The sequence below is a fragment of the Mustela erminea genome, chromosome 1, assembly GCF_009829155.1.
Source record: "Mustela erminea isolate mMusErm1 chromosome 1, mMusErm1.Pri, whole genome shotgun sequence".
Classification (NCBI taxonomy): domain Eukaryota; kingdom Metazoa; phylum Chordata; class Mammalia; order Carnivora; family Mustelidae; genus Mustela; species Mustela erminea.
In genome coordinates this window covers 148,611,058-148,683,146 of record NC_045614.1, presented here as the reverse complement: position 1 = coordinate 148,683,146, position 72,089 = coordinate 148,611,058, and positions in this window count along the sequence as shown.

Sequence of the window (72,089 nt, the reverse complement as noted above, 5' to 3'; positions counted from 1 at the left end):
GCCCAAAATTAAAAGATCAGAACGGTGAAGTGAAGGTTACACCCAAAATCAATAAAGTGAAACACTTATTTGTACTTAATGTACCATCTCAATTTTTTTGGCAAAATACATGGAAGCTTCTGTAGTAGTCTGAATTTAATGGAATGCCCATTTGCCTTATTATCTTATTAAAGCTGTGTTTGTTCATGTACCAAAAAGGACTTTTATTTTAAAGATTTTAAGGCACCTGGGTGGTTCAGTGGGTTAAGCCGCTGCCTTCGGCTCAGGTCATGATCTCAGGGTCCTGGGATCGAGTCCCGCATCGGGTTCTTTGCTCCGCGGGGAGCCTGCTTCCTCCTCTCTCTCTCTCTGCCTGCCTCTCTGCCTACTTGTGATCTCTCTGTGTCAAATGAATAAATAAAATCTTTAAAAAAAAATAAAAAAAATAAATATTTTATTTATTTATTTGACAGAGATCATAAGTAGGCAGAGGCAGGCAGAGCAAGAGAGAGAGAGAGAGAGAGAGAGAGAGAGAGAAGCAGGCTCCCTTTGAGCAAAGAGCCTGATGCGGGGCTTGATCCCTGGATGCAGAGATCATGACCTGAGCCAGAGGCAAAGGCTTAACCCACTGAGCCACCCAGGCACCCCCCCAAAAAGGATTTTTAATAAGATTTTACTTAAAAAGTATGTCTGTGTCTAAAACTAGCTATTCTCAGTACATAGGACAGTGTATGGCATATTCTGGGTGAAGAAGTTCAGGATATGCCACCAAAAATATGTGGCTTTGGTACACTGATTATTTTAAGCTGAAGGCATTTGCAAAGCAGCAAATGAGGAAAGTGGCCTTCTCTGAATTCCCCTTATCTGCTGTGTGACAGATGCTCCAAAAGGAACTCAATAGTTAGAACTCTCCTTCCTGAGAGTTTCATCAACCAGAGATGACTCATCATGTAAGAAGTTAGAAGTCCATACCACAGCCAAACTTTATCACAAACTATCATAACCCTCATTTATTCTTCTAAGGCCCATTAATGTTTCTTAAAAATCATTTACTGGCCCTCCCCTTCCCCTATTAAGATGGTATATAAGCTCTCAAATTTCATTACTTTTTCAGGTATTCACTTGTTTTCCTATGATGCCCTTTGCACATAATATTAAACATTAATTAATTTGCATGGCTTTCTCCAGTTAATCTCCCTGTTGTCAGTTTATTCAAAGACCCAGCTCTCAAACCTAGGGGAGCACAGGAACGTCTCCTGGGATAGACTTACATTTTGAATAAAACAAATACATCCACAAATCAAAAAATGAATAGATTAATGAATAAAAGGTGTATGTGCTCTTATATATTTTCCCATTCATTGTAAATAGTTGGCTCTTAAGATCAATTAGTTATAGTTTGTTGTATACATATCTTTTCCATTTCTGTATCTTTTAATCCTGAGGAATATAGAGGATGCTCAATAAATACTGGTAATTAGAAGGTAGGCAAGGGGTAAATAAGAAAAAAAAAGGTAGAAAGGGAAATATGGGAGGAAATACAGAGTAAAGAGGACAAGGGAAAGCTAGGAAAATTCAATTGAAATAATTGAAAATTTAGTTGAATAATTCTAGTTGAAATCATAAAAATTATATACTTTATATTAATATTTAGATATCCTACATTATAATACTAACTACCATTTGTATTTTGAAACAAAATAAGATTCCAAATCAAAAAGAAAATGTGATGGTATATAAATACTTTAACAATGAAATGCAGTTCAATTCAAAATCCTTCATTACTTGTATACATTAACAGCATCCAAACAAGGAAAAGTAACAGCTAAGAGAAGTCAAAAAAAAAGAAAAAATTCTACATGGTGTAGCTTCTAATTTTATTTATTTGGCAGAGAGAGAGGGAGCATAAGCAAGGGGAGCAGCAGGCAGAGGGAGAGGGAAAAGAAGACTTCCTGCAGAGCAAGGAGCCTGATGTGGGTCTCGATCTCAGGACCCTGGAATCATGACCTGAGCTGAAGGCAGTCAGTTGACCAAGTGAGCCACCCAGGCACCCTACAATGGTATAGCTTCTAACCATCCCTCCAACCCATACACATGGGGAAATAAAGAAAATAGCAAACACCTGGAATGTTACTCATGATCACTAAATTTAGAGATAAGCTCCTGGAACAAGCAATAGACAAAAGAAAGGAGAATGTGGTCAGGTGGAAAATGGGTTTGGCGAGGAAAGAAGAGGGGCAAGGCAAATGCCAATTCATTTTTTTCCTTTTTAAAAAAAAATTTTTTTTATTTATTTATTTATTTATTTATTTATTTGAGAGAGAGAGAGACTGAGAGGGCACATGCGCTATGCACCACACCAGTGGTGGGAGGGGCAGAGGGAGAGGGAGAAGTAGACTTCCCACTGAGCAGGGAGCCAGACAGGAAAGGGGCTGCATCCCAGGACCCTGAGATCATGACCTGAGTAGAACTCGTGCCTAACTGACTGAGCCACCCCAGGCACCCCATCAATTCAAATTCTTAAGGAAGTTCAGATCAACCATCAATGCTCAAAATGTTTAATTGTGTAGAAGAGTCACAATAGTAGATTTGTTTCTTCCCAGCCATAATGATGGATTTGGCAGACATGAAAATAAAAAATGAATAACAGCCTTTCAAGGAGCAGAAACCCTGGGAAAAGCCATAAAGCAAGCCCCACTTGAACTCTCCTCTATACTACTGGCTTGCCCATAGAGCCGATTAACACCATAACCTTGCATTATTCATCACTTTGTTCTTCTGCAGATTCTGGGAAAAGAAATGCATAATCTGCCGTGGCTCTTTGATCTCTGCATCTCTGATGCAGGCTTGGATGTGCATGCTGAATTGGGGCAATGATCTGATGCTCCAGGATATATTACCTCAGTAGGGAAGATAACAGTTTTCAAACCAGGTGGTATAAATCCTGGTACAGAACATTTAACAGAAGCAGCAGCAGCAACCAGGACCTCATACAAGGCTAAACCTTCTTCCCCACGATTGCCCTTAGGTTACAGAGAATCTAAAAGATGGGAACACTTCATTCACACACTGTAGCTATGAAATAAGGTGTAGGAAAACCAATGCTTGTGTCCAACATCAAAACAGATTAGAAGTCTGTATCACAACCTTTCTATAAAATCTTTACAAATAGTCTAATTCTCTTCCTGAATGTTCTGCCCTTAAGATGTTGCTAACAACTATAAGGAAAATATTAGTCAAAACTGCTTCTTTTTTAAAAATTCTTACACTAAAAAGACTTATATTTCTCTTCATTACTATATACCCTGACCCCCACAAATTCACTTCTCTTTGTATCTTAATCTTTTAGGTTATTCTTTGACATGGCCTTATTGTCTCTTATAAAAAGATTTAGATTTAATTTACTAAAAGTCAAGATAGCAATTACTATCACAAAAACTTTTGAAGTTATAAATCATGTCTTTTTGTTTTATATAATCAATAGAATTTATAATTTATATAGACTCTACTAGCACTTGCAGATCTTGATTATTTTAAAAATCGGGGGTGCCTGGGTGGCTCAGTTGGTTGAGCGACCAGCTCTTGATTTCGGCTTGGGTCATGATCTCAGGGTCATGGGATCAAACCCCAAAGTGGGCTCCATGCTCAGTGGGGAGTCTGCTTGAAATTCTCTCTCCCTCTCCATCTGCCCCTCCCCCTGCTCGCATGCTCTCTCTCTCTCAAATAAATATATCTTTAAATAAATTAATAAATGTATGTCAAAGTATGCTTTAATTGCCATTATATGGTAAAAATAATCTGAATAATTTGTTTAAATACTAGAAAGATAGTAGGAAAATAAATAATAAATTTATAACATGATGCATAATTATAAATAATGTACAAAACAAAGTAAAGCTGGTTTAAAGCAATAGGGAATGCCACACAGGGTAGACCTAGAATTATTGGTGAGGTTGGAGTAAAGGAGTTACATTTTGCAAGGTGTGATTGTAGTGACAGATCAAGGGGGAGGAGTGATGGGGTCAAAGAAGCTGTTCCTGAAATTAGGGAGTTGGCCTGGCACTATCGGCTGGGTTGTAGTGTTTTCCTGTTGAACATAATTCCACAGAACATTAATACCAGATAAGGTCACTCAGACCATGATGGATCAAGACAAAAAGACAATTTTGTAACCATGTTTAAACACAGACAAAACTGAAATTGTTCAAACCACAAAAATATCCACACATCTTCCTGTCCTGGATAATATGAGCTACTGTGGCTCCGTTAACAGTTAATATCCTTAGTATTAATTCATTCTTCCTACCCTATAAGTAAGATGTATTCAGAAATCCAGTCATAGAATGCCAAATGCCTGACAGCATCCAAATGCATAGTAAAGTCCTGCTTCCTAAATCCTTCCTAAAATCACGGAATGTGAGCCTAACTCATAGTAATCAGTTTTTGTAATGTGCTCTTACCAGGATGCCCTTGTGGTGTGCATTGTCCTTCCTTGAAATGAACCTTTAACCCAACCTGTTCAACTATAGGTTTATTATTCCTGGTGTTTGATAATTGAAAGACACTAAAAGTGGGAAGCAGGCATCCTTGAAAAGGTGGCAGAACCAATGGATTGAAAGGTCTTAGAGGAAGGAGTTGAAATGACAAGAAGTAGAGATCAGAAAGTGAGGTATTTCAAATGAGATCATGGAGGAGGTACAGTTATTCACAATGTCAGGGTCTAGAGAACGGCCATGAGAATAGACAGAGTGGATGTGGGAGACAGAATACTGAAAGAGAAAGTATCCAGAACTAGGACATCAGAACATTACAAAGATCACACACATGGACATTGCAACCACTGTGACTTAGGAAAAGAGTACTGTTAGAGACGGAGACATTGAGCCAAAAATTAAAATCATTACTGAGTGGGAATAGCCTCTGAATAAGCACAACACAGAAATATACTGTAGACTGGGAGCAAAATCTTCAAAGACAACAGATTTTAGGGAAAAGAGAAAGAAAATCGTTTGAAAGTATTAAGGAAGGTCAGGGAAGACGCCTACCGCACCCACAGCCTTGTGCAGTATGGAGAGACAGGCTGTTGCTTGATAGGGCAGAAAGAGAGGAGGATCTGTAGGAGAAATCCATATTTCAATAAACTTAGAAGGTAAAGAGGACATTTAAAGAAAGGAGAGGGGATATATCACTTTTAAATGATGGACTAGAAACTCAGAAGTCACTATGGAAGCAAAGAGAAGACAGGGATGAGGAAGATCTGGCAAAATACGGAATCATGGAGATGTGAATCTCTATGAGTTCTAGACAAAGCTGTGTAAGAAGGCGTAAGATTTTAAATGTTGTCACCAAACACTTGATATTTTCAGGTTGCTCTCTCCCTGTCCTCCTCCATCTCCTCCCCCACCTGCTGCCCTCCCTTTCTCTCTCAAATGGATAAATAAATCTTTAAGAAAATAGCTATAGTTTTTAGAAATAGTCCATTTTCTTAATGGCATACCACATTTGCTCCCCCCAAATCTCTTCCACATCAGTAAGTAGCATCTCTATCAACTAAGTTTCACAAGCCCCAAATCTTGGATTTATTCTTTTCTCTTTCATGTCCCACAGCTAATTCATTTGACAAAACCTGTTCACTATATATTCAAAATATTATCCAGAATCTTCTCTTTCCTTCTATTTCTACCATCTCTCCCCAAGTCACCATCTCTAGCTCAGTTTATTGCAATACATTATTGTGCTAAATAAGTTCTGCTTGTTCTTTCAGATCCACTCTCCAGCATCTTCCATGCCTCTTTGGGCACTGGAACACTGACCTGCATGGATTCCAAGAGATTCTTCCCCTCTAGCCTATGAAGATTCTAGCAGGATCTCCTAGTTTATAAAGAAAATGCACTCACAGTATTTCTTTGCCTAGCCCATCTTTGGGGCAGGGAAAAGGGGAGATCATGGTATATTGGTTATGTCCCTCTACCATAAACCACAGTTTACTTAAGGTAAATCCATTTTGTTTAAAGCAATCAATAGGGTATAGCAAGAGAAAAGGAAAATTCTCTCACCAAACACTACCAATGGCCATTTAACCCCAATTTGTGAAGGTAATTATTTTCTCACACTTGAATAAATCTTCTGCTGGGCCTCCTATTTTATTGGGCACTTTCAGATCATAAAAAAAGCTGTCTAGTCACTGTGAATCAAAACAAAGAGAAAAATGACATCATGGCAATAATTAAAAGGTTCAATTCTCTGGTAGGTAGACTGTTCACATGGCCTCTTAGAGTTTTGCTATACTAATCCCTGGAACATTTGAATATGATGAGATATCACTCCTGTGACTTGTTATGTGATATGCACAGTTGACTTTTAGATAGGGAGATTATTTGGCCAGGTCTGATGTAATCACAGGAGGCTTTAAAAGCAAAAGCTTTTCTCAGGCTAAAGCAGAAAAGGATTGGAGAGAAACTGCAAGCATTAAGAAAGACTAGCCTTAAAACATTCAGGAGGTTACATGAAGAGCAAATGAGTGTTCTCTCTCTCTTTCTTTTAAGATTTATTTATTTACTTTAAAAAGAGCGAGCAAGCAGGAGTAAGGACAGAGTGGGAGAAAGAATTCATAAGCAGACACCCCAGCTGAGCACAGAATCTGTTGCAGGGCTTAATCCCAGGACCCTGATATCATGACCTGAGCTGAAAACAAGAGTCAACTGCTTAACCAACTGAGCCACCCAGGCACCCCAAGGAATTAGGTGTTCTTAAGAGATGAGAGAGGTCCCTGCTGACATTTAACAAGGACAAAAGTATCTTAATCCTACAACTAAAGGAAGTAACCTCTTCCAGTAACAGTCATACTTTTGGAATAGGACTCCAAGCTCCAGATGAAAATGTAGCCCCTGTCAACACTTTGATTTTGGTCTTATCAGACCTAAACAGAGAACTCAATTAAGTCATCTTGGACTTCTGACCTACAGACCTGTGAGCTAGTAAATGTGTGTTGTTTTAAAACACTGTGTGGGAATTTGATAGGCAGAGATAGAAAACTAATACAAATCCAAGGTCATTAAAGTTCCAAACTTGAAGTATAAGCTGCTCTCCTCTAGGCAGCATCCCCTGGAAACTTAATAAAGAAAAGGAAATAAGAGGTGTTTTGTCAGTATCTTCTCTGCTTTGCCGCCTTGTACTATTTCTTCTTAACTCTTGATAGTCATGGTGTCTGACCCCACTAGGGCAGGAGCAGCAATAGAAAAAAAGGTAAGAAAAGGCCTCACTTGACTAGTACCACAATGTTCTGTTGGTGGACCTCTCTGATATGATTGTTTATTATTTATTGAGTTTCATAAATAATCAGGACTAATTTCCCTTTAGGGGTACATATCTTGGGTTTCTCAGATTTTTTTAATAACTTTCTCCATTGCCCAGATCCCTGATATAGTCTATTCTCCAAGCAACCACTCATATCCTACCCTACCCAAGTCCTATCCCGAAAGGTATAAACCCCAGAGACCTTTCCTTCAGGGTTACTTTGCTTTGGAAGGCTGCCTACTGGGGCAGGATATTTTCTAAATGGCTTCAGCTTGGTTAACTGTAAGAGTATTCATGTGGCCAAAGAAGGTTATAAATCCAGGTCAGGAAAATGGTAGAAGAGCTTTTGTTCTCACTGCTGTCCTCCCTCTTCCTCCTTTCCCATCACAAAGACATGCGACCAGATTTTTGCTTGGAGATATTTTCAAGTGTGAGTCCGGACGCCACTTGATAAATATCAAGTTCTCAAGTGGTCTCATTGAAGGAGAGGGGAGGGAGAAGAGGAGTGCCTGTTTCCCATGAGAGATGGTGATGGGTATCAGAGCATGAAGACAGCTATCTTCCAAGAAATTCTGGCATCCTTTTTGAACTCTCAAGTGAAAATTTTGCTAAAGTGGACTCTAAAGCTTTTTGACCACCTCCTTTTCAATGTCCTGCAATAGTCTTAAAACCTCATTTTTTAATCTGGGAGAACCTCCATATACTCTTTTGTCCTAGGTATGTTGGAGCTGAGGGAAATATAATATTTTAACACATTACTAACATGAACTTCATTTCTGTATTTTCTACGGTTAGACTCTAATAATCTTAGAGGTAGAAACTGTGCTTTGAAAAATAAAAATAAACACTATTCCTTAATTATCTATATGTCAGACAATATCGTTGAGGTAGTGTTTCCCTGACAACACTTTGCTGTAGATATCATTCTTCCTATAGGATGGATAAAACACAGAAAAAGCAAAGTTAAGTAAATGTACAAGGTCCTCCAGATTTTAAAAGTACTAGGTCTGAGTTGATATTTATATCTGTCTTAACCCTACAACCTATTTGCTTTCTATTAGGATAATGGTCTTATAAAGAAAATCCCTAGAATAAAAGGCTCCATCTTCCAAATGTTTGAAATATTTGTGGTTGCAGCATTCCATCCTGTTGCGGTGTCCTGCTATTTTCTTCCCGTGAGACTCCACCTTCATTACACACAACCCCAATCTGAAAATACGCAGAGTGTGAATTCCCAAGGACCTGGAATGAGGAGTTTGACCTCTGTTTCTCCCACAGCACAGCAGCAGTGTGGTAATCACACCCCCACAGCCCCTTCTCCTTTCTCTGCTGCTCCCTTAGTTGCCTGTTCTAGTTTTTTGCTTTTTGTTTTTTTTTTTATGTTAAAAAAAATTAAAAATTAAAAACCCTGAAAAACTGGATAGAGATTTATCTAACGTTCATGTATGGAAAGAGAACAGTTACCTCTAGAACTACTTCCTAACAAGCTCCAAACGTGTTTTTTTCAGGAACACTTCCTCCTTTCCCCACAACGCTTCCTCATTTTCTTCTTAGAAAATTCAAGAGATATTCCTGAATATCTTATTTCAAAGTAAAGGATACCAGTGCACAAATGCTATTAGTAAACAAACAAATGAAAGAAAAGTATTAACTATTCTTATTCTGACCACGGTCACCAGTTTGGTCAGTGACCACAGAATCTTTTTGAGGGGTGTGAGTTATTTGATAAGATGATTTTTTGCTGTGTAAATGCATTCAGCTTCTCTTTTCCCCTTCTCAAAGACTCAGTTTGAAATCAACTCTGTAAAAGTTAAAGGTCTTAGTTGAGATTCAGACAATCATAGTTTAAATCCTAGCTAGTCTCCTTAGGAGCTGCTTGATTTAGGACAAATTACTTAACTTAGTCTTTTTGCTCTATAATGGAAGATTTAAATCTTAAAATCCTTTAAGTCTTTAATTATTACAAAGATATTTAAAAGGATAATGCAAGGTAATAGGAAAAAGTATACAAAGCACTCATCACTGCAGTTAATACTAAGCATCATGGTACTGGGGTCCTGGGATCGAGTCCTGCACTGGGATCCTTGCTCAGTGGGGAGCCTGCATCTCCCTCTGCCTGATGTTTCCCCTGCCTGTGATAGCTCTCTCTCTTTCTCTGTCAAATAAATAAAATCTACAAAAAAATTATAACTGTTAATCCTCCTCCTCCTCCTCCTCCTCATCACTATCATCACTGTATTAAAGAGGTAGGCTAGAGAAGAAAGCATATGTAGGTTTTGAATCAGAAGAAACCGGTTGGAATCCTGGCTTTGACAAACTACAAACATGTTCCTAATATTACAGTCTTTGGTGTCTACATCGTAAAATGGTTTTGAGGATGATACTTACCTTACAAACTTGTTGTGAGGATTAAAGATAATCTATTTTAAGTGCCCAGCATGGGCACTTTGTAAAGTGCCCATTTAATCCTTTTAGTTTGGTGTGTATCTATTCAGTACTTGCCCACACAAATGCAGGGATGTACCATTCAGAAGCTCAATAAGGGCTTATTGATGGGTGGTTGCAAGCAATCCATGATACTTAGGACATTGACAAAGAATATCATTGATTGCTGTCTGCATGTTTTGGGTGTGTTGGGTCAACACTACCTGTAAGAAAACAGCCAAACAAGATTTTATAGTATATTTTGCCCTTAATATTGCTATCCCATGTGACTAAATTGTTATGTGAAAACCTGATGGGAGGGCTATTCAACAATGTTCAATTTTTCCCCCTATTTTATGAGAAATGTCTAGTAACTGTCATGATGTCTAATAACTATCTTATCTTTATAGTTACTTTATAGTTACCTTATCTAGTAACTATCATGATGTCCAATAACTATCATGTTTCTTTAAAGCATCCAAAGTTATGCACTCAGGCAATTAAGTAAAAAATATTTACAAATTAGGGGCACCTGGGTGGCTCAGTGGGTTAAAGCCTCTGCTTTCGGCTCAGGTCCTGATCCCAGGGTCCTGGGATTGAAACCCGTGTGGGGCTCTCTGCTCAGCGGGGAGCCTACTTCCTCCTCTCTGCCTGCCTCTGCCTGCTTGTGATCTCTGTCAAAAAAAATAAATAAAAATCTTTAAAAAAAAATTTATAAATTAGACCTACTAACTGTTTCTTGACTTTAAACATGTTATACTTTTTGCCTGCCTTTACCTTTTTATTTATTATTTCTTTATTTAAATTTGAGCTAGTTAACAGATAGTGTAATATATTGGTTTCTGGAATAGAATTCAGGGATTCATTACTTACATACAACACCCAGAATTCACCACCACAAGTGTCCTCCCATCCACATCACCCATATGGCCCATCCCCGCACCCACCCCACTCTGTCAACCCTCAGTTTGTTCTCTGTAGTTAAGAATCTTTTATGGTTTGCCTCCCTCTCTTTTTTTTTCTCCCCTTCTCCCCATGTTCATCTGTTTTGTTTCTTAAATTCCATATAAGAGTGAAATCATATAGTATTTGTCTTTCTCTGACTGGCTGATTTTGCTTAGCATAATAATCTCTAGTTCCATCCATGTTACAAATGACAAGCTGTCTTTCTTTTTGATGGCTGAGTAACATTCCATTATATTTGTGTGTGTGTGTGTGTGTGTGTGTGTGTATGTGTATATATCTATATGTATAGATACATTTTTATGTATACACATAAAAATGCACCATATCTTCTTTAGCCATTCATCTATTGATAGACATCTGGACTCTTTCCATAGTTTGGCTATTATAGTTTGGACATTGCTGCTATAAACATTGGGGTGCTTGTACCCCCTTGAATCACTATGTTTGTATCCTTTGCTGGGTCATAGGGTAGCTCTATTTTTAACTTTTTTTTTTTTAAGATTTTATTTATTTATTTGACAGAGATCACAAGTAGGCAGAGAGGCAGGCAGAGAGAGAGAGAGAGAAGGAAGCAGGCTCCCTGCTGAGCAGAGAGCCTGATGTAGGACTCGATCCCGGGACCCTGAGATCATGACCTGAGCCGAAGGCAGCGGCTTAACCCACTGAGCCACCCAGGCGCCCCTATTTTTAACTTTTTGAAGAACCTCTGTACTGTTTCCTGGAGTGGCTGTACCAGTTTGCATTCCTACCAACAGTGCATGAGGGTTCTCCTTTCTCTGGATCCTCACCAACATCTGTTGTTTCCCTTGTTGTTAATTTTAACTGTTCCAACAGATATGAGGTGGTATGTCATCATGGTTTTGATTTGTATTTCCCTGATGATGAGCGATGTTAAACATCTTTTCATGTGTCTATTAGCCATCTAGATATCTTCTTTGGAAAAATGTCAATTCATGTCTTCTGCCCATTTCTTAACTGGATAATTTGTTTTTTTGGGTGTTAGATAAGTTCATTACAGATTTTGGATAGTAATGTTTAACAGATATGTCATTTGCAAATATCTTCTCCTATTCCATAGGTTGCCTTTTTGTTTGATTGTTTCCTTTGTTATGCAGAAGTTTTTGTTTGTTTTTATCTTGAAGAAGTCCTAATAGTTCATTTTGTATCCCTTGCTTCCAGAGAAATGTCTTTTTTTAAATTTAGTTGATTTTATTTTATTTTTTTTAATTTTTAAATTTTTATTAGCATATAATGTATTATTAGCCCCAGGGGTACAAGTATGTGAATCACCAGGTTTACACACTTCACAGCATTTACCATAGCACATACCTCCCCCAATGTCCATAACCCCACCACACTCTTCCAACCCCCTTACCCCCAGCAACCCTTAGTTTGTTTTGTGAGATTAAGAGTCTCTTATGGTTTACAGAGACATGTTTTGTTAGAAGCTGCTACAGCTGAGGTCAAAGAAATGGCTGCCTATGTTTTCCTCTGAGATTTTGATGGATTCACATTGAGGTCTTTCATCCATTTTGAATTTATTTTTGTGTGTGGTGTAAGGGAGTGGGCAGGCCAGATTCATTCGTCTACATGTGACTGTCCATTTTTCCCAACACCATTTGTTGAAGAGACTGTCTTTTAATCATTCTTTATTCCAATATTTTTTTCCTGATTTGTTGAAAATTAGTTAGCCATATAGTTGTGGGTTCCATTTTTAGGTTTTCTATTCTATTCCAATGATCTATGTGTCTATTGTCATGCTGCTACCGTACTGTTTTGATCACTACAGTTTTGTAATATAGCTTGAAGTCTGGAATTGTGATGTCTGCAGCTTTGCTCTTCTTTTTCAAGATTGCTTTGGGTATTTGGAGTCTTCCATAATTCTATACTAATTTTATGATTGTTTCTTCTAGCTCTGTGAAAAATGATGGTAGTATGTTGACAGGGATTGCATTAAATGTATAGATTGCTCTGAGTAGTATAGACATTTTAACAATATTTGTTCTTCCAACCCATGAGCATGGAATGTTTTTCCATTTCTTTATGTCACCTTCAGTTTCTTTCGTAAGTGTTCTATAGTTTTCAGAGTACAGCTCTTTTACCTCTTTGGTTAGGTCTATTCCTAGGTATCTTACGGTCTTGGGTGCAATTGTAAATAGGATCTATTCCTTGATTTCTCTTTCTGCTGCTTCTTTGTTAGTGTATAGAAATTCAACAGACTTCTGTGTGTTGATTTTATATCCTGCCACTTTGCTGAATTCCTGTACTAGTTTTAAAACTCCAAATTTTAGGGAGCCTGTGTGGCATGGACCTTCACTATCCTCTGGTGGAGGGTCTCACAGCACTGTGGCTGGTGCAGATTTGTCCCAAAAGGGCAGTCCCCAAAAGCCTCAATATGCAGGGTCTTGGAGTTTATGGTAAAATGCAGCAAAAAAACAGTATCCAGATTAGCTGCCCTCAGCAGATGTCTCTGCTCCTGGGCTAATGAACAGGCCACCTCAATGGTATCTGCTAACTCTTTTGTCCCTAGAGAGACAGTACCACCTCTCCCAAATGCAGTCCATGAAGGGAAACTGTCTCTCCCAATGTGACAATGCAGATCCTCAGACTGCACGTTTGGCTCCTGGGCCTTTACCCTCCTTTTCCACAGGTGCACCTCTATACCCACCAGGCTCCACCCAGCAATGGCGTGGACTTCTGAAACTTCAGTCTTTGAGCTCTGTGGCTTATAAAAACTTCCAATAATCAGCCCTTCTCATTTTCCCCATTGCTTGTGCAATGCCCGGCTCTCTGTTCTCTCTGTCGCCCGCGCTGATTAGGGCTCCCTCCCTTCTGCAACACCTATAATTCTTTTCTCTCCCAGTCACATCTCCCCACCTCCTACCTCCACACAAAGTGGCCTCTTTTCTTCCTTTAGTTATGGAATTTGTTTTCTCAGTCCTCAGATTGATTTCCTGGGTGTTCAGAATGACCTGATATTTATCTAGCTGTGTTCAAGGGATGAGGCAAACATAGGGTGCTCCTTACTGTTCTACCATCTATTCCTGCTTTATTGTTTCTAACTTTCAAAGTCACAAAATGTCCTGGGAAAAAGCCTTGTGGTCCAGTTTCTTTCAGAGGAAAGTAGCTATGTCTCTGGGTTAATCTAAAACTTGCAATCTCTGTGGTCCTATAAAATAGGAAAGCTAATGTCATGATAATTCATACCATAAGATAATGTTAATTCTTGTACATTCCTACTTCCCACCTATACATTTAGCTCCATTTTTAACTTCCTATGTAATTAGTTTTGATGTTCATACTTTAGCCAGGAAGTAAGATGAAGTTGAAGGATGTCATTATGAAAAAAATAAAAAGAAAATAAGAAATGTTTAACTATTTTTCATGTTAATCTAAAGATGATATATTATAATTATATAATGGTTTTATATAAAGTGAAAAAATAACCACCAACACATTTCATTTGTATCATATAAATTAAAATTTCATGATTTGCTCTATAAAAAATCCGATGTGAGATATTTTGCCAGAAAAGGTTTTAAAAATTATAGGCAAAAAAATAAATTCCAAAAGTTTCGAAAACAGTAAGATAATATAACCAGCACAAAACAACAAGTTGTAATAAAAATAAAGGTGAATGGGGAAAAGTGAAGATTGATTATAAAATAAATTTTAAAATTTCAAGACAATTAGAAAGGCAAATCTTAATTTTTTATAGTTGAAGTTATAGGCATTTCCTAATTATTATATTTTATACTCAGGAAAGAAATGTGAAGTATTTCATTTTAAGCAAAAATCGTATTTTCTTTGAGGCTAATATCCCACTAATTGAGTTTTAGTCATGATACAGGCTTCCCAATCAAGTGTTATTATTATTGTGTTCTTTTCTGCACATAAATTATAGTTGGGGAGCAAGAATTCCTGGTTCTTCTAGCTGGACTAAGAATGGAATTGACATTAAACAGATTAACATGAGAAAGTCAAATTTAACAGAGTACATACATAGAATCCACACAGACAGGGAAAGTCCAGAGACAGACAAAATGAAGTATATATGTCATTCTGAACTAAGGAGAAGGGGGCAGGGGTCTGGGACTTCAGAGGAAAGGAATGCATGTCATGGGGACATAAGAAGAGCAACTGTTTGCCCTGCCATACAGATGAGTCACTCAGAAAAAATGTATCTCTACTAATAACGGTTATTTTGGGAAAGACCCCCAAGCTAGATTCTTCTGTGTAGTTAATGGAGGAACAAATGTTTCTTTTGACCCCATAGGGTCCTGATGCCTTCAGTACAGAATAACCTTCATGCCCAAATGGCCCATCTTACAGTGGCCTACCCTTAGCTCCTACATTATCATAAAGGGGGAATGAAAGAGGTATATATTCTAAAGGTTATTAATATTTTTTTCTGTGTTCCCAAATGAGGGCTTTGGGATAAAATGTGTATGAATGAAAATTTTTCCCTTCTACCCTACTAGATTCTGTGGCCGGCCCAAGAACTGCACTGACATAAGTCAGATTAACAGGGAAAAAAATAATAAACGTACATACACATAGGAGCCATACAAACATATGAGGCTCAAAAGGCAGGCAAACAGTTGAGACTCACACACCATCCTGAGCTAAGAAAAGGGATGGGAGTTAGGGTTTCTGGGGAGGTGATTCACTAGAAAGTGGGTGGAAGAAATGTAATGTAAACAAAGTAAAAATGATTTCTGGTATTAGCTCTTTTTCCTGGTGTAGAAATGTAAATTACTAACAAATGTCTTTTATAAATGGAGAGTTCCCCCACCAATGAGGAAACGTTTACTTTCTTAGGCATTTAAGTAGCAGGTGAAGAGCTTTTTCTGAGTCTGCTGGGTCTTGACTGCCTTTAATTTAAAATAAGTGTCATGCCAAATAACATACTTTGGGGTGGCATGTTCTATACCCCTTCAACTGCTATTTCATCAACATTATAAAACCTGAGTTTCCATTCACAATTTGACGTTATACTCAATTTTGCAAGCAGATTCTTACAGAATATTTTCAATAAAGATTCATTTTCTACCTTTCAAAATTCAATAAGACACAGTGGATTTGCCAAGGATTTTCTTTACATTTGGAAAGAAATCAACATTTAAAAAGACTTAGCAGCTGGCACTAAAATAAAATTGAATTAACTCAATGAAATTGAATACAGTCAAAGAAAACAGGGCCACAAAATAGCATCAGTTGGTCTTCTTACTAAATTAATGTAATTTTGAAAATATGCTTCACTGTTTGTTATGTTTTGTTATCTTCACAATGCCAAATTCCACTGAAAAATTCACATTCTCACTTTTTCAGAGAAATCCAGGACCAAAGAATATAACTCCTAGATTCAGGACTATTCTAAGCTATGTACTTGTTTATGCTTGTATCTTATGTCATTTTATTGAAGTGCTCTTCAGTATATGTGGCATGTAGTCCCTGTCAGGCAGTAGGTGTTAACTAACGGTTGATAATATTGTCATTACTCCAGAGGATAACCAGGTATTCGTCTGGCTGATTATAGTTACGCTATCTTCTTAGTCCGAGAGCCCATAATTACAGGCTTATTTTGGAAAGTGCAATATTTCTCAAGGCCGTCATATACACACTGAAAATATTAAGAGATTTAAAATTTTAACATGTGGAACTTCTGCTCTGCCGTTTTAGTTTTATTCAGCACTTGAATTGAAAACACTATATCTAAATAGACATCATGTCCATGGTTCTCAAAGAGATGAAACTAATTTCCTTGTCATAAGAAATCATCACAGTCATAATCCATGAAGATGAAGAGTATTGTCTCCAAAAGGTGGGAAAAAATGAAGACCTTATGATAATAGGAATTTTACTTTAAAGGCAAATTTCTCTATTTTTCCCATTTTGGATTAATCTTCAAATAATTTTCAGGTCTCCGGAAATTTGTATTTCCACTTGCACAACAGATACTCCCATCATAGTGGTTTGCAATAACAAAGTAACCTGTTTTCCCCACAATCCCACAATTTGGCAGGTTCAGTAGGGAAGTCTTTCTCTGTTTCCGTGTAGCATCCACTCATTTGGCAGCTAGAACATATACTTACAAGTTGGCTCACTCACATGGCTGACAAGTGGGTTCTTTTTGTCAAGAGGCACTTAATTGGGGCCAGAGACCTCAGTTCCTCTCTGTGAGGGCCTTTTTGAGTTCCTTGGCTTTCCTAGTGGTATGGTAGTTACACTTCAAGTATGACATTCATGTGATCTAACCTCAGAAGTCAAAAAGAAGACTTTTACCAGAGTAAACAGCCTATCCAAATCCAAAGAACCCATGGAACCAAGATTTCAAATCAAGAAGTATCAAACTCATGCTGTAAGAAGAATATGTGAGGTGGGAGATACTTTGGTAACCATTTTTAGAAAACAAAATGTCACAGTTTGTCTTCTAATCACAACACGTTAGAATCCTCCCACAAGCAAAATATATTCTCCCTTTCCCTTAGACACATTCCATTAGAGCATCATCAGCTTGAAGTCCACAGTTTGTCATCTCCATCAGGTCTAGGTGTGGATGAAGCTTTTGGGTAGATTTACTTACATACAACTTTTTAAGTACTTTGTCTCTTGATCTAAAGAATTGAGAACCTAAAGATATATTATTTACCTACCATACACATATTGGTGAGATAGGCAACAGGGATAGGTAGGATCATTACTATAGATGCTCTCATTCTAGAAGGGAAGATACATAAAAGACACAGCAGCTATGAGCCTATAAAAATTCTGAAATACATAAAGGAATATAATATCAATTCCATGATTAGGATTCAGCTTTAATGCCTGAGAATTGTTCTCTGTAGCTCTCGTTTTCACCCTCCAGACTATTGCTTCTGAGTCATTCTTCCTGCAAACAGTCTGTGTTTGCAGTAATTTTCTGTGCCTACTTCCTGCCCACAATCATTTCAGAATCTAAGAAATCATTTTCTTTTATACTCTTTTTGATATTTTAGTCCAAACTGGTATAATTAAAAAAACAAACTTTTAGGCTTATTGCCAACAATTTATAACCCACTGTACTAGACAAAAGTCACATCCATAATTTAAGGTAGGCCCTTCTCTACCTCTGTTTCATGTGAAATCTCTATGGGACAATGGCTTTAAGATTCCTAGAAGACCATGGTAATAGGGTTTGTAAGACCTGCTCTTGTATCTGAGAGCTCCTCAGGAAAGGTCTATGAAGCAATACTCTATAAATGTTTTTCCCTGAGGTCTTCAAGGATCTCACAGGTCTATTCTGAATGGGGTTTATCCCTAGAAGCCCTTTCTTTATTTCAGATTAATTTGCTATCTGGGCCATTTGGGAATAAAAGAACAGTGTTCTGATTTAATTTCAACCCCATTGAGTCCTGATTCATTTATATATCCTGGAAATGTCACCTAAAGATTTGATAGGTTTTTCTTAAGCTCATCTCTATCCTCTTGCATTATCCTATGGACATGTGGAAGCAAGTCAGCACTCCAATTATTTTCTCAAAATTTCTTACCTACATCATCAAATTCACATAGTACATTTCCTTTGGTTCACCCTGCTGCAGGGAATGGTACGTCAAACCTCCCACCACTACATAACAAGGCTTCCTTTTCTTTCAGCCTCCAGTAACATTCTCTTTACTTTCTTTTATGCTCTAACTATAAATACTGTCCCAGAGTCTCCTTACACCTTTAGTAGTAATTTTCTAGAAATTCTTTCGGACATCACCTATCATAGTGACAAAGCCAGAGCCACTTCCAGAGGTTTCTGTCATAGCAATATTCCACTCAGTACAAAAATCTGTTCTAGTCACTTACTTCTGGGAAGCAAACCGCACCCAAACCTTAATGGCTTAAAATTACAATAATCTATGTTTTATTTACACATTGGCAATTTGGGCAGAGTGTGGTAGAAACAGCAAGAAGATGCTGGCATACAGCTGAGAATTTAGAATCAGGCAAAAAATCAAAAAGAAAACACAACACATACACACACACACACACACACACATATCATGATTTGGTATAAAAAATCACCCCCATGTCTCCTTTTGCTGTTGTCACAGATATGAACACAAAACATGAAGCCTTTGCTTGTTCCAGGCAATGATTTACAGAAGATAAACTTTTCTTGAATTTTGCCATCACTTACAAATCTTACAGATGCTATAGCACAACACTTATTGGGGAAATTTGACCACTTATCAGCTTGGATGAGGAACCTCTCTTTGACATGTCATCAGTGTGACTTATGGAGCTCTTAGAGAGTGGAATCATATCAGTTCTTGTTAAGTGCCCTTCAATGTGAAGACAGACTGTTACGGCGTTCCCCATTGTACTATTGAATAAAATGACTCAAGACATAATTTTTCATCAGCAACTTAATCAGAATTGTCAACAGTCCTACATATAGAACCTTTCTTTTCATCTCATGCTTTTTTTTTTTCAAAAATGTTCACACTGGATGACCAGACATGTTTCTTAAACACTAATGAATAGCTAAATGATAAATTTGCTTAATACTTTAAAAAGTCATAATACAATTCATTCCTAATCTATACAATCCATACTTTGCAATGATTACAACAGCAAAATATGAAGAAGACTCACTGAGTCTTCTCACTGACACACTGAGGTCTTTACAATAGAAATTTCCCTCCAATTTCCTGTTATCTCAGTAGAGCTGGTTTACTGTTCTAAGTCATCTGAATATCCAAGAAGGTATTTGATGTCCTCCCTGGCACAACCTGTACTCTTTGCAAATATCAGCGGTTTCTATCTTAAACTGAAAAATGACAACCAAATATATTCAATTCTACCGCTCATTGCCATAAGGACTGAAGGATTTTTAATGAAATTGCTAACAGGGCTGCTCCAACAAGGTCCACCACAGTGTGAAAGTACTAGCATTGTATGGAATGTGAAGTTTAAAAAGATACATTTTTGTTTTGCTTTTTTAAGTCATGTTCTCTCACTGACTGAACTCATAGCATTAAATTATGGACACCCAGGATTTCACAAAATCCCACTGAGAATCATGTTCTAGAACAATTTTAAATCCTGTCATGAAGTAGCATTTAAATGCTTTCTGGGTGCCTTACTCATATTTGTATATATATCTGCTTGAGTATATGTATTTGCTTAATGATTATTTAGTGAGTGGGAATTAAATGGAAAGTGGAAAGAAATTTAGAAAGCCAGTCTTTGCTTTTAATGAGACTAAAATCTAACTGAAGAAAAGATAAATATGGTATAAAAATTAAAGAACTAAATGTAGCAATGATAGAAATTAAAAGAAATGACAGAAATTAAAAGAAACAAGAAAATAAAAACTATCAGAGTTTAAATATTTGAAACTCAAATTTGACGATTTTGAACTGTCTCAGAGCCCTGTGTTCCTGAAAAACAATGAAGGTTAAGAAATCCTCCCACTATTTTCTGTTCTGGGAAATAGCTTACTGCAAGCACCATCCTTCTGATTAAGATAAGATAGACTTACAGATAACCCCTAGGTTTACCTATGAAAAGTCTGGACACAGACCATCCAAATCCCCCCCCCCTTTTTTTTATGGTCTTCTAAATGATTAGCTGAGTGATTTATTCCTATTAATGAATCTGGACAAACTGTGTACTCATGTGCTTTGACCAGATTTTAGCCAGCCTTCTCTCTTGGTCACAGGCCTTGGACCTAGAATTATCTTTCAACTTTAGCAAGCACTGCAATGCAGAACCACCCCTCTTAAGAGCTCCTCCAGAGAATTTACTGACCTCAGGTGAAAAACTTCCCCAATAAACTTCCTCTTGGCTCTGTTGGAGCACGCAGTTAGACAAGAACAGGAGGAGAGAAAGGAGTATGACAGACCGACAGACAGTTGCCAGGGATCACTCAGTCTCCACCCAAAGACCATTCCATCTCCCTTAGGCCAACTCCTTCTGCGGTACAGCACAGAGGATCCCGGCTACAGGGACTTTCCCAACTTTGGAGCATGCACACTTAAGAAAGACCGTTTCAGCTAGTAACCCAGAAGCTATTATAATATTAATATAATACAATTTGCATTGAGGTTTGCTGCCACCCCCTACCACAGGCTGCACTTAGGCATTCTGGGGAAGATGACTAACCCAAACTTAGAATGTTGAAGGGAAAGAAACGAAAGAAGGCCCAAGAGTGACTCAATAATGACAAGGTGGGGGTGGGGGATTGGGAACCAAATAAAGCCAAATAAAAGAACACAGTGAGAAATTCAGTCAGCCCGCTCCTCTATCTCTGGAGTGTTACTGTCGCTTTTTGCGAAATAAGAAACTTTTGCTACTTTAATTTCTTTCCAGTCTCAACTGAATTCTTTCCTCTGAGAAGGCAAGGATCCAGGAGATCCACCTGCTAACACCTCAACCTGCTCTTCCCACTCCACTGCCTCACAACCAATTTTTTCTAGCCTCGTTTAATCCTCTTTGCCAGAGAAAAGTCCTTTTGTCTGACTTTTGAGACACCTAGAAATCTCAGGTTGTGGCTTCTTCCTGTGTTGCAATAATTCCCTTCCTTTTTGTGTAAGTTTTTTTCAAATAAAGTCTCTTCAAGATCAGCTTTTTTTATTAGTTGACAAATTCTAGTAATATGTCATATAAGAGACTGAAATCGAGAAAGATTTATGTACAAAATATTCATTTCAATATATGTAATAACAAAACACTGAAACAACCTCAAATGCTACTAAAGGATTGGTTTAAAAATATGCGATAGAGCTATGCAATTGGGAGAAAAAAATGAGGAAGACCTACAAGTATTAATAAGGAATATACCTCATATATATTGTTAAATAAAAAACAATATGCATAAAACTTTTTTTGTGGCCTAATATGTGATCTATTCCAGAGAACGTTCCATTTGCACTTGAAAAGCATGTGTATTCTATTATTTTAGGATGTAATGATTTGAATATATCTGTTAGATCCATCTGATCTAGTGTTTCAAAACCATCGTTTCCTTGTTGATTATATGTTTGGATGATCTGCCCATTGATATAAGTGGGATGTTAAAGACCCCAACTATCATTGTATTACTCTCACTTATTTCTTTTATGTTTGTCATTTACTGTTTTATGCATTTGGGTGCTCCCATGTTGGATGAATATTTATAATTGTGATAACTTCTTGTAGGATTGTCCTCTTTATTATTATATAGTATCCTACTTCGTCTTTTGTGATAGTGTTTGTTTTAAAGTCATTTTGCACCATATAAGTATTCCTACCCTTGCTTTCTTTTGACCTCCATTTTCATGATAAATGCTTCTCCATCCTCTCACTTTCATTCTGCAGGTGTCTTTGGGTCTGAAATGATTCTCTTATAGGCAGCATATAGATAGGTCTTTAGTCACTCTGTCAGACTATGTCTTTTGATTGTTTAGTCCATTTACATTCAAAGTAAATATTGATAGATGTGTAATATTGCCATTTTGTTACTTGTTTTGTGGTTGTTTAGTAGTTTTCCTCTGATCCTTCTCTTGCTCTGCTTCATGGTTTGTTGGCTTTCTTCAGTGATTACTTAGATTCCTGTCTCTTTATCCTTTGCATATCTATTACTGGTTTGGGGGGTTTTTTGGTGTTTTTGTTTTGTTTTGTTTTTGGTTTTGTTTTTTTAAGATTTTATTTATCTGACAGAGAGAGATAACGAGTAGGCAGAGAGGGAGGCGGGAGGAGTACTGGGGCGGGGGGGGGAAGCAGGCTCTCCACTGAGCAAAGAGCCTGACTCGGGGCTCGATCCCAAGACCCTGAGATCATGACCAGAGCTGAAAGCAGAGGCTTAACCCACTGAGCCACCCAGGCATCTCTATTACTGGTTTTTGATTTGTGGTTACCATTAGGTTTGTATATAAACTCTGCACATTGTAGTCTATATTAAGTTGATGCCTGCGTAAGTTTGAACCCATTCTTTACTCTCCCCCCACGAACACACACACATTTTAGGTATATAGTATCATATCTGACATCCTTTTATTTAATGAATCCCTTGACTGATTTTTATAGAAATATTTATTTTTACTGCTTTTGTGTTTTTTACTTAGTATACACTCATTTGTGTAAATATTCATACACATATTCTTATATACTGACACATTATATTGTAGAAGAGGGGAAAAAGATATTTTTCCTCTATCCATCTTGGTTCTCCAGCTGGTGCTCTGAAAATTAGACTGGTAAAAGACTAACAAGAGAAAAATAAACAGAAGTTTAATAATTTGTGCATTGCTTCTGTACACATGGAAGCACCCATTAATGAGCAATCCAAAGGGATGGTAGAACATGGATTTATAGACCAATTCAGGCTAACAAAGAAAAAGGGGTTTGGGGCTTCTGAAGGGAGGAGGGAGGTTTTGGAAAGAGAGCCTGGAAGAGAGTGGTAAATAGGGATTTTTTCATAATTTTTATTATGCTGTTTTAAGATTTTGCCTTCTCCACTGATAGAGTTGTTAGGAGTCTTCCTCTTCCTGGTGCAGGAGATGAAAACACCTTTACAAATGGGCATTTCCTTTGCAAACAGAAAACTTTACCCCAGTATTTAGAGCTTTTCCTCATCTGTTGCTTCTCAATGACCTTTAGCTCAAAATAATCTATTTGCCAAAGAACCATATTTGGAACAGCATATTCTAATGCATATACTTGAATACATGATGCCTACTTCTAAAATGATATTTGAATGAAGATATGATTTTCCTCGGGAAATAGGGGTAAGATCTAGGTACAAGGGAAATTTAATTCTAGAATTTTGTGCACTAGAATTTTTTCCCTATATGCATGTATTACTATTCTATTTCTTTTTCAGTATAGTGCCAGTTAAAAATTAGTGCAGTAACTTGTGATAAGCACCAGGTATTGTATGGAAGTGTTGAATCGCTACATAGCACACCCGAAACTAATATTACACTGTATTTTAAGTAACAGGAATTTAAATAAAAACTTTAAAAAAATAGTACACTATAATGGAACAATTTTTTAATAATAAAACTAATAGAACTGTCTAACTTCAAAAGTTTTGTTATTCCCATTACTCCACAGTGTGACCTGGAAACTGAAGACCTCAGTCCTTCTCCCTGATCTCTTAGGGCCTCCCAGGATTAGGAAAAGCTACAAGAGTTGGGGAAAACTACAATCCCAGGGAGTGGGATCCAATCTCATACTTCTCCTTACTCCATCTCAGAGTTTTCTGTACACTTTGCAGGTATCTAAGAATAATTTGTCAATGCAATTAAATAGTAATAGTAGGTAAAATTTATACAGAATTATAGAAAGTTTCCATTTGTGTAGTTGAAATGTTTTTAAAGAAAGTACTCTTTTCTGCCCAAAAAACAAAGTCTTCTTGAAAATCAATTGCTTTGATGATAGTAATAATACAAATATTTTTCTAATAGCCCTAATTACCTTAGCTTGTGCAGTTCTTCAGACTAAATATAGGTTTTTGTTTTTGGGGGTTTTTTTGTTTTTTGGTTTTGGTTTTTTTTGTTTTTTTTGTTTTTTTTTTTTTGACATTTTAGGGGCTAGCTAAATTCCCTGAGGGGACATTGTCTGTTTCCAGAGATTTATGTGGCTTGAATGGTAGGGATGATAAGCACTTGCTGTTCAATAGTGTAGTTAATACTCAGCCCCAGGGTAAGGGAGCAGTGAAGCATTCTTACTCTGAGGTACAGTGCTTCTGCAGCAATCAGCCATACTATTTCTTTTTTTGAGGAAATTTGCATCAAAATGCTCAATCCACAGGGAGCTCAACATTCACTCACTGCTCACTGCCCAAGGAAAACAGCTATTATGGTCATTCCCCAGTCTTTCAAGACAGAACAAAATGCAAAGCAAAAGCAAAGTAAAAGAAACACTACCGTAACAAGAATTGCAAGAGAAACAGAGCTATCTTAATAGGAACCTCATTCTGCCTTAGTGTTTACTTTACTTGAAACATATTAATATCTACCAGTCATGGATTATTATTTTCCTCATAGTCACCATCTTTAATGGTAACATTAAATATGGGGGAGGGAAACAAACCTATCTTTTTATTTCTTACATCATAAAGCATCTTTTCTTTTCTTTATCTTATTTGTTTTCATTTATTCAATAAGGGGAATTTGAAGAGTTACAAGAAAAGAAATGAATTTGTTACAAGAAAAGAAATGGGGATTTGTTACAAGAAAAGAAATGAATGAATAAATAAAAAGGAGGGGAAAGGGGATTAGTTAAAGTGGACTTGGACTTTGTTTGCAAACACATTTAGGTTAATGCTGAAAATTGTACTGTTCTATTTATGTTTAGAGATCACAGAGGTAACATTTTCTTTGCTGCAATGCAATTTCCTTTTTCAAAAACATCAACAAGAATTAAAACCAGAAGATGAAATAACATTTTTGACTCAACTAGAAACAGCTCCAATGTGATGCCATAACCCATATAAAAGGGTTGTTAATAACAGTGAAAACAGGATCAGGTGAAATGAAGCTACCCATAGGGGATGCTGCAGATATTAAGTAGAAACCTTGTTTTGGGGAAGAAAAATTTTCTCTATCCTTCAAGGTCCTTCTAGCTGGACTAAGCACTAAATTAATAGAGACGGGGAGTCTTGGCTGGCTCAGCAGGTTAAGTGTCTGTCTTCGGCTCAGGTCATGATCCCAAGGCCCTGGGATTGAGTCCCACATCAGGCTTCTGGCTCCTCAGGGAGCCTGCTTCTCCCTCTGCCTGCCACTCCCCCACTTGTGCTCTCACACTCTCACTCTGACAAATAAATCTTTAAAAAATATAAGTAAATAAGTAAATAAATAAAATTGACATGAAACAGATTAACAGGAGAAAATAAAATTTAATAGCATACAAATAGGGAAGCCACACAGACATGGAAATTACAAAGACAGTTAGACAATATGATGTGTATATGAACTAAGGAGAGGGGTAGGGGTCCAAGGACACAAAAGGAACAAGGACTATTAGCAGGAAAGTAAAAGGAGATGTTTGGAAAACAAAGGTGCCCTGTTATGCAGATAAGTTTCTAAGGTAAAGAGGAATCTCTATTGATAGCACTTTTCTTAGTAAGGCTTGGGGTTGAGGAAGAGGTGAAGAGCCTTCTCTGAATCTGCTGGGTCTGGATTGCTTTTATTTCAAAATAATATCTGTGCAATGTGGCCCATCTCGGAGTGCCCTACCCTTAATCCCTACATTTGTTTCCAAATAGCATGCCAGTCCAGAAGCCCCAAACCAGTATGCTTTCTCTTGCTGCTGAATGCAAGGGAAATGGAGTAGAAAACAGAACTTTCAGACATGGCAACTATAAAACAATACAGCTCTCTTTTTACAGAACAGAAGAAAAAATATGGGCAAAAAGAATTTTGCAGTTGATTTAAGATAACCGGAGTCTCTTCCTGGTTTGTAAATACAGAACTTCCCTGTTCGTTGGGTGTCAAGTCATATCAGCCTGGAGGGAACAGCTGAAAAGGCAGAATATGGGAGAGAATGGGTTCGTGACAGACCAAAAAGCAAGTTCTCAGCTGAGTGGGCTCTGCCTCACATTCCCCTTCTTTCATACTTTCTTTCTGTCACTTGTGGGACCATTCAAATATGAATACTAATCTTTATGGAACCAGCATGAAAACTATATCCAGATGGAGAAAGGAAAAAGATATTAATATATGAACTATAAAAAGAAACATTATAAAAATCTAAGCCACAAAGAAATTTAAAACTATAGCACTATTCAATTCTATTATGGAATTTTAAAAAAATTTATTCATTCTAAAAGAAGATCTCAGGGAGTAGTGTCTGGAGGGCACAGTCAATTAAGCATCTGCCTTTGGCTCAGGTCATGATCCTGAGGTCCTGGGATCTAGCCCCACATAAAGTTCCCTGCTCAGTGAAGAGTCTGCTTCTCCGTTGCCCTCTGCCCCTCTCCCCACTCACGCTGTCTCTCAAATAAATAAATAAAATATTTTTAAAAATATCTCAAAGAAAAGAATGATAGGTTTGATGAAGTTCTAGAACATAGGTGAGGTTCGATGGGGTGAGGTCTGGAGCCGATGACCAAGAAAGAATTCTTGAGAAATCTTTGGTGTAAAATGGTGGTTTATTAAAGCACGGGGACAGGACCTGTGGGCAGGAAGAGCTGCTGCCCTGGGGATGTGAGGAGTGGTCTATTACATACTTGTAAGTTGGGAGGGGGTTAGGGATGGCGTAACTCTCTAAAGAAATTTTGGGAGCAAGGTTTCTAGGACCTTGAGGGGCTAGCTATTGTCTGGGGAAAAGGTTATTCATTACCAGTAATAAAAACCTTCTCATGAGAGGAGTCAAGATGGCGGAGAAGTAGCAGGCTGAGACTACTTCAGCTAGCCAGAGATCAGCTAGATAGCTTATCTAAAGATTGCAAACACCTGAAAATCCATCGGCAGGTCGAAGAGAAGAAGAGCAGCAATTCTAGAAACAGAAAAACAACCACTTTCTGAAAGGTAGGACCAGCGGAGAAGTGAATGCAAAGCGACGGGAAGATATACCCCGGGGGGAGGGGCCGGCTCCCGGCAAGCGGCGGAGCAACGGCGCACCAAATCAGGACTTTTAAAAGTCTGTTCCGCTGAGGGACATCGCTCCAGAGGCTAAACCGGGGCGAAGCCCACGCGGGGTCAGCGTGGCCTCAGGTCCCGCAAGGTCACAGAAGGATCGGGGGTGTCTGAGTGTCGCAGAGCTTGCGGGTATTGGTACGGGAAAGCCGGCTACAGAGACAGAGCCGACAGTAAGCTCACAGCTCGGTGTTACCTTGAACCGGTCGCAGGCTCGGTGAGCTCAGAGCGCGGCCGGAGGTCAGGCAGACGGGAGTAACTGGCGCTGTTCTCTGAGGGCTCACTGAGGAGTGGGGCCCCGGGCTCTCGGCTCCTACGGGCCGGAGACCAGGAGGCCGCCATTTGTATTCCCGTCCTCCGGAACTCTACGGAAAGCGCTCAGGGAACAAAAGCTCCTGAAAGTAAACCCGAGCGGATTACTCACCCCGGCCCCTGATAAGGGCGGTGCAATTCCGCCTGGGGCAAAGACACTTGAGAATCACTACAACAGGCCCCTCCCCCAGAAGATCAACAAGAAATCCAGCCAAAACCAAGTTCACCTACCAAGGACTCCAGTTTCAATACCAAGGAGAGCAGCAGAATTCCAGAGGATGAGAAAGCAAAGCACGGAACTCATGGCTTTTTTCCCTGTGATTTTTTTTAGTCTTGCAGTTAATTTAATTTTTTTTCTGTTTCATTTTTTGTTTTTTTCCTCACCTTCTGGTAAAAATTTTTTTTTTTAACTTTTACCTTTTTCTTTTTTAACGTTTTTTAACCAGTTTATCTAATATATATATTTTTTCTTTTTTATATTTTTCTTATTTTTTTTTAATTCTTTTCTTTTTTTTTTTCTTTTTTTTTCTTTCTTCATTTTTGAACTTCTTTTTATCCCCTTTCTCCCCCCTCACAATTAGGGATCTCTTCTAATTTGGTTAAAGCATATTTTTCTGGGGTTGTTGCCACCCTTTTAGTATTTTCCTTGCTCCTTCATATACTCTTATCTGGAAAAAATGACAAGAAGGAAAAATTCAACACAAAAAAAAGAACAAGAGGCAGTACCGAAGGCTAGGGACCTAATCAATACAGACATTGGTAATATGTCAGATCTAGAGTTCAGAATGACAATTCTCAATGTTCTAGCCGGGCTTGAAAAAGGCATGGAAGATATTAGAGAAACCTCTCGAGAGATATAAAAGCCCTTTCTGGAGAAATAAAAGAACTAAAATCTAACCAAGTTGAAATCAAAAAAGCTATTAATGAGGTGCAATCAAAAATGGAGGTTCTCACTGCTAGGATAAGTGAGGCAGAAGAAAGAATTAGTGATATAGAAGACCAAATGACAGAGAATAAAAAAGCTGAGCAAAAGAGGGACAAACAGCTACTGGACCACGAGGGGAGAATTCGAGAGATAAGTGACACCATAAGACGAAACAACATTAGAATAATTGGGATTCCAGAAGAAGAAGAAAGAGAGAGGGGAGCAGAAGGTATACTGGAGAGAATTATTGGGGAGAATTTCCCCAATATGGCAAAGGGAACGAGCATCAAAATTCAGGAGGTTCAGAGAACGCCCCTCAAAATCAATAAGAATAGGCCCACACCCCGTCACCTAATAGTAAAATTTACAAGTCTCAGTGACAAAGAGAAAATCCTGAAAGCAGCCCGGGAAAAGAAGTCTGTAACATACAATGGTAAAAATATTAGATTGGCAGCTGACTTATCCACAGAGACCTGGCAGGCCAGAAAGAGCTGGCATGATATTTTCAGAGCACTAAACGAGAAAAACATGCAGCCAAGAATACTATATCCAGCCAGGCTATCATTGAAAATAGAAGGAGAGATTAAAAGCTTCCAGGACAAACAAAAACTGAAAGAATTTGCAAACACCAAACCAGCTCTACAGGAAATATTGAAAGGGGTCCTCTAAGCAAAGAGAGAGCCTACAAGTGGTAGATCAGAAAGGAACAGAGACCATATAGGGTAACAGTCACCTTACAGGCAATACAATGGCAATAAATTCATATCTCTCAATAGTTACCCTGAATGTTAATGGGCTAAATGCCCCTGTCAAAAGACACAGGGTATCAGAATGGATAAAAAAACAAAACCCATCTATATGTTGCCTCCAAGAAACTCATTTTAAGCCCGAAGACACCTCCAGATTTAAAGTGAGGGGGTGGAAAAGAATTTACCATGCTAATGGACATCAGAGGAAAGCAGGAGTGGCAATCCTTATATCAGATCAATTAGATTTTAAGCCAAAGACTATAATAAGAGATGAGGAAGGACACTATATCATACTCAAAGGGTCTGTCCAACAAGAAGATCTAACAATTTTAAATATCTATGCCCCCAACGTGGGAGAAGCCAACTATATAAACCAATTAATAACAAAATCAAAGAAACACATAAACAATAATACAATAATAGTAGGGGACTTTAACACTCCCCTCACTGAAATGGACAGATCATCCAAGCAAAAGATCAGCAAGGAAATAAAGGCCTTAAACGACACACTGGACCAGATGGACATCACAGATATATTCAGAACATTTCATCCCAAAGCAACAGAATACACATTCTTCTCTAGTGCACATGGAACATTCTCCAGAATAGATCACATCCTCGGTCCTTAATCAGGACTCAACCGGTATCAAAAGATTGGGATCATTCCCTGCATATTTTCAGACCACAATGCTCTAAAGCTAGAACTCAACCACAAAAGGAAGTTTGGAAAGAACCCAAATACATGGAGACTAAACAGCATCCTTCTAAAGAATGAATGGGTCAACCGGGAAATTAAAGAAGAATTGAAAAAAATCATGGAAACAAATGATAATGAAAATACAACGGTTCAAAATCTGTGGGACACAACAGAGGCAGTCCTGAGAGGAAAATATATAGCGGTAAAAGCCTTTCTCAAGAAACAAGAAAGGTCTCAGGTACACAACCTAACCCTACACCTGAAGGAGCTGGAGAAAGAACAAGAAAGAAACCCTAAGCCCAGCAGGAGAAGAGAAATCATAAAGATCAGAGCAGAAATCAATGAAATAGAAACCAAAAAAACAATAGAACAAATCAATGAAACTAGGAGCTGGTTCTTTGAAAGAATTAATAAAATTGATAAACACCTGGCCCGACTTATCAAAAAGAAAAGAGAAAGGACCCAAATAAATAAAATCATGAATGAAAGAGGAGAGATCACAACTAACACCAAAGAAATACAAACTATTATAAGAACATACTATGAGCAACTCTACGCCAATAAATTTGACAATCTGGAAGAAATGGATGCATTCCTAGAAACATATAAACTACCACAACTGAACCAGGAAGAAATAGAAAGCCTGAACAGACCCATAACCAGTAAGGAGATTGAAACAGTCATTAAAAATCTCCAAACAAACAAAAGCCCAGGGCCAGACGGCTTCCCGGGGGAATTCTACCAAACATTTAAAGAAGAACTAATTCCTATTCTCCTGAAACTGTTCCAAAAAACAGAAATGGAAGGAAAACTTCCAAACTCATTTTATGAGGCCAGCATCACCTTGATCCCAAAACCAGACAAGGATCCCATCAAAAAAGAGAGTTATAGACCAATATCCTTGATGAACACAGATGCGAAAATACTCAACAAAATACTAGCCAATAGGATTCAACAGTACATTAAAAGGATTATTCACCACGACCAAGTGGGATTTATTCCAGGGCTGCAAGGTTGGTTCAACATCCGCAAATCAGTCAATGTGATACAACACATCAATAAAAGAAAGAACAAGAACCATATGATACTCTCAATAGATGCTGAAAAAGCATTTGACAAAGTACAGCATCCCTTCCTGATCAAAACTCTTCAAAGTGTAGGGATAGAGGGCACATACCTCAATATCATCAAAGCCATCTATGAAAAACCCACCGCAAATATCATTCTCAATGGAGAAAAACTGAAAGCTTTTCTGCTAAGGTCAGGAACACGGCAAGGATGTCCATTATCACCACTGCTATTCAACATAGTACTAGAGGTCCTAGCCTCAGCAATCAGACAACAAAAGGAAATCAAAGGCATCCAAATCGGCAAAGAAGAAGTCAAATTTTCACTCTTTGCAGATGATATGATACTATATGTGGAAAACCCAAAAGACTCCACTCCAAAACTGCTAGAACTTATACAGGAATTCGGTAAAGTGTCAGGATATAAAATCAATGCACAGAAATCAGTTGCATTTCTCTACACCAACAGCAAGACAGAAGAAAGAGAAATTAAGGAGTCAATCCCATTTACAATTGCACCCAAAACCATAAGATACCTAGGAATAAACCTAACCAAAGAGGCACAGAATCTATACTCAGAAAACTATCAAGTACTCATGAAAGAAATTGAGGAAGACACAAAGAAATGGAAAAATGTTCCATGCTCCTGGATTGGAAGAATAAATATTGTGAAAATGTCTATGCTACCTAAAGCAATCTACACATTTAATGCAATTCCTATCAAAGTACCATCCATCTTTTTCAAAGAAATGGAACAAATAATTCTAAAATTTATATGGAACCAGAAAAGACCTCGAACAGCCAAAGGGATATTGAAAAAGAAAGCCAACGTTGGTGGCATCACAATTCTTTACTTCCAGCTCTATTACAAAGCTGTCATCATCAAGACAGCATGGTACTGGCACAAAAACAGACACATAGATCAATGGAACAGAATAGAGAGCCCAGAAATAGACCCTCAACTCTATGGTCAACTAATCTTCGACAAAGCATGTCCAATGGAAAAAAGACAGCCTCTTCAATAAATGGTGTTGGGAAAATTGGACAGCCACATGCAGAAAAATGAAATTGGACCATTTCCTTACACCACACACAAAAATAGACTCAAAATGGATAAAGGACCTCAATGTGCGAAAGGAATCCATCAAAATCCTTGAGGAGAACACAGGCAGCAACCTCTTCGACCTCAGCCGCAGCAATATCTTCCTAGGAACAACGCCAAAGGCAAGGGAAGCAAGGGCAAAAATGAACTATTGGGATTTCATCAAGATCAAAAGCTTTTGCACAGCAAAGGAAACAGTTAACAAAATCAAAAGACAACTGACAGAATGGGAGAAGATATTTGCAAACGACATATCAGATAAAGGACTAGTGTCCAGAATCTATAAAGAACTTAGCAAACTCAACACCCAAAGAACAAATAATCCAATCAAGAAATGGGAAGAGGACATGAACAGACATTTCTGCAAAGAAGACATCCAGATGGCCAACAGACACATGAAAAAGTGCTCCATATCACTCGGCATCAGGGAAATACAAATCAAAACCACAATGAGATATCACCTCACACCAGTCAGAATGGCTAAAATCAACAAGTCAGGAAATGACAGATGCTGGCGAGGATGCGGAGAAAGGGGAACCCTCCTACACTGTTGGTGGGAATGCAAGCTGGTGCAGCCACTCTGGAAAACAGCATGGAGGTTCCTCAAAATGTTGAAAATAGAACTGCCCTATGACCCAGCAATTGCACTATTGGGTATTTACCCTAAAGATACAAACGTAGTGATCCAAAGGGGCACGTGCACCCGAATGTTTATAGCAGCAATGTCCACAATAGCCAAACTATGGAAAGAACCTAGATGTCCATCAACAGATGAATGGATCAAGAAGATGTGTTATATATACACAATGGAATACTACGCAGCCATCAAAAGAAATGAAATCTTGCCATTTGCGACAACATGGATGGAACTAGAGCGTATCATGCTTAGCGAAATAAGTCAAGCAGAGAAAGACAACTATCATATGATCTCCCTGATATGAGGAAGTGGTGATGCAACAGGGGGGCTTAAGTGGATAGGAGAAGAATAAATGAAACAAGATGGGATTGGGAGGGAGACAAACCATAAGTGACTCTTAATCTCACAAAACAAACTGAGGGTTGCTGGGGGGAGGGGGTTTGGGAGAAGGGGGTGGGATTATGGACACTGGGGAGGGTATGTGCTTTGGTGAGTGCTGTGAAGTGTGTAAACCTGGTGATTCACAGACCTGTACCCCTGGGGATAAAAACATATGTTTATAAAAAATAAAAAATTAAAAAAAAAAAAACCTTCTCATGAGACTGGTTAGATGTATATCAGTGGGCCATATGCTTGGGAATGATGGTTAACACTATCTTGGAGGTTTAGAGATAAAGTTTCTTAAAGGAATTGTTAAAATAGACTTACAGGATCCTGGTTGGGGTTAAGGGGTCGGTCAGACTAGGATTGTCCTTTGCCCTTAGCAAAACCTCAAGGTGAGGGCAGTTGAGTCCCTAGAGGAGAGCCACTCTGCCTGTTTCAAGAGTTTGTCAGTAGGTAAGGAATTTTAATGTTTTTCTTCTGCCTCTGTTTCCCACATCAGGTTCAAATAAGGAATGGTAAAATAACAGATGTGGTGAAATAATTTTGTAGTACCAAGTAAAAAATAGAAGAAAAAATAAATTATAATGAAATTATAGTTAGAGGTAAAAAAAAAAAATTACAGTTAGAGGGGAAAAAAAAGTTCCAAAACAAAATCAGGCAGTAATACTGACATCTAGATATTCTGAAAATCCTCTTACTATAAAATATTTATAATATTATATGTTTGAATTTATATTTATATAAATTTATATAATTTATATTGAATTTATATTTGAGTTATAACACTATATATTTAAAAATAGCTAAAATATGTCAGATGAATAACTGAACTTGAAGAACAGTAAACTAAATAATTGTACCTGGAAAAAAAAAATTAAGGTACGACATGATTCCATCTAGTAGGCTGATGTTGAACCCTAAGGGATTTTGCCAGAGCTCCATAACCTAGAGCTTTGGTTTTCAAAAACTACATGGAGTATAAGTTCTTATACCTTTGTAAAGTAAAAAGTTAGAACTAAGTCTCCAAAAGAAGCTAAAATGCAAGGGCTAAAACACACAGACTTTTTAATTCCAAAACTGTAACTTTAAAAAAATAAATTCATAGATGAAAGGCATGAAAGTCAAACACTATTTAAAAGAGGAAATAGGGGCACCTGGGTGGCTCAGTGGGTTAAAGCCCCTGCCATCAGGTCATGATCCCATATCAGCCCCATGGTATCGAGCCCCATATCAGGCTCTCTGCTTGGCAGGGGGACTGCTTCCTCCTCTCTCTCTGCCTGCTTCTCTACCTATTTGTGATCTCTGTTTGTCAAATAAACAAATAAAATCTTAAAAAAAAAAAAAAGAGGAAATAATTTTCTAAATTTCTTAAAAGCCCTTGAGGCCACAGGTCATATAAATGTTGCTACTTGAAGTGGACATGTGGTGGAAATACACGGATAATTTGGAGCAATCTGAAAATACTGTAGACAACAGCATGCTTTTTAAAGCACAGCTTAGCAGAAGCTTCAAGCCCTCCATTCAGGCATTCGTCATGGTGAGAAACAACAATGTAGCATGTTTTGGAAGGACCTGTTAAGATAGCCAAAAGTCCCCATGCATAGCTATATAAGAATTGCAGAATATCCAGAACATCCAGCGTGTCACAACTGGAATGGGGTGGCACATGGATGTGGTGAGAGGACCAGAAGACCAGTCGAAATCTGGAACCACGATAGAGAGAGCTCGGTGTTCAAGGACTTTAGTCAGAGACACCCAGCTGCCACTAGGGTATAAAGAGCTTGACAAGCTGCAGTGTTTATCCATGGTCTAATAGGACAGTCACAGCTTTCAAATCTCACTACTCTCAAAGTAGACTGCAATTACAACTGATACCTTCATCAGAGACTCAGGACAGACTCTGAGCTAAGCCACTATCGGGTTCCTGAACCACGGAAGCCATAGGATAATAAATATGTGTTCTTTAAAGCTGCTAAATTTGGGGACAATTTGTCACACTGCCATAAATGCTAATATACAGGGTAACTCGCAGGGGCAGGGCCTCTATTTAAAATATGGGAGGTACCAGGGTGGCTCAGTCCTTAAGGAGGCCTTCGGCTCAGGTCATGATCCCAGGGTCATGGGATCCAGCCCTGTATCAGGCTCCCTGCTTACCAGAGGGAAGCCTGCTTCTCCCTCTCTCACCCACCACCCCTGCTTGTGTTCCTTCTCTTGCTGTCTCTCTTTCTCTCCGTGTCAAATAAATAAATAAAATCTTTTAAAAAATTTTAATGAATAAATAAAACATGGGGAGCCAGGACTGGGGAAAGTGGACATTACACATGGATGCTAATCTGTAAGATACACAGCCCACCCCTCTTTTTTTCAGCCCTCTTATGTACTCATCCCACTGAACACCCAGCTATAAAGAGTCAGGTAAGTACTGTTCATGCTGGCTAACATATAACGAATGCCCCAAACTTAAATTAAAACCATCTCTAATTGTTAAACTCGCCAGAGAGACAGTAAAACCCCCAAAGTCATATTCCTTTATAGAATTAAATGATGGAATAAATTCATGTAGAACATTTTCTTCTCCAAAATTTCGTATTTTAAATTGATCAGCTTAAAACCAAAAGGAACAATATTCTGATGCCTGCCTTTAAGTATGGCTCTTTATTCAGCATTTATTCCAAGTTAACTTTTATTGACTGATGCAGTTAAATTTAAATAAATAAAGTTAACCTGATCTTGTTTTGTCTCATTTTGCCTTAATTAGCTCTTTAAAGGCCCTCCAAATATACTCATATTCTGAGGTACTGAGTGTTGATATTATGACTTACGAATTTGACACAATTCATCCTCTAATGTACTCAACCTCTCCATAGTTCTAGCTGGACAGTAGTACACAGGAACATATCAAAACTATGGCTTCTATCATTATAGCTGTAATATCTGAAACCAAATATAACCACTGTAGCAATAAAATTTCTTAAGAAAGGATTTTGTTATTTCTAGTCATGGGTCATAGGAGAGCTCTAAAAATAGCTAGACCAATTGGGGTCTAAAACTGACAGAGAAAAGAAAGATTAAAAAATACGTACATATCTTGGTTTTAGTCTTAGTAAGATGTCAGTTTTTTGTTGCCCAATCTTCTTTTCCTTTAGCTATGAATTTAGTCTAACCAGGAAAAATTTCCTACCAAGATACTAATTTTACCTGGTATTTTCCACAATTTTGCAGAAAATCAAGCTCAATGATTAACTTTGACCCTCCCAGATCTTATTCCCTCAGTGCCCTAATGGGAAAAAACTGTCGCAGTGTGCTTTATTCACATTTAAATTCTTAGGGCTTGGCTTAGTGTTACCCATCCATGGAAACCATACACATTTCTTCCCACAACCCATATGCCTGAAACAGTAAGACCAGGCTTGCCTTGAAGAGCATAACAGTCTTCAGCACCAGGTATGAAAACATCTGAAGAGATTATTATTTCTGAGAAAGCCTCTTTTCAAGCGACCTTTCACTAAAAGCTCTCCCTCTCTACATTGTAATGTGAATATACAAAGAATCAAACTGCTTCTGCAATCAGAGTTCCAGAAGCAGGTCCCCTTTCGCTAGAAATAAACCTTTAGTTCCAACTAAGACCAGATGCTCACTGAGTGTGAGGTCTTGAACAGAAACTATGCTATCTTTCTTGATGGTGATAATTGATTCCAACCATAACTGTTCACGCTAGCTGCCCAAATCAAGAGATTCAATCTCCTTATGTGGAATTCTGCCCTACAACATAAGCCCCCTTCTCTTCCCCATGAAATAAACATGGAAGGTTTATATGAAATGAAATTTCTGAATTCATTAAGTGCCAACAGTTAAAATGTCATGAGAAAGCTCTTGGTGTGGATGTAGAACGAAGAGAACACTTATAAACAGCTGATGGACCTATTTATTTATACAACCACTATGACAATCAATTTTGCATTAGTAAATCCAGATTTAATAAATCTAAAGATGTGAACACCATATGGCCCAGCAATTCTATCCCTGGTTGTTTTGTTGCCCTGGAGAAAATGACTAGGGTGTTCAAGCAGCATCATTTGGAAGGGCTAATACTTGAAATAATACAAACTTGCATTGATATGGGAATAAATAAAATATGCTGGAGACCATAGTAGGCTATTGCACAGGAATGGAACTTATTCAATTCACCCTCCTCTATTGATAACAATAAAAAATACAAAATTAAGACCAAAAAATCACAAACTATTACTTAGAATATAATTCCACTTCTATAAAGTTTATAAAGTAGGCAAATAAACAGTGTAATATTAGGGATACATTAATGCATGGTAAAACTATTTTTTTAAAGAATAATAAACACCAAATTCAGCAGGCAGCAGTACAGACAGATCTGGAAAGGGGCAAACAGCTTTCAAAGATGGAGATAATATTCTATTTTTTAAGCTAGGTGATGAAGAATGCTCTATGATTTATTATTTTAAACCATAAACATTATACTATGTATATATTTAGTATCTTTGATATACTTTATAACAACTTAAAATTATAGGGGCGCCTGGATGGCTCAGATAGTTAAACCTCTGCCTTGGCTCAGGTCATGATCCCAGGGTCCTGGGATCAAGCCCCACACCAGGCTCCCTACTCAGCTGGGAATCTGCTTCACCCTCTCCACCTGCTCATGCTCTCTCTCTCTCTCTATCTCAAATTAATACATAAAATCTTAAAAAAAAAACTTTAAAATTATAAAAGGTGGACATATTTTAAGGAACTAAAAAATAAATCAAGACCTTTTGTTTGTAATGTAAACAAACTCAAAGTTCTGACTTGAAACAAAGTTCTTGCCTTATCTTTGCAATATAGCATCAAGGAAATAACTTATTAATCTATGTTGTATAATTAAACTAAAGCTCTGCATTGTATTATATCGAAAATGTTTGAAGAGTTTTAGAATTAAACAAATTAAACCATTCATATTTGCATACAAATCTACAAAGCTGCTTTTTAAAGTTAATAATTTTCCAATTTTGATAATATCTAAGTTTGTAATAATTCCATACTTGGCCAACTTTCAGACTACTTTTGTTAATCATCTTTTCATGTACCTAAAAACTCTGTTAGATATGAAGAGAAAAGTATTAAATCAAGAGAATGAGAATATATAAATGAATAAGCTCTTTTAAATAAGTAATTTAAAATATTTTAGAAGATGAAATTTGTTAAATAACAATACTAGATTGTTCCATTAGAAATAGTTAATTATATAACAATAGGTTCCTAAGGTGTTTTCTAGCTGGGAATTTTGTAATGTTTGTTTTAATTGTTTTAATTTATGATACTGTAGGGAAAAAAGGATAATTTATCTCATTAAGTTTTATTTTTCCCTTTTTCATGAATGGACATTTCATTATAATACCTTGAAAAAGAACAGAATACCTATTCTAGAATATCTATTCTATTAAACGAGTGTTTTGTAGCTATTTGTTATCTCACAGATATAAAACATTTTATTTGCTATATAATAAAAAGTTATACTCATAAATTACAAAAGAATAAATTAAAATGAGAATTATCATATGAAAGAGTTGTAAGAATAAGAGTCTTGGGAATAATTAGATACTCAGATAGAGATTTTATTTTTCCTTGTCCTAGGATATATACTAATTTGTAGATTGCTAATATGATTAGAAGATTGACAAATTTTAACTTTTAAACCATGGATTTATCATTTCGGAAGATGTTATCGAATAGTTCTTACCTTCTCATTTTTAATCATGAAGTTTCTAAGACCCAAAGAAAGAACTGAATTTTCTATCAGTGTGGCTGGGTTCAGTTTGAACTATTCTATCATCCAGTTCACAGTTCTTTGGTCAACAAGACACTCTCTTTCTACTATTTGGCCATGAGTTTTTCAATCATGTTCTCTATACCTTATGCTGATGTTGCTATAATCAACAATAATGCTAATATTTTAATAAAAGTTTCTTCATATATAAGAGTTCCACAGAAATACATTTACACAAATATTTACCCATATTGTAAAGGCAAGTCCAGAATAAATGTTTACATTTTAAGAAAATGTTATTTAAATTGAATTTAAGATTAAATTAAACTTAAGAGAAACTAAACTGGGGGAATTTAATGAATGAAAAACAGTGACATGGCATATACTATTACTATATAACTCAAATTTTAAGAGCACCATGTTTGATAAACAGACTTATCTTGTACAATTATATAAAATGTAATGGTTATCAAAAAATGGGCAGAAGATATGAACAGACACTTCTCCAATGAAGAAATACAAATGGCTATCAGACACATGAAAAAATATTTATCATCACTGGCCATCACGGAGATTGAAATTAAAACCACATTGAGATACCACCTTTCACCAGTTAGAATGGCCAAAATTAGCAAGACAGAAAACAACATGTGTTGGAGAGAATGTGGAGAAAGGGGAACCCTCTTACACTATTGGTGGGAATGCAAGTTGGTGCAGCCACTTTGGAAAACAGTGTGGAGATTCCTCAAGAAATTAAAAATAGAGCTTCCCTATGACCCTGCAATTGCACTACTGGGTATTTACCTCAAAGATACAGATGTAGTGAAAAGAAGGGCCATCTGTACCCCAACGTTTATAGCAGCAATGGCCATGGTCACCAAACTGTGGAAAGAACCAAGATGCCCTTCAATGGATGAATGGATAAGGAAGATGTGGTCCATATACACTATGGAGTATTATGCCTCCATCAGAAAGGATGAATAACCAACTTTTGTATCAACATGGACGGGACTGCAAGAGATTATGCTGAGTGAAATAAGTCAAGCAGAGAGAGTCAATTATCATATGGTTTCACTTATTTGTGGAGCATAACAAATAACATGGAGGACATCGGGAGATGGAGAGGAGAAGGGAGTTGAGGGAAATTGGAAGGGGAGGTGAACCACGAAAAACTATGAATAACAATCTGAGGGTTTTGAAGGGCGGGGGGTGAAAGGTTGGGGGAGCCAGGTGGTGGATTTTAAGGAGGGCACATATTACATGGAGCACTGGGTGTGGTGCAAAAACAATGAATGCTGTTATGCTGAAAAGAAATTAAAAAGAAAAATGTAATGGTTATAAATATAGTTACATATTTTTCTGTACCATCCCAATTAACCATACCAATATTTATAGAGAATACACTGTATGTAGTCTAAATCACTGATTTATTTGTTCTGCTCTAATAGAGATTTCTTTACACTTACATTTAATTTTAAATAGCAAAATAATTCTATAATAAAACATACAAATGTTTTATTTCTTCAGTTATAGATCATGATCCTAAAATAATTATTTGTAAGGACTAAGGCACAGGTAATTTAATAATTACAACTCAATCCATTCTTAAATAAGAATTATTATAGATTTTTAAGGCTGGGAAAAAACCTAAGCATATTTAAATGGATTTGGCAGGATATTGAACTTATTTGCTCAGGAAAATAAAAATTGCTCACTGGTGTATAATAGCCAAACATCCCATCACAAGTGGATTGAATCAGATGTTAGAGCTTCAAACTAGATATCATATATTAACATATCCAAAGAACAAAACATCATCAGAAGAACTTTTTAAAATCTATGGAAATGGAAAAAAAAGTCATTGATGACAGTGCTCATCTAAGAACCAGTCCACCTTTTTGCAGGGGACCATACTCAAGTGTCTTTGAGGATTCTTGTCCCTTTGGCAAGAGCATTCTCAAGAGCCTAAGACTGCAGCCACACTGCCTGGTCTTGAAACCCGGCCACTGCCTACTGTGTGACTCTGGACGATTTATTTTTGCCCCTTTACACCCAGTTTCCTGATGTCATGTGCAGCCTTTAAATCACTGTTTCCTTGTTAACTAAAATAGATGTGGGCTTTGATTTTTTTTTTCCATACTGCCCTTAAACCATATATCAAAATGTTTTGAATTAGTGGAGATAAAAAAAATTATTTTAAAAAAGATCATTTGTACAGACACTGTGAGGAGGGCATAACTTCCGTGTTTTGGGGAAGGACACAGGTTCCAGAAGGAATCAGTGGGATAGAAACACATGCAGGTATGGAGGCGGTAGGTACTAGGGTTAGGAGTGGGTGCACACTTCAGCGCCTCTAGATAGGGTGCTCACTTGGGGGTGGGTGGAGTGGGGCTTCAGTATTTACAGGTGGGCAGTGGGCCACGTAGGGATATGGCCACTGTGGCTGGCCCACAGCATCACCCTTGCCAGGAAGATAGGGTCTGAGGCCCTTTACCTCTGTAGCAGGGGCCGGGATGGGCCCTGTCCAGAGAAGCTGGACAGAAACAACGCTTTGCTGGGTTCCCTGGCTCCACTACGACACAGGGCTGTAATGATAAGTACATGAAATAATACAAATAAAGCAGTCATAAAATACCTGCACCCATTAGGAATTCAATGTCTCGTCATACTCAATTATTATTTTTTTTATAAGATGGATACGTCAGAATCTCAGAAAGGCAGCATAGTGTGGATTTCACTTTGAGTCCAGGCTGCTCAATTCCAAGTAAGGCAAGTAACCATGTGACCTTGGGCAAGTAACTTAATCCTCTGTGTCTTAATTTATTTATCTCTAAATCAGACAGAATCATAGCATTACCTTACAGGGTTGATTATGAGAATTAAGCAAACTAGTAGTGAAAAGGCACTGAGGGGGTACCTCAGTTGTGGTTGGTGAAGTGCCTGCCTTTGACTCAGGTCATGATCCCAGGGTTCTGGAATCAAGTCCCACATCAGGCTCCTTGCTCAGCAGGGAGTCTGCTTCTCCCTCTCCCACTCCCCCCTGTTCGTGCTCACCCTCTCTCTTCCCCTCTCTCAAGTGGATAAATAAAAAATCTTTAAAAAAGAAAAAAAAGGACTGAGAATACTAATTCTGATCTCAGAAGTATTAAATGAGTTATTTTTTAATGAGGTTATCATATTTTTCATTTATTCAAAGCATATCCTAACTCTGAGACTGTAGAACAACACTGCAACATCAGTGCTCACTTTTCTTCATCCATAGAGAAAGAATACACTTTTCACTCAGAATTAGTAGTTCTGTCATTTTGACTTATTTCTAACTTTAAATAAATAAGTGGCTATATATGAATGCAGTATTCTATAACAGAAGCTATGACAGTGACATTTCTCAAGAAAAATGACACCATGATGACAATGACTTTGAATTTTGGCCATACATACTAAACACAGTTCAGTATGAAAAATAGGATGCTATGTCAGTATGAAAAATATGATGTTAAGTAACTTTAGCTCTCTAGCCAGGTACATAGATTCTAGTCACAGTTTTGAAACAGAAGATAATAGTATTTATCCAAAGTTAGAAGTATTTAGTAGAAGATAATAGTATTTATCCAAAGGTTACACACAGAATTCCATGCTAATCTCTGACACAGAAATAGTCTACATACTGACAAGAGCCCTTAATCTTGATGGGAATGTTTTCAGTACTTATAATTCCATGCTTGCCGGGTTAGCTTAATATAATTTTATCTTGATCATAAGACCTATTCAACATATATGTGGTCTTTAAGTTACATCATTTTTATAACATTTACATGATTTTGATATAAATTAAGGGGCTGAAAATAATAGTCTAGGAGTTTTCCCATATTTTCACACTTGCCAGAAAATTACACATTTGGTTATTAAATGCTAAAAAAAAAAGAAAAAAAGAAAAAAAAATTGTACCTACACTGTATTAAAAAAAGCAGTACATTTTTAGTGAGTTGATTTTTATTAATTGTCTCATTTGAGGCAAGTATCATTTAAAGTTATATTAAATTTTTGATTTCACAGAAATTTTGTAAGTTATGTCTTATATATTTTATAAAGGAATTTATGCAAGAAGAGAACAAATACCAAGAACATACAGTAGGAGCCAGGTGATGTTTTCCATCCTCCTTTATACCACAGACATGATTTGGAGGAAAATATCTATATGAAATCTCAAACATTTCTATGTCAATGTCAAAAAACTTACACAACTGAAATAACACAGGGAAATGTTAATTTGAACTGCACATAACACTTAATTTTCATTAATGTATATGGAGATTATGAAACAAATAGGATAATGTGTTTAATTTATAAAGTGATTATACAACTGAACTGTATGTTAAAGTACATTAGAAACTACTTAGTTCTCTATGACTGTAAAACAACACCATTTAATAGAAGCTTACAAACAGAGATTATTAGTACTGATTCATGTATTTACATATAGAAACTTTCTTTGCACAAGTATACCAATATCTAGGAAATGTATTTTTTGTTTTATCTCAGAGCCAAGTAAAACTATTTGAAGTTACTTTGATTTTGAGGTACTTTAATTTCTCAATTCTATTATCTCAGTTCAAATCTCTTTAAGATTCACTTACTGGGGGGCACCTGGGTGGCTCAGTTAATCATCTGCCTTCAGCTCAGGTCATGATCCCAAGTTTGAGTCCCACATCAGGCTTCTTGCCCAGCAGGAAGCACAAGCCCTGCTTGTGCTCGCTTGCACACTCTCTCTCTGACAAGTGAATGAATAAAATCTTTTTAAAAAATTAAAAAAAGAAAAAGATTCACTTACTCTAGCTCATTGGAAACTCACAAATAAGACCAGTTTTCCTGTTTACTCAACATAAAATATGAATGTGATGATTTCCAGGCAGATTTTTTTTTAAAGGGACAAATACACCTCTTCTTATTCTCTAAAGTTAATTTTTTTTTATTTTTTATTTCCAGCATAACAGTATTCATTTTTAATAAATGTCACCACCATTCCTAATTTTAAAAAGTGTCTTTTCCTTGTTTGTGTTACATATATACATTTTAAAAAATAAAAGACATGCACTTTTTAAGTATAATTGCCTTAGTGTAATACTAAATGTGGATATAATACAGAGACCAACTGTACTCAATTTTATTATTGTTCCAAAATACTTGCCCTCTTTCAGTAAGAGGTTATGAAATCCACCAATGCCACATGATATCCAGGACCTCCTGGGGAATTACAAGTCCTCACCCCCATTGCTTTGGTCAATGGCACTGGAGCAGATGTGACATACACCACATCTGAGCAGAATTCTTAAGAACTGCTGTGCATTTCTGCTTGGCTCTTTTTCTTTGCCATAAAAACAAGCATATCCTGGAAAGCAACAGCTTTCTCAACCTGGATGCTATAATAAGCAGACATGAGAAACAGAGCCACAGCTACTTCACAGCTCCCTAACATGAGCAACAAATATACCACTGTTTGGTAGGATGCTGAGATCCAGGGCATGTGCGTAGGTTTAGGGCTAGTAGAGATTTTTCTCTTATAATGTATCTGTTACACACACACACACACACACACACACACACACAATCCCTTATGTGCGGTTTTGAATTTTTGCATTTCTAGAATTCAAAAGAACAATCTGGTTAGTGATTAATAGGAATGTGCAAGAGGCTAGAAAAATCTGAGTTATAATTATAAAGGAAAAGATTAGATTCTATTTTTTAATATCTTATGACTTTTTGACACAAATATTGTGACCTCAAAATGATACAATCACATTAAATATTGATGCATTATATTTCAAAATACTTCAGATGTTAAGAATAAAATCAACAAATTCAGAAGGAAATATTAAGAAGAGTCATAGAAAATGGGCTTCCTCATGGTCTCCAGCAGGGCTGGGTACAAATGTACAATGTACAAATACATCCAGCTTGGATTAAGGAATAGGCCTAATTAAGGCATCTTGTGAGCCAGGGATAAGCAAGGAAAAGGCACCAATATCTTAATGTTTTGTCTTCCCAGCTGAAAGGCATGCAGGCACATAAAGATCCACAGTATGCTTTGTTTTCTAGGAAAGGGAAATAATCCTATAAAAATTCAGAGTAGCAGAAATGCAAGCATAAGAAAAAAGAGCAAACTGACTGATGAGTCTGGCTTTAGAGTCCAGCTATTTTTTTTATAAATGTGGTCTTGGAAATACAGAACTCGGGTACAGCCCCACCTGCTCAGAGAAGGGGTCAGAGTTGCCAGCAGCCTCACTGTCCAGGAAACAAAGAATGAGTTCCCAAGGTCACTATCAGACAATTCTGCACATTGCTCCAGAGGAATCCAGAAAGATAAGTAGGAACAAATTCCAAAAAAGCAATTTTCATTATATCTTGAAGAAAATGGAGAATCAATAAGGGTTCTAAGCAGGTGAATAATACAATCTGATTTGTATTTTAGAAAATTAACCCACAGGAAGGTAGAGAATGGTTTGAAATCAGGGAAAAGCTATAGACTGATTAATTAGAAGGCCAATTACACAGAGAAGAGATACTGCATCCCTGAAATACAAGAGTGATATATCCAACGGCAACCACAAAACTACAAAACTACAGTAAACCTCAAATGTACTTCCTTCTCAAGGATTTCTCCACTTAGAAGCAGTTTCAATCTTTTCTTAGTTCCCATGAAACTATTTCCACACTGCAAATTGCACCTGCACTAACTTAAAAGCTTGTGGTCTTTGCTGTCTGTCTGGCAATGCAGACTGAAAGCACCTTCTGAAGATTATCTGTGTCCTCTGGAGCATCTTGGCACAGATCCTTTAAAATGGAAGGTTTTTCTTGTAACTTTATTAATTGAAGGAATATAAAACATAATGATTAGGGCATATTTGTTTTTTTTTTTTTAGGATTTATTTATTTATTTATTTATTTATATGACAGACGGAGATCACAAATAGGCAGAGAGTCAGGCAGAGAGAGAGGGGGAAGCAGGCTCCCTGCTGAGCAAATAGCCCGATGCGGGGCTCGATCCCAGAACCCTGGGATCATGACCTGAGCCGAAGGCAGAGGCCTTAACCCACTGAGCCACCCAGGTGCCCCTGATTAGGGCATATTTGTAGTTGTTGGTCCCAGGGCCATGCCAAAAGTTTCTGAAGTTAGTGTACTACACAAATGCACCAGGCAGGGGGATCTGAAACTGGGGCCGGGGATGCTGAGATCCAGCCTGAACCCCAAGCCAGGCGACCAAGAGAAAAAAATGCCCTTTTAAAAGTCACATGAAAACCATGGATGACCAGGGATAGTTCTGAACTGGGGTGGGAGGAGGAGAGGGGAAGCCAAAAAGACAAAACGTCTCAACAAATAGACCAACATAAGTATTTTCCTAAAACTGCAGTAATAATTTTGAGAGGGTGGAGGTTAGGAAAGTGTGAAAGTGAGGTGGGAAATTTTCAAGATTTTGACCTTACATATGGTCACACCATTTGTGTAATAATTCTGTTCATATTACTCTTTTTGTAATAATAGTAAGTATACTAATAAATAACATTTTCACTAATTTTTTAAGATCTTTTTTTTACTAACCTTAGTATTAAGCACATTGCCCAGATTAGCCCACTTAATCATTACCAGATCATTCTAATGTAGGCACTTTTAAAATTCTTATGTTATAAGATGGGAAATTTGAACTTCAAAGAAATTAAATAAATTTCTCAAGATTGCATATGTAGTTAGAGGCATAGCCATGATTCAAAGTCATGTTTATTAGAGTTACAAAAATGATGTATAACTATTACTTTGTAATGTCATTTTTTTTCCAGAATAAAGAAAACAAGTATTTGGTAATTATTACTGACTCACAAAGTAAAAAATATTGCTAAATTTGTTAGAGAATATCAATACTAATTTAACAATACAAGATAGATGACTGATATTTTAATAATTCTGAATACTGATTTCGTTTCACCCATTCTAATTTCAGAAAAGAATGAAACCCTGACTTCTAAAAACTGAAAATTATAATAGAACATATACCAATTCTCTGGGTATTGATTTAGATTAAAAAAATATTTCTATAGGTTCTTCATAAAACATTTTGAACTTTTTTTTTTTTCCTTAAATCAGGGAGAGGCTGGTGGGGTGAGGGAGGGAGAGAAAGAATCTTAAGCAGGCTCCATGCCCAGCCCCATGCAGCTGATCTCATGACCCCAAGATCAGGACCTGAGCCAAAATCAAGAGTTGGGTACTTAATCAACTGAACCATCCAGGCACCCCAACTTCATAAAACAGATTATAACACTTTAAGCCATTGACAGGTTTAGGGTGAGCTAAATGACACTTTATAGAACACAAAGAATGAACAAATGTACCAAATTTCTCTTAGGTGCTTAGAGAGAAGAATAACAATAAATGAAAAGAGTATGCTGGGAGACATTTTCCTAAAGTCATTCTGTAAATCTTTTTTCTAAATCCTTTTCTAGTATAGTATGATAAATGCTTACTTGAGGCTCAGCTGATTTCAAACTTTTCCCTCAAAAATGTTTCCAACATTTTTCAGAAAAGATAATTTATCTTTAGGATCAATAAATTAAATATTTGTCAAGTGGGTAAATCAAAGCCTCATAATGGGTTGAATTTTGTTTCCTAACTTGTTTTTATTTCAAAAATATATTGGGAAGGAAAATTATATTTAGCCCACTTGTTTGAAAAAAACTTATTTATGTGTGGGAAGAATGTCATTGATAATGTTTCCTCTTTGGGCACGTGCGTGTTCTCACACGCACGTGTGCTCAGACGTACACACACAAATTACAATTCTCAGAAAAGAATTAAGCATCTATGACTCAACTGGCTGTCCAAGAAACTTCCAAAGGCATTTTTCTCTTTATTTGATTAGGAAAATAAACTTAGGGAAAGTCATGTGAGTGTGGTAATCAGACTGACTGATTGCTTTACTGATCCTTCTCTTACTTTCTGTAGGGAAATTTGGTCTGGTGATGCCTTAAGTTTTTTAAGACCTGTGAAATTGTTTCTTTTAATAGTAAATGAGCATAATAATACTGCTACACAGTAACTGTGAAGATTAGAGTGAAGTATTTTAAAGCGGATATTCAGTATTACATGGAATTTTAAGCAATCCCTGGTATAAACCAGGCGTGCAGAAAATTGCACCTAACCTAAATGTTACATTAGAGAATGAATGACAAATGTTACTTTCTTCCCCTTCTATTTGTTTCGTTTGTTTTTTAATGCTGTTTCACCACACATATAAAAAATATATTACACCATAAAAATGCAGTACTTCTAAAAAGAGTAAAAATACCAACTCTTTATGGAATACTCAGTTTTTTACTAAGCACTATTACAAGTATTTACATACATTACTTCATTTATCCTCACAGCAATACGAAAATGTAGGTGCTGTTGTTCCCACTTTACAGGTAAGAAATTGTGGCTCAAATGTTTGACTTTACTAAGATCAAACTATTATTCAATAAAAAAATCCATAATTAAAACTCCATTCTTTCTGAATCCAAATTCTTAGTATACATATCTACTTCTAAACAGATTGTTAATCATAAATAGATTTGAATAGACATTGTCACAAGGAATTCTCTTATAGTATGAACCTAGCAACATGACTGTCAACAAACAAATAACATTTGATGTAGGCTATGAAGAAACTAAGAAATAGAAAAGGGTTCAAATATAATTACTATCTGTATGGTCTGGATGATACTTTTGTACTTGTTTAAAGTTGAACTGTGTGGAAGTTCTCAGGAAGGATTTTTATAATCAAACACACCATAAATAACTATCAGTGATATCTGGAACCTTGAAAAGAATGAGAGTCTTGCTGAGGTCTTGTACTGTGGCTTTAGTAGATGCAGAGACATGTGTGACCTTGATTTTTACTTTGGCATTTATAAGGCAAGCGATTCCCAGAGTTCTTACCCAAAGGGAACAATCTTGAATGAGGATTTATTGCTGCCATTGGCTGGATCAGAGAGCCAGACCATTGTCAGTAGTCTAGAAGTCTATAAAAAATGTACAGATGAGACCAGGAAATCCAGTGTTAAGATGACTGGCCAATTATGCTGACCTTGGGCCCTGTCCTTTACTAGAGATATCCAGCTTAAGGCTGAAAAATAGCAACATTCCACTGAGATCGGTCATATTATGGTGGCAATGACATATGTAAAGTATATGAACTCCTTTTGCTGCTCACTCGGCTGAGTCCCAGGGGCTCCCCAGGTTGTCAAGTGGTCTGGGTGACCTCCCCCAGTACCACGGCATCTAGCACAGGACTGAGACCACAAGTGGCTACCTGCTCCTGAGGGTATTATTATATGCCAGAGGGCCAAATAGGGCTCCATCCTATAGCAAGAAGGCCTTAGTAACCACGCCAGACTTGAGGGGAGGGCTGCTTCCACAACGCGAAGCATAATAGCAGCTGAGTACAGAGGGTCATGGGCTCAGGACCTGTGAAAGCCTCTGTTTCTAAGACATCCCAGTATGTAGATAGCAAATGCTACTCTAAAGGTGTATGGTACAGAGCCAAAGAGTTTAAGTTTGTTGTCAGAAGACAATGGGCAACTTAAAGCAATCCATGAGTGGTCTAGAGACTCAAGGAGGCATGAGAGGAAGTTGCTAAAGATCTACAGTGAAAGACGCCTGGGTGGCTCAGTTGGTTAAGCGGCTGCCTTCGGCTCAGGTCATGATCCCAGCGTCCTGGGATCGAGTCCCACATCGGGCTCCTTGCTTGGCGGGGAGCCTGCTTCTCCCTCTGCCTCTGTCTGCCATTCTGTCCGCCTGTGCTCGCTCTCTCTCCCTCTCTCTCTGACAAATAAATAAATAAAATATTTAAAAAAAAAAAAAAAAAAGATCTACAATGAAAGAAAAAAAAAGTGAGAGCATTATTGAGTGTCTGTTATATTATAGTTTGGACAGATTCTAGAACCTTTTGTCAGAAGGGGAGGGGCTCCCTTCAAGCTGGGTCAGTTTGTAACTGGCAGCATAAATTAGCTGAATTAAAATTCGTAGGTAGAGAATATGTTGCCGCCACAACCTCAAAGGCCTAAAAGATTTTGGAAATTGTTTCAATATTCTGGCTATTAGATCTGCTAATAATTAATAGCTGCAAAACCCCTTGAGTGAATTTTTCATTTCAATTATTGACATTTCCACTGCAGAATTTTCATTTGGTTCTTTTTTATGATCTCTATCTCTTTACTGATATTCTATTGTTAATGAGCTACTGTCACAAAATCATCTGTTAATTCCTTAAGAATGGTTTGCTTTAGATCTTTGAACATATTTCTAATGGCTGTTTTGAAATTTTTGTCTGCTAAGATCAACATCTGGACCCTCTAAGGCAATTTATATTACCTGTTTTATAGGTCATATTTTCCTATTTCTTTTAGTGCCCCTTAATATTTTTGAGGAAAACAAGAAATTTTAATTAATATATTGTAACATTTGTGTTACTGATATCTCTCAACTCTAGGCTTGCAGTCATTTTTGTTTGCTTATTTAATTGTTTAGTGACTGGGCGGGACTAGTCAGTGAATCTCTTTTTTCCACCATGTGAAGCCTTTGATGTCACTCATCAAAGGACATAGCCTTGGGCATGCGTGTAGTCTTTCTGACCATTAAGAATGACTGTGGTTTTAATTGAGTACTCTTGAACTCTCCCTTATCTCCTGTTTAGACTTCTAACTGGTCTTCCTCTGTTCGTATTACTCATTGCTGTTAGTCTTTGTTTTTGTTTGTTTAATAACTCTTTGAAACATAAATTGCTCCATGATCTGAACCCACTGAAGTGAGACACCTGGGCAGGATGGTCTAGTCTTTTTGAGCCTTATTCTGACCTTCCCCTGGCAGAACCCCTACACTATGGAGTAGAACTGAAGGGCAGCAATGGAAAACCACTCTTCGCTGCCTGCCCACTGGATCTTTCTTATGGAGCAGGAGTGGTGGAGGAAAGGGTACAGCATGAAGGTGGGAACTGGTGTCATCGCCTGGATGCAATCACCAAGTCTGGATTTCTGCAGCCCACAATCAGGGAGGATGGGGTCTTCCAAATCTATCAGAATCCATCTTCCATACTATGAAGCTCAGGGAGCAAAGAGCTGCCACTTGGCTGAGCCAATCAGAATAACTTTCCTGAAAATAGAGCTATCCCAGAAAAGTGACGTTACCTTTTGCCAGCAACCCACCCAGATCCTCATGCAATAGGAGCTAATGGTGGGGGAGCAAGAACCACCACCTGGCTGCCACCATCCACTAATTTAGGCCTTCTGTGACAGGAAGGTTTCAGAAAATGCATAAAGCACCCTGAACACCTTATCTACCCCGCAAGAAACTGGGAGAGGGTAATACCACTCAGTTGCTGAACAGTTGAAATAGCTCTTTCTCCAGGCAATGCTGCAGTCTCTCCCTGTAGTGATAGAGCAACCCATTTCCTTACTGAGTTTCCATAGATTTTGTGAAATAAGTGCTTCTCAATTTGTTATAAATTCTTTGGTCTACCTCTATAAACCTAGAATGACCGTCTTTGCTAATTTTGACTAGCTTAATATATATCCCTTTGGAAGACAGATTTCCTGAGTTACTCACCTATCTTTCTGAAAATCCTACCTTATTTGTTTACTTGTTTTAACTCTCCTTTTCTGATGCCAGGGAAACCCAGAGGATTATAGCAGTAGGCTAACCATCCCAAATCATTTATGTCACTTGACAAAATGCTACCAGTGTGCATTATTAGATTACCAGAACACTGTGTTCATTAAAAAACTGTTGCCAGAAAAATTTATATGTTCTGTATTTGCCTCAAGAACTACTCAATTATATTAAAACAATGTATGTTCGATAATAATAACAATAATGAAAATGATTGCTATAGGAATATTGTGTTGACATTTCTATTTCTCTTGCCAGAAAAGTTTCCAATTAAATCAATGGTATATAGTCAGTTAAATATGAATTATTAAAACAAGAGGATCAGTTAAAAAGTAGAAAAGTTTGGTGGTTTTTTGTCATTATATTTTACTTCTAGGGCATATTTTCACTATACATTTAATGGCTTCAGTTTTCTAAGTAGTAGAATTTAGGGGGAAATAATATAGAAAGGTTAGTAGATGGTTCAATTTTTAGAAATATTCCAGATAAAATTGTAGTGGAGAAAGATTACAATTAGAAATGAACACTGCATAATTTGGGAATGCCTCTCAAATATTCTTTTACAGATAAAAGCGCAGTTGGGAAACCACTGACAGAGGCAGTTTGGCTGCAAGGAAAGGAGAATGTGCAAAATGCCTTGGCTCGTTTTGTTCTGGGTTTCTTAAAACGGCTACACCACTGAAGGAAGTAAGGAGTGGAATAAAATCTGTCCTGCAGCACAAAATAGTAATAGCAAAGCTTATCTACATCAGATAATGAAATATATAAAAAGGAGAAACAAACAGAAATGAAGAGATAATAAAGAACGAATAGATAATACAAAAGCAGATATCAGAAATGAATTTGAGTATCAGGAATAAATGTAAAGAAATAAATTATTCTAGTTGACAGATTTAAAAATTGGCTAAAAAGCAAAATTAGAGCATTTACCTTTTATAACATACTCATAAAAGAATGAGGCACAGAAATGTTGAAAAGAAGTGATAGAAATTGCATGCCAAACACTAACAACAATTGCAAAAGTCATATCAGAGTAAGATCAAACAGATATCTTGCTTAAAGATACTACTTAGGATTAAAGACAATATAATAAATTATTCACCAAAAGCTCATAGCAGTTATATATGTACATGTGTATAATAATACTATCTCAATTTATAAGGCAAAAACTAACACAAATAGAGGAAAAACACCAAAATTATTATCATCACCGGAAAACTGAAACACAATTTTCTCAGTAGCTGATTGATCAAGCAAATTTTAAAAGTTGTAAGAAAAAAGCAGCTTTTAATCTGCAATTAGCAAGCTTGATCTAATGAACATGCATAACTCTATATCCCAGATTAGAGATTTACCTTGTGATCAAATACCCATGGAACATTTCAAAATAGCAGTGATACAAAGTGATGAGGATGGGGAAAGGTTTTTGTTAGTTCCTATGCTTACCACCAGACCAAGGATATAAGTTTTTTCCTCTTTACGGAAATATTTGTGATTTTAGGGAAAAGACTATGTCCTTCTTATGCCCCTAGTTACCACAAGGAAAGGAACAGGCAGAACCAAGCTTACAGACAGTTTCTAAACTGGGTACAAGCTCAGAGATGACTGACTGGAAAGCTTTTAACCATTAATTTGAAGACTAGGTAGTAACTGAGGGATTATCTATGAAAGAAATCTGCATCTCCTTAATCTCCAAATAGAGAATAACAAATTCATAATTCCCTCTAACATGATACAACTACCCTGTGTACAACTGAAAAAGCACTAACTAACACTCCTTCCCCAGAGGAGGAGGTAAAGTCCTTAAGTCCTTGAGTGTTTCTTATTCTTCTCACATCCCATAACTTGAATACTGTCATGTAAAATTAACAATACTTAAATACTTATATAACGTCAACATATCTTACATTACATGATAAGGGACTAGAGAGGAAAGAAGACAGATTTGCTTAACATGTGTATATATACACATGAATATATTCATAACAAAATAAGGATGAAATGCTCATGACAATTACAGTCTTCATTTCTGTAAGTGCTCATTTGGTCGTAGCTGATAGTTACAACTACCTTCTTTTAGTATATATTCTACATTCTCTTTGCCTTTATAAAACACCTTCCTGGTCATGGTTCTTTACCTGGTGGGATGAATCAAAACTTCACTTCTGAAGGGTCTGGGCCACTAGCTTTCCTGCATGGATTGGATTGTTACAGCTTCCCATCAACTTTCATCACATGGCATAGTAATGCTAAAAGATACTTTAAGGGATCTCCCAAATCCCAGATATGTTCTGCTTTACCTCCATGGTGGAATAGCAGTCTAATTTTCCTCTGGTAATTAGGATCAATCTCCCCAGCCAACACTGTAATTCCCTTCTCTGCTAGCTGCTTCAAAGGAATGAAGAGCCAAAGTGGCTAAGTGGCCATCTTAACTTCTAATTCAAATGGAATCATTGTTGTGTCCCCTGGTGAATGTGCCCACCACATTTCTCACTCTGGCATTAAAGCTTCTAGGTCAACAGAGCATAAAATCATGGGAACAGGAAATAAAACTGTGTTAGTGAGTCAGTAGGGATAAGAGTGAGTGGTATCTCTCCCATTTCCACTTCTTGATTCTAGTTGGGTCCTGAATACTGGCTATTAGACAAATAATACCAGGTCATGGATGCTGAGTCAGAGCTTACAGAGCCTCTAGAGAACCTTATCCCAGACCTGAAAGATATGCTACCTACTTGGCACTACAACTGAGTCTTCAAAATTCCATTTCCCCATTCTATCAAAACAGCCACTTCAGGATGGTAGGCAACATGGTAACACCGGTGAATGATAAAGCAAGGACTTATTGCTACACTTCTTTTCCTGTTAAGTGAGTTTCTGAGTTAGAAGCAACGCCATGCAGAATGCGTGACTGTGAATAAGGCAATCTTGAAGTCTACAAATGGTGGTTTTGATGGAACCATATGTAAAGAGAAGGTATATCAATATCCAGAGTAGTGTCTATACCAATAAGAACAAAACGCTGTCCTTCCATAATGGAAGCTGCTCAATGTAATCATCAACTTGCCACCAAGTAGCTAGCTGACCATCCTAGGAATGGCGCTATAACAGAGCTCGATGTTGGCCTCCACTTTTGGCAGACTGGTCACTCAGTGATGGAGGTAGCCAGGTTGGCCTTGGTGAGTGGAGATCCACGTTAGTGAGCCCATGCAGAATCACCATCCCTGCCACCATATCACTCTGTATAGGAGCCGACTGGGAGATGACAGTGGTGGCTGTGGAAGGAGGCTGACTGCATTCTCAGAACTGCACAAGTTCAGCTTCCTGTTTTATTTTGCTGCCCCGACTTCATTCCTCATTATTCCCTTTCCCCTCTACAGAGCATATCTTTTAATGTGTTCCATCTACCTCCTTAGATATGAACTGTTCTTTTAATACTCAGTACTGCTTTATGTGCATGCTTTTAATTTGCCTAAATGATAATGGGTCATAGTTTGTATTCTGTTTCTTACTTTTGACAGTTAAGATAATTAAGACTCAAAAAGGTCAATTAACTTTCCCAGGGTTACATGACCTGCGTAGTCACACAGGAAATTCAAACCACAGTGTGTTCAACTCTGAAAGTCCTTTCTATTTGCCATATGCCTCACTCTTTTCATTGATGCAGGGTATAACCAAACTTGTGGCATATGGAGAAGTTAGTTATAGAAGTTTAACTGCATTTAACTTTACACATATATTGCAGGCAAAATTCGACTTTTTTTTTTTTTTTTTGAGATTGTAGCAAGGAATACTATGCCATTTGTTCACTTCCTCTTTGTACTTAATATCTACTTATATTGCATAATAGCAATATCTGTAAGTTCCATAGTATATTAGTTTCTATAAACCTAAGTTTATAAAATCTGGAAATTTTGTCTTTTGGAGGGGGAACTAGGCGAAACATGTGTCAGAATGATAAAAGATGATATAAAATGGAGTCTTTTCCCCCATTTTCAGCAAAAATTAGGTTGGTGGACTATTTGCAGTTTACAACAATAATTTTTTTCATGTTGTTCCTGCCCTCCTTTTGGCCAAAAAAAAATTTTTTTTAATGAAAAAAAAAAAAGCCTTTCCGTATGATCATAATTTGTAGCCTTAAAAAAAAAAAAAAGAGTCAATAGCTCATAAAGTTAAGCTGAAACATTTCATTGGCTGAGTGCTCTTTAAACCTCAGTGCCTTGAAGAAACCCATTTTCCAAGAAGAGTCAGAAAGAGGGAAAAGGTTACAGTCAAAGCAAAGCAAACATCAACAGCAACTCTGGCTAGTCAGTCCACCACCGCCTAGCTGAGGGCTCTGTGACCCCAAGCCCCTCCTCTCCTGCATCCTCAGCAGATGAACTTACCTGGTTCCCTCTCAGCAGCATGCCTCTCAAAGCACCAGGCAAGTTACTTCACTCTGAAGGCACCAGGAAGCCTTGCTGTAGGCTATGTGGCTCAGCTCCTACATGCAGCTGCTGAAAGGAGAGGCCTTGAAGCTAGGGTTTCTATGCCACTTAATTAGAGGTTTTAGCCTTAAGTGCAGAAAAAGACAATATGTATTTGTGGACTTAGGGTATTCTGTTCTCTGACAAGACTCTGAGCACACTTGATGACTAGATAAGATTGAGCTCTCATATAGTTATATTTGTTATGTGCTCTAAGAAAGTTACTGTAATGCAGGAATATTTTATAAGAAAAATTAAATTGTTGCTTTATCCATGTTAGCATTAGCATGGATCAAATTTTCAAGCTGTATTTCAAATACAGGTACTCTTTTATTTGTATTTATTTTTTTCACATTTTTTTTCATTTTCTTGTTCAAACACATTATTAACAGTCGACAATAAATTGGAAGAATTTTCCTAAGAAGAAATTTTCCCAACTTTAATATGTCCTTTAATTATGGTTATACAAGATGGATTTAATATAAATATTATATTATATGCACACTTCCTTTGCCCACTGGTTAGAAGAATTTACCAAAAGAGGATTTGCTGGTTAGGAGACTTTACCAAAATAGCATTGGCTTGACTAATCACATCAACATGAAATAACCCTGAGCCTTTATTAAATTTTCCAGGGCAGACAAATTCCATTAGCTCTGTCAGAGATCACTGGTTAGTACAGGTAGAAAGGTCAAGGAATGCTTGATGCTATAATTCATTTCTCCTATATCTGATATGCTTCAAACAACATATTCCCAATTGTGCAATACGGGGTCAGAGCCCAGCAGCAGTAGGTTGAAATGTACTGGAAAGCAACCAAAATGGAGAAAACCGCACATATAAGATAGGAAAGGAGATAATAATTATCCAGTACCTTTTGTGAACCAAGTACTATGCTAGCTGATTCACATATGCTTTCTAGGTAAGTTTTCCCAAAGAGTTCTTGACAAAGATATAAATGTCTCCATTTAATAATGATAAATGTGTCTCAGAAACTTGAGTAAAGGATGTCTGCGTGGCTCAGTCATTAGTCGTCTGCCTTCTGCTCAGGTCATGATCCCAGGATCCTGAGATCTAGCCCCGCATGACATAGGGCTCCCTGCTCAGCAGGGAGCCTGCTTCTCTCTCTCCCACTCCCCCTGTTTGTGTCCCCTCTCTCACTGTGTCAATCTCTGTCAAATAAATAAATAAGATCTTAAAAAAAAAAAAAAAGAAAAGAAAAAAAGAAAGCTGAGTAAATAGGTCTTAAAAACCAGGCCAAGCCTAAAGTGAAACCTGGAACTTTCTGACCAATATTCTGTAAAATTTTTAGTACTAAAAAACAGTAAATAAGGCAAATATAGGGTCAGAAAACAGATAAGCCAATACGAATTAAGAAGATATATTAAAGATTAGCTAAAATTTAAAATGACTAAGCAGGGGCACCTGGGTGGCTCAGTGAGTTAAGGCCTCTGCCTTCAGCTTGGGTCATGGTCCCAGGGTTCTGGAATTGAGCCCTGCATCGGGCTCTCTGCTCAACTGGAGGCCTGCTTCCTCCTCTCTCTCTCTCTCTGCCTGCCAGTCTGCCTACTTGTGTCAAATAAATAAATGAAATCTTTAAAAATAAAAGTAAAATGACTAAGTTTTTTTTTCGGTAACCTTTGGAGTTTAAAGGTTAATTGGAGGCGGTCATAGGGTAAGACCAAGCAGTTAACAACCTGGAGACCTACTAAGGGATAAACATAGGCCAGAAAACTTGAGAGGATACCTTTCGCTTGATATCTAATAGGCAGTTTGTAATGAGCTGAAAGCAGATGAAGACAGAGAGAGGTTGAGAGGAATGGAGTGGGGAGAGGGAGGTGGGGAGAAAGAACAGGGGCCCAAACAACGCAGCTTTGAGAGTGAGAGGTGAAGGAAAAGACTGGAGAAATATTGCGGAGAACCTGGCTACCAGTGGGTCCAGGACACAGGACCAAGAAGGATGTAAGATGACTTGAACTAAGTGAAAGAAATACCCATTACTGAGATCAAAAATGCGGGAAAATATAGGCAGGGTTGGGCATAAATATTATGCCATTTGATTTATCTGTATATTTAATTCTTTTTTTAAAACTATATTTATTTATTCATGAGAGAGAGGCGGGGCGGGGTGAGGAGGAGAGAGAAGCAGAGACAGAAGAAGAAGCAGACTTCCTGCGGAGCAGGGAGCCCTATAAGGGACTAGATCTCAGGACTTGGGATCATGACATGAGCCGAAAGCAGACACTTAACCCAATGAGCCACCCAGGTGCCCTGTATATTTAATACTTGAGAAAATTTGTTTTTCCCCTTCTTCAAGATTCCAAAATCATTTACAGAGTTACTTTATAATAATAAAATAGCATCATAAAGTTCAGATTTTGAAAACTCATGTTTTTAAAAACAACTCCCATATGACTTTCAAAGGCATCAGAAACAATTTACAGTTCCTATTTAAAAAGCTTGTTGAAAAAAAAGTAAAAGCTTGTTGAGATTTCATTTGCTTTATACTGTTAGTTATGTTTAGAACAAGAACAGTATAATGAACATACACTGAACTGAAACATTTTGTATGGAATTCTAGAGTTATTTCACAATGAGAATGATTTAAGAAAATAAAACATGGAAAATTTCAGTAAGTTATGTACATTCAGTAGAAAAAGCACTACAATTAAAGAAGTACTATAAGAACCAATATCAAGCAAGTTTTTTTTTTCTTTAAAGATAAAGTTGAGGCACGACTGTTTATACTCTGTTTTACAGAGACTAAAAAGTCGACTATCTCTTTGCTCTTCAGATAAATAATAAAATCGAATGAAAGGTCATACTTCAAAAAAGAATTAATTGTTTTGTTTTAAAAAGTCAATGGAAGTTTTGGTGTCAGGTAAGGGAAAGATAAAAAAAAAATACATAAAATACTCTTGGTCCAAGAGTTCTGTGTTATTTTTAAATAGCATACATTTTTTTAAATTATCCATAAAATAGAGGTGATCATCACTATATTTGGACATGCAAGGCTTATCACTCATAGAAAAGCTCCCCAAATTGTCCTTGATTACAGTTAGTAAATGGAGGCAAAAATTACCATTAGAAGACTGCATTTATTAAAAAACAAAAAACAAAAACAAAAAAAGAGTGGGGCCTTGATGTATCCTTTCTATTAAGAAGAATTAGTATTAAAAAACTAAAGTAGTGTGGGAGAAAAGAAAACACTGAAAAAAACCACTAGCAGTATGTTGGGAACCTTTCATTCATTAATATTTTTAATAATATAATCAATTTTCATATGTTTAGGAAACTAAGTTTCAGAGAGGAATTTGTTCAATGCCATTTGACCAAAGGTAAAAGCTATTCCAGGATATATAATTTCTGAGCTCTCAACCATTCCTTGTATTCTATATACTAGTCCACGCAAAAAACGTAATGGTAGATAAACACAGTATAACTGGAGTAATATACTACTTCATATAATTCACCAGGAAAATCCATGATTATTAAATAACAAAACTTAGCATTATTTTCCTTCTCTCTAATATTAGAATAATATGTAATTGCTTTATTAATATAACTAGAAGAAATGGCAAGATAGTTTTAAAGGAATAATAGGTTTAAAGGAAGGTTTATAAAATGTCTCAAAGAAATTGAGATCAAAATGATAAATGTGCCATCAAAACACACTCATAAATTATATAAAATACATAGCTCCATACCTACACATAAATTCTTTAAAAAATCATTACCCTTAGTTTTACTTAGGCATGTTGTAACTTTAATGGTTTTATTTTAAGCAATGACAAAATTATAATTATGGATGTGCAATGCATATATAAATGCTGCATTATTTCATAATTTGTCACCATGTTACATTTGCTCAAAATGTCAAATATAATTCCTAACTTAACTTTATTGGTTGGGGAACAGTTTATCAAACTAAGGTTAAAATTTAACTGGCATTGTAAGTTCCAGCTGAGGTTCTAAGGCTCTCATGTATGAAAAAGAAATTTCTTCTTTTCCATGAAAATCTACATCATCATCAGTTTCATACTATTTTAGAAGATGTTTATCTGAATAAAATGGACCTTCCATCTCTACCAAAATACAGAATCTTTAAATCTTTCATGATTTATTTGTGATTTGGTCTTTCCCCACCCTACCATCCCCCATTAAATATCCAAGGCAGTAAATCTTCAAAATTCTAATAGGTATTCAACAAAAATTTAGGGCAATTTCAAGCCTGTGGTTATAAAACAATAAAATGGATCCCTCTAGAGGACATTCTTATAATCATTCTTGTTTGAAAAGAAACATTTTTCTACATTTAGCTGTGTAATATAAATACAACCTATTTTTAAACAGAAAATACCCAGAGTGGCAGGTGTGACTGTATTATTATTTCTTTGCCAATTCATAAAAGGTAACTAGTATTTAAAATTACTCAAGCAAGTTTTGCATAACCTTCCAAACAAAACACTAAGTCATGGAAACAAAACAAACAAACAAACAAACAAAAAAACAAAAAAAGAAATCACAATGGTTATATAAATCAATTTAATAACTTAAATATGTTTAGCTTATCACTTAACCATCATTTTACACAAGAAAAACCTGATGTCCAAGTAGAGTAACAGTGTCACAATTATTAGGCACCGGTGTTGGTATTCAAGGGAAACATTTCCTCACTTCTCCTCACAGCTTTTACTAAGAAAATGCTACACAAAAAAAGTCACATAGATTTGCAATGTCTACCCATCTCCTTCCCCTAAGCCAGATCCCTTTCACTTTTAAGAAATTCAAGGAACATGTAGTTTCCTCATGCGTGATACGTTTTCGGTTTGTTATGTACATTTTATTTTACTCCAGTGTTATTCCATTATAATAATAGAGTTGAGGGATAACTATTCTATGACAAAACAAATTTATGCCTAAATCATTTCAGACTAAATATAAATAAGAGGTATGTAAATAGAGCAAGGGTGGGATTAGTCAGTAAGTCTCTGGGTCTGTGAAGGCTTCAGTAAAATTAACTCTTTTAAATATGAAAGAGTAAATGGATTTTGCTTATATTTCCTTAAACAGATTTAGAGACTAAAGGCACTCAGAAAGGGTCTCCAGGGATTATACAGTCCAGATTTCTGCACCCTGAACAAATGTGGGAAAAAAACCCACATATATCAGGCCCATTTTAAAAGATTTCTATGAAAGTGTTTAATGGACTACAGACCTATTTCACTATAGCTAATTACACAAATTTACAGAACAAAGGATTAGAATTAGAGCACTCAACTTTCTCAGCATAATAAACCAGCCTATCCATGAGTACCTACCTAATAAAACGTCCACATCTTCCTTTCTTTAAAACTGTCATCAATGTTTAACCTTCTCAATCTTATTGTAATTTTTATCACTTGAAAGGTATCAGATCAGAGCAGTGAGGATCAGAAAGGACTTAAAGATTTCCCTTCAACTCAGGACAATATAATCTCATGATATGTAAATGAACCATAAGGAAACAGAAGGACTAAATAACACACAGAAGGTTACATGGGTGTTAAGGGACCCAAGAGAGGCTACGGGGTAGGGGCTTATGCCTCAGTCTATCTAGTTCTTTTCAGTACACAGCACTGCTTTGTTATAAAACACTCAAAACAGCCTGGCATCAAAAATACCCCAACCAATAAAATACTCCACAAGTACTCCATAATCAGTTATCTGAGTATTTGAATAACTTACTGATTTCTTTGAACGACTTAGAGCTGCACTACTCAAAAATAAATAATGAGATTATTTTTGAGAATCAAAGTATGGCATTAAAGCACAAAGTCTTACTAATAGATATATGTAGATATTCTATTTCTTCTGTTACATACAACCTTATCTATAAAGTAAAGTATTTCTGTCTGTTTAAAGTAAAGGTGTAAATAGAGAATTTATATTAGCTTATATAGCTCTGGGAAAAGTGGAAACTGTATAAACAATAGGAAGGACTGGCCTGACCCAGAAAGAGGGCTCAACCGTGTCTTGTAAAATGTTAGGTCAGCCAAAACACTTCAAGATGAAAACCGCCTGTACTGATTTATTTTCAGTCTCTGGGGAACTGTAGCCCCTAGGTGAACTTACCAATTAAGATGAGATGGTAATGAAGCAGAATGAAGAAAATAGTAAAACGAAGCTGAACCATCAGGCATATAGGACATGATGGATTTGGGGGTACAAAGGGATGGAAAAGGAGTACACAGTAGAGCCCAGGAAAATTGAAAGGAGCATGTCTCGATATTATACATAAACCAGATATCTTCCCTTTATCAGGGAATACTTGATGACAAACTGACTAGCTAGACCAATCTATCATACTTCCTCTATACTTCTATGCAACTGGCTGCATGAAACAATGTGTGACCCCTTCAGACACTTAATGTGTTCTGTGAGATAAGATTAAACTTATTTATAAAGTTATTAAAATACTTTTCACAAAATAAACCACCTTTAGCTTCATAACCCCAGCATTTAGAACACTATCTGATTCATAATAGATGCTCAATAAATACCGGTAGAATTAATGGAGTTGATGCTAATGATTTTGCAATTCACCAAGAGGAATCTGAGTTTATTTACAACAGGAAGACTTTAGCAGCAGGAGAAAATGGAACATTTGGTGAAAAGGGATGAGAAATTTTAAGACAAAAGTTTAGGCCATTTTAAAACCCAATTTGAAGAACCAACAGAAGTACTTAAGAATTGTGTGACTGGCAGGGGTGTCTGGGTGATGTAGTCTGTTGAGCACCTAACTCTTAGTTTCAACTCAGGTCATAATCTCAGGGTCTTAAGATCAAGCCCTACAAAACCTCTATACTCAGTATGAAGTTTGCTTGAGATTCTCTCTCCCTCTACCCTCCTGCTCATGCTCTCTCTCTGTAATAACTAAAGCTTAAAAAAAAAAAAAAAAAGGATTACATGATTGCCAACTGTCTTTGCCTCCTCTGTGATAACTTAAGTTCATATATTCCGTGTTACTGAACCATGGAGTGATTTCATTATAGTTCCAAAATATGTGGCTATTTCACTGGTGATATTGGTTAAAAACCTGGCATTTGGTACCACTCTGACTATATTATGAAAATGAAAACTAACTTACTACAAATATACTGTTATTATCATATTTGAATAATCCTATGGTTATTAACTCTCTATCCCCCTCACAGAATTATCCCATGTCTCTGTCAGTAGTCAGTGAAATCTTCCTATTAGGCAATAATCATGTGATACTTCACATCATTACCAACATATTACGCTACTATGTTGCATAAAGACTGTCAATACTCATTCAGCCTTTTTTATTTTCTTTTATCCTAAATTTCTGATTATATAGTATATAGTCAGTAAAATGTTTCTTAACATCAAGGTGGGAATCTTCAAAGATAAAAATTATGGGTGCCTAAGTGGCTCAGTCAGTAAAGCATCTGCCTTTGGCTCAGGTCATGATCTCACAGTCCTGTGATCAAGCCCCACATTGGGCTCCCGGCTCAGCAGGGAACCTGCTTCTCCCTCTCCCCTACAACTTGTGTACTCACTCTCTCTCTCAAACAAACAAAATCTTTACCAAAAAAAAGATAAAAGTTATGATACAGACAAATAAATAATCATTTAATTGACCTGAATGTACATATGACTCCTGGAAACTAAAGCTGTGCCATGGCAAAAAAAAATTAGGATCCTAAGCTCATATTATAATATATAAATTACATTCATGGAAGGCCTGTTAAATTTTTTGATGGGCCAAAATTTAAAATCAAGATTCTGAAAAAGGAATGAGTTTTTCTTTCCTTTCAGCTCAGTGAACTTATTAAAATATTTTAAAGGCAGTTTTACTTTAATCCAACCTATTTTTCACTAGGATTGCAGGTGTACAAACAATACATAATTATCTGTAGAATGGTACTGAGCATAGCAGAATATTTACCCCAAAATATGTCACTTTAGCATAAGGATTACTCAGAGCTGAAGGCAACTGACAAGAAAAAGATACATGCAGAGTTCTCTCCCCATCCCTTCTCTCCTAAGAGCATAACACACATTTGTAATGGTATAGTTCCTACCCCTCGCCACCAGGAAAGACAGAAGTTAATCACCAGTGACAGTTCTAGACACTACAACTCAGAGATGGCACCAAGACGATTCCACATAACAAACCTTGATAAACTAGCCTTTGCCTAGCATTAGTTTCCCCATATATTTACCTTCCCGCCATTTGCCACCCCTAGAAGCTCCAAGTTCTTTTCCTTCACTATACCACTTTTCTAAAAATCGGTTATCTTTTGTTAAAATGTTATATAAGCCCAAGTTCTAACCACTACTTTGAGTTACTCATTACTCAGCACTTCAATGTCTATGCAGGATGAACATGTTAATAAACCTGGTTTTTTGTTTTTGTTTTTGTTTTTTATGTTTTTTTTGTCACTCTGTCTTTTGGCATTCTAATTTATAAGGCTCTGGCCAGAGAACCTGAGATGGATAGAGGAAAAAAGTTTTTTTCTCTCCCCAAACAGTATAGCAGATTTATTATAAAGCTACCCATGCAAAAGAGGTAGACTTCACTCACTTACTCTGTTACTTTCTGTCTTTTCTCCTCAAGCTTGCTTCTCCAGCTGGGCTATGTGCACTCACGAAGATTTTTTTTTTCCAGTAATGTGGGATATCTCAGCATATGGTGCTTCATCCTATAACCTATTTCTTCTAAAAGCTCCTTTCTTCTGGTAGAAATATTTCTATGACAATGAGGACACCAGATGGAAATATTCTTCTGAACCTTATACTATGCAAAGAAATATTTTTTCTTAAATTTTTAAGCTAACCTCCAAACATTAGCATACAAATGTGCATATGCATGTGTACAAGCACACACACACACACACACACATATACGCACAGAGGTATACACAGACATATACTCACAAATATATAAATTTACATTTTACTTGCTCATTGCTGAATATCTATCATTGATGGGGTACAAATAAGATAAATTCTAGTGTTGACATATTACTAACTTCAGGTTAAATATTGAAATTAGTTCTTAAAAATGAACTTTGGGGACTTCCTGAAGATAAAAAGGTTATGCACAGCAAAGGAAACAGTCAACAAAAACTAAGAGGCAACTCATGGAATTTGAGATGTTACTTGCAAATGACATTTCAGATAAAGGGCGGGTATCCAAGATCTAAAGAACTTCTCAAACTCAACGCCCAAAAAACAAATAAGCAAGTCAAGAAATGGGCAGAAGACATGAACAGATGCTTCTCCAAAGAAGATATACAAAGGGGTAACAGACACATGGAAAAATGTTCAATATCATTAGTCATCAGAGAAATTCAAATCAAAACCACAATGAGATACCACCTTACACCAGTCAGAATGGCAAAACTTAACAAAGCAGGAAACAACAAATGTTGGTGAGGATGTGGAAAAGGGGGAACCCTCCTACACTGTTGGTGGGAATGCAAGCTGGTACAGCCACTCTGGAAAATAGTATGGAGGTTCCTCAGAAAGTTGAAAATAGAGCTACCCTACAACCTATCAATTACACTACTAGGTATTTACCCCAAAGATACAGATGTAGTGAAAAAAGGGGCAATGTACCCCACTGCTCATAGCAGCAATGTCCACAATAGCCAAACTGTGAGAGGAGCTGAGATGCCCTTCAAAAGATGAATGGATAAAGAAGATGTGATTCACCTCTTAAACTGTTGGTGAAAATGCAAGTTGGTGCAGCCACTTTGGAAAACAGTGTGGTGATTCCTTAAGAAATTAAAAATAGAGCTACCCTATGACCCTGCAATTGCACTACTAGGTATTTACACCAAAGATACAGCCTTAGTGAAAAGAAGGGCCATATGTATCCCAATGTTCATAGCAGCAATGGCCACAGTTGCCAAACTTGGAAGACCTAAGATGCCCTTCAACAGACAAAAGGATAAAGAAGATATGGTCCATATATACGATGGAATATTATGACTCCATCAGAAAGGATGAATACCCAACTTTTGTATCAACATGGACAGGACTGGAGAGATTATGCTGAGTGAAATAAGTCAAGCAGAGAAATTCAATTATTATATGGTTTCAATTACTTGTGGAGCATAAGGAATAACACGGAGGACAATGGGAGATGGAGAGAAGTGAGTTGGGGGAAATCAGAAGGGGTCACAAACCCTTCTGAGACAGTGGACTCTGAGAAACAAACTGAGGGGTTTGGAGGGGAGGAGAGTGGGGGGTTGGATGAGCCTGGTGGTGGGTATTAAGGAGGGCATGTATTGCATGGAGCACTGGGTGTGGTGCACAAACAATGAATCTTGGAACACTGAAAAGTTAAATTAAATTAAAAAAAAAACATAAAGTTTCCAACAGGCAAGAAAATAACAATTCATTGAGACCAAAAAAAAATATGGTTCATATACACAATGGAATATCATTCAGCCATCAGAAAGGATGACTACCCACCATTTGCATCAACATGGTTAGAACTAGAGGGGATTATGCTAAGTGAAATAAATCAAGGAAAGAAATACAATTATCATATGATTTCACTCATATGTGGCACAAAGGACAATAGGGGAAGGAAGGGAAAACTGAAGGGACATCAGAGAGGGAGAGGGAGAGGAAGAAAAACCATGAGGACTATGGACTCCAGGAAAGAAACTGAGGGTTTCAGAGGTGGGGGTGATGGGGTAACTGGGCGATGGATATTAAGGAAGGCACGTGTTGTGATGTGCACAGGGTGTTATACCCAACTAGTGAATCACTGAACACTACATCAATAACCAATGATGTACTGTATGGTGGCTAACTTAACATAATAAGAAAATAAGAAAAAAGAAATTTTAAAAAATGCTTTAATTTTCTTTCTCTAAAATCTAATTGTATGATACTTTTGACTCTTCCTTTAGCTGCCTTATTTGCAATATTTCTTTTCTTAAAGTTGTTAATATTTTTGAAAGAAAAGAAATTGTTGCAGAAGGGCATTTATTATTAAGGAAGAGGCATTCACAATACCCTGATAAATGAATAATGCAGGTTAAGGTTATTACATTTAGTATCTCATGTTTATAAATGCTGTGTTAGTGAGAACACATCCACACATCTACAAAAAAACCTATACCCTTAACATCAGTTATCTGGTGTAAAAAGGTGACACACTTATTTGATTTCATTTCGTCTTATAGGTTTGCCTCTTTGGCCTTATTTTTTTTAATGAGAAGGTTTTAAGTATTTCAAAATTAAATTTGCATTACTTACATGAAACTCAATATGGAACTTCTATGTGGATAATAATAACATTAAGACACATTGCTGGTGGAATAGCCATGTAGCTTGTTGCTCTTGTTTATTAGTAACTTTACCTTCTCTTGCCTAGTCTAGCTTCATTAGAACCAACTGTAGACTCCTAAACCACCAGTTCAGGCTGAGAGTTTTCACTACAGAATATGGCACTATTCCCCCACTCTGAGAAAGCCAAAATAGCATGTAAACATATTGAACCAGCTATCCACACCTTAATTCCTTTGGTATTTGTAACACAAGCATAGAATTACTATAGAGAATAAAGTATTCTGAAACCCAAAATGCATAGATCAGTTTCTGATTCCACAACCATGTAATTTCAAGATAATCATTTCCTCTATTGATTTCACCATTTTTGAAATGGAAGTAAATGTGTGTTATCTTCCAAGGGTATTCTGAACTTTAACCAATAAAACAGGCTCAGGCTGGAGCTGCTCATTACATCCTTTGACTTTGCTATCATTAATCTTTCATGTGTGCAGAGGATTAACCAAAACATAAAACATACTTTAATTCCACATTAATTTTTCACATGCCTTGAAATCTGGTAAGCCCTTCAACTATAGTGTATCTCCATGGAAACATGTTCTTATTTTATTTTTGACACAAGCATAAATTCTAATATAGATAATGAATTTTAGTGTTTCTGCAAAATTTATAGTGATAACCAAAAATAAATTAACATTAAAAATATTTTGCACAACTTATAAAGATGTTGGCTGTTTTAAAAATACTCTGGTGTTGTATTAAGCCTCTTAAATTACTCAAAAAATATGGCCTCTAATTCACCCAAACACTCTAGGATGGGTTTTGCTATAATGGACATCCATAATATCTGCATACTTCAAATTTTTCTCCAGTTTTATTGAGAAATATTACTGACATATAACATTCTGTGACTTTAAGGTGCAAAGCATGATGACTGGATACATATGCATACTGCTAAATGTTTACCAGAATAAGGTTAGTTAACACACCCTTCACTACACATAAGTACCATTTTGTTGTTGTTTTGTTGTTATGTTGAGAAACTTAAAAGCTCTATTCTCACAGCAACTTTCAAATGTACATTATTACTAACTACAGCCATCAGACTATACCTTAGATCCCAGGAACTTATATACGAAAGTTTGTACCCTTTGAGCGAAATCTCATTTTCCTGGCCCCTCAACAACCACCATTCTACTTTCTGTTTCTTTTTCTTTTCTTTCTTTCTTTTTTTTTTTTTTTTTGAAGATTTTATTTATTTATTTGAGAGACAGAGTGAGAGAGAGAACATGAGAGGGTAGGTTAGAGGGAGAAACAGACTCCCCGTGGAGCTGGAAGCCCGATGCAGGACTCGATCCCGGGACTCTGGGATCATGACCTGAGCCGAAGGCAATCACTTAACCAACTGAGCCACCCAGGTGCCCTACCCTCTGCTTCTATAAATTCAATGTTCTTAGATTCCACGTGTAAGTGAGATCATACAGTATTTGTCATTCTGTCTGACTTATTTCACTTAGCATATTACCTTCAAGGTCTTTCTATATTGTTGCAGAAAGAAGGCAGGACTTCCTTCTTTTTTATGGCTGAATAATATTATATGTAATATATCATATTAGTATATATTATTGGCACATATATTGCATATATGCACATAATATGTGTATATTATACACTTTGTGAGTAGTTTTATGTATAGCTATCTTCAGGTAACAATGGCCTTCCTTGCTGCCTTGATATAAATGGTACTTCTTCAGTGTTAACACCAGCACACTTTTTCCAGGCTTCACTATGGTTCACAAAGTAATCATTACCAAAATTAAAACACAACTTCTTCTGGAGCATGGAGTTTTCATAATAAAGAAAACAGAATTTGGTAAGCATAGTCACATGTATCTTACATCAGGAACTCATTTCCTCCCTGCAAATCAAGGACTTGTCCCACCATAAGGTCATCTATCTGAGAGAGTACTTTTTGACAATGTATGTGTTAATATAATTTGATACCCATTGGTGTTATTTAATAAAATAAATTATGACAATTATTTCTGTTGCTTTCTTTCAGAAGCTAAAGTTTATTCATAATTTTCTTTTTGTTTTTAAATTTTCTGGGCAACAGAATGAATCTTGTTGAAGGACTAAAACTTTGGATCCTTCTCTATGTTTAACAACTAATTTCAGTAATTATGTGCAAAAAAGCAATATTTTTCACTTATTCTTGAAAAAAAACAAAACCAGCTAATTTGGTTAACTTACCAGACCACTGCTTTCTTTGAAAATTATGCAATGGCTTCATTGGTGTCAGGATGTTACTTGACAAATTTTCAATATGCTGCCCAAGGAACAGAAGTGGAGGGACCAGTGGTCCAATAAAATCTAATTTTCATATATACAGTTCTTGTTGACACTTTTTTTGACTGCTTGTGTAAAACCATTATGTCAGATTTACTTGCTGTGGCCATCCAATTAATTCTGCACTTAAGATGTAATAAATTTGTATTTATAATGTTTGAGTTATAGCATTTATGTCATGATGTCTCTCTTTATATTTATGATTTAGTGTGCCACCTTTGAACCACTGATCCATTTTAGTTATTTAGTATATCATAGACCATTAACAGCAAAAACCAAAAATTCAAATGTAGAATGTGAAGTAGCTAACATACTTAAAAGTGGGTTAGCCAAAATGAATCTTATCTTTTTAGCTAGAATGAAGTGCCACAATCCTTTAGCTTGTACATATTCTAAGGCTATAATGGTGATTGATTTACATAGCAAGATGTCTCCGGAGAGAGTAAAGAATCATCTTTTTCAAATTTGTAATTGACTAGCAACTATTGTTATGAGAAGCAAGTTGCTAAAGATTGGATTCCCCTAGAAGGACGGAGGTTAGCATGTAGGACAATTATTATGGATCCCAGGATCAATTCCCGTGGAAGGGAGGAAAATGAATAGAGCCCAGCCAACACAAAGGGAGAAGTCATGCTCCACTGCAGTCTCAATGGATGCCCAGTCTGCCCTACCAGTTCTGAAAAATGTATGACCTTCTGAGTTGTGAGCTCCCACACAGCACAAAGGATCTGCATGAATACTTACTAAGAGACTTAGCCAAGCTTTGGCCTGGCTTCTACCTGTACTAGACCATTGTGCTGACTCTTTGTACAAGAAAATGCAATGCTGACAAGCCACAGGATGCCCACTGTCCCAACCCAAATTACAAGACCATTTTCAATAATTTCCCAATTACTTCTTTTATGTAATTTCCATTTCCAAGCAGGCCTTTAGTCACTTTTTTGGTTCCCTCCTTTTTTCACTTCCTCCAGCCCCTTTGTGTTCTCTGTCTGTTTTCCCTTTACAAATCTCAGTTACCTCTATCTGAGTTAGAGCTGAGTTTATGCTGTACGCTGTATAGTCTCTCCTTAGGCAGTAGTCTGAATAAAATTTGCCCTGTCCCTTTAACACATGTCGGTACTTTCTCTCTTTGACAGCTTTCACAGCCATTTTCAGTTGGGGCAAGAAGATCAGGCGTTTTTACAATACCACTACTTGGCCATTGGATAGGAACTGTCCCTGGCATGAGAATGGTCTTAAATGAGGCAGTTTTCTTCAACCCAAGCAATTCCAACACCCCAGCAGTTATGGGAATAAGTACTTTGGTCCTGACAACTCCTGCAAGAATGTTGCTTTACAGAAAAATGAAACTCAATCATTCCCTTACACTAAACACAAAGATAAACTCTAAATGGATGAAAGACCTCAATGTGAGACAGGAATCCACCAAAATCCTAGAGGAGAATATAGGCAATAACCTCTTCAACATTGGCCACAGCAACTTCTTTCATTACAAATCTCCAAAGGTAAGGGAAACAAAAGCAAAAATGAACTTTGGGGACTTCCTGAAGATAAAAAGGTTATGCACAGCAAAGGAAACAGTCAACAAAAACTAAGAGGCAACCCATGGAATTTGAGACGTTACTTGCAAATGACATTTCAGATAAAGGGCGGGTATCCAAGATCTAAAGAACTTCTCAAACTCAACGCCCAAAAAACAAATAAGCAAGTCAAGAAATGGGCAGAAGACATGAACAGATGCTTCTCCAAAGAAGATATACAAAGGGGTAACAGACACATGGAAAAATGTTCAATATCATTAGTCATCAGAGAAATTCAAATCAAAACCACAATGAGATACCACCTTACACCAGTCAGAATGGCAAAACTTAACAAAGCAGGAAACAACAAATGTTGGTGAGGATGTGGAAAAGGGGGAACCCTCCTACACTGTTGGTGGGAATGCAAGCTGGTACAGCCACTCTGGAAAATAGTATGGAGTTTCCTCAGAAAGTTGAAAATAGAGCTACCCTACAACCCATCAATTACACTACTAGGTATTTACCCCAAAGATACAAACATAGTGAAAAGAAGGGGCAATGTACCCCAATGTCCACAATAACCAAACTGTGGAAGGAGCTGAGATGCCCTTCAAAAGATGATTGGATAAAGATGTGGTCAATATACACAATGGAATATTACTCAGTCATCAGAAAGGATGAATACCCACCATTTGCATCAACATGAATAGAACTAGAGGAGATTATGTTAAGTAAAATAAGTCAAGCAGAGAAAGACAACTATCATATGATTTCATTTATATGTGGAACATAAGGAATAGCATGGAGGACATTAGGAGAAGGAAGGG